Below are 72,089 nucleotides of genomic sequence, written 5' to 3'. Positions count from 1 at the left end.
AAAATGTTTATCTCATTTAGTGGCTTGCAGATCTTTCACGACCTTAGTGAAATGTTCAGTGGAGAAAATACCAAGCAACCAGAGAAGAAAAGATTGAGGATTGATAATAATTGTATTTTTCCTGGCATTTCTTATGAGGATTAAAAGATTTAATAAAGTTAAACTTCTTAGTATAGTATCCTGGACATAGTACAATAACAATAAATGTTAAGTGTTATTGTCATTAAAAATGTTCTTGTTTTTATTTTTATTACTTCAACATATTAAGAAGGTTTTTAAGAGGGTAGGGTTATAGGTTGTGTCCTTTATACTTTGCTCCAGAGTCATAAAATCACTAGTAATGGGCAAAATTTAAAGTAAAAATCATGAAAATCTGTTTAAATAAGCTGGTCGGGCATAATTGTCTGAGTATAAAAAGACAAAAACAAGAAAAGGAAACCCTAAAAAAAACCATATGTTTATTTTATTTTACATATGTACTGATTATGGAAAATTCAGACAATAATGCAAGAAGAAAGAATAATTTTTCCTTCCTATGAGTTTATAATAATAAATTTGTACTTTCCTAACTAAAGAAAAAATATAATGTGGAGGAATTAGCCCTCAGAGAAGAGAAACTGATTCATATAGTAAAAGATCAAATAATTAGAAGCTTGCCCTAAGATGAAAAGATTAGGAGATTATTTTATTTAGGCCTTTATATTTTATTTATTTTATTTTTTATTATTATTTTTATTATTTTATTTATTTATTATATATCATATATTATATATTATAAATATATATATTATTATAGTATATATTATATTTGTTATTATTATTTGTTTATTTATTTATTTTATTTATTTTATTTAGGCCTTTATATTTTATTAAAAGACCTTTATAAAATAGATACTGACTTGTTCATGATATTTATGGAAGAGATAATAAAATGGCATAGCCATAAAGTAAAATATCAAGATTTTAAGATATCATTAAAAAATTTTTCAAAACTGGAGTAGGTTAACGAAAAAAAGGCATTGAATCTCTAGCCAGTTTGTGTGGTGTGTGTGTGTGTGTGTGTGTGTGTGTGTGTGTGTTTTCTATGGGTACAGTAAACATGATAGCGAATACTTAAATAGAGCTTTTACTTGATTTTGGTTGCTGTTCTAGGATTTTACATATATTTGCTTATTTAATCATTGTGGGAACCAAATGAGATTAAGTCACATTATTATCCACATATAAATAGGTTTATCAGATTTAGTAAATAAAAATAGAGGATGCCCTGTTATATGTGAATTTTAGATAAACAACAAATATTGCTACATAGGTCAAAATATTATTTGTTATTGATCTAAAATTCAAATTTAACAGTGTCCTGTATTTTATCTGGTAAACCTGCATCTAATAGATGGGAAAGCTGAAGCTCAGGGATGGTGGGGTTGGAACATTCAAACCTCACTGCAAGAACAGAAAGAAGAAACTAAAGAATTACCACTCATTCATGCTTTCTGGGCTTATCTGTAGAAGAGAGGGAGTTGGAATCAAGTTCCTTGAAGGCCCCTTCCTCTCCCATAGTTCTTTGTCTTTGGGAAGCCAATTGGAGCCATCTATTAATCCAACAAATATTAGTAGAATGCTAAGTTGGTGCCAGACATTGGCACTACACCACAAAGATAAACAAGACTGAAGTAGCTCTTGCCCTTTGGGCTGTAGGTAGGTTAGTGGGGAAGACACAGATTAAATGACTGCCCACTGCAGGAGAAGGGAATTATGATGGAGAGAAATTGGGTGCAGCAGGAACGAGCAGAGGGCCTCCTCACCTGGTTCAGGAGGAGAGCATTGAGTAGGGTGATGATTCTCAAGCCACGCTGCACACCAGCAACATTGGCACCACCTGGGAGCTTGTTGGAAATGCAGATTTTCAGGCCCCCCTCCAAGACCCACTGAATCAAAAACTCTGGGGGTAGGCCTAGCTAGAAATTTGTGTTTTAATGAGGCTTCCAGGTGATTCTGACCTACTCTCAGGTTCAGAAACCCCTGATGTAGGGCATCAGCCCCCAGGGATGGTGAAGACACTCAAAGCATCACTGGCCTATCCTTCCCATCACTCGAGATGGGGTGCCATCTCCTCAAAGTCATGGACAGCAGGTTAGGAGAGCAGAGCTTCTGGCTCCTTGCTCCATTCCAGTAAAACAAGGATAATTAGATAGACTCATGGATACAAATGTCCTATTTTGAGTTGTCCTTTCCCTTAAATGGGAAAAAAGTGGGGGTTACTTATTCCCCAGACTATTAAGCCTTTCTGACTATTTCCAGAAATAGAGGTCTTTAACCATTACAGTGGGGGGGGCAGGCATAGACTCTTTCCTGAGACACTACAAAGGGTTATTAATAAGCTGACTTCAAAGAAATCCCTGTTTTGTGTCCCCCTAAATGTCAATGCCTAAAAATGCGTGGTGTCCTGGAAATGCCTAGAAGGCCCCTAGATTTTACTTTTCTTCCTTTCTAACTCCATTCATGGACTTATTTGTATGAAGCCCTTTGAGATCTGGCATCTGCCTATTTTTCCACCCTCATAACTCACTGGTTTTCAACACATGGCTATTGCCAGTGCTTTCAGCTGACTGACTTTTCATGGTTTTTAGACTGTGTTTTGTTTTTCATTCTGCCAAGTCACTGCAGACTCTGCCTGTGCTTAGGCCACTTTCTTTTTTGGACTCCCCTCATGAACTTCAAGTCATCCTTCAGGATTTGGCTTTTAAATCTTCTAGTCTCATTTCCATCTGTTCAGTATTTCATTCATTCATCAAATATTTGCCAGACTGCAACTCTGTGCCTCATACTTTTTTAGGCATTGGGTAAACAGCAATAAACAAAACAAATCCCTTCCCTCATGGACCTTACCTGTTGGTAGTGAGGTGAAATAGGCAGTAAATAAATAGATCATTAAAATATGTGGTATGCTGCTGTAGGAGTCCACTTATGTGAAATACAAAAACAGGCAGAAATAGTCTGGGCTGTTAGAAGTTAAAATAATGCGGGGCACCTGGGTGGCTCAGTTGGTTAAGCCTCTGCCTTCAGCTCAGGTCATGATCCCAGGGTTCTGGGATTGAGCCCCTCATCAGGCTCTGTGCTCAGCGGGGAGCCTGCTTCCTCCTCTCTCTCTCTCTCTGCCTGTCTCTCTTCCTACTTGTGATCTGTCAAATAAATAAATAAAATCTTAAAAAAAAAAAAAGAAGTTAGAATGATGCATACCCTTGGAGTGTGAGAGGGAATTGTGGCTAGTAGAGAGCACAGGGAGTATCTGGAGGGGTTGGTAATATTCTGTTTCTTGGTCTGGATGCTGGTTACATGGTTGTATTCAGTTTGTGGAAATTATTTGAGGTGGACACTTGCATGCACTTTTCTGTGTGTATATTATATTTCAATATAAAGTAAATATGTAGTAAATCAGATGGTGAAGAGTCGTATACAGAAAAATAAAGCAGGGAAGGCAGAGTGGAGCGGGGAGGGAAGGAGGGTTGTGATTCTACATGGGCTGTCCAAAGAAAGCCTTACTGAGAGGCTAAATTTTAACAAGGATTTGTAGGAGGAAGGAAGCCAGGCCTTGGGATAGGCAAAAGCTGGTGGATTTGAGGAACAGCAAGGAGGCTACTGGTTGGAATGGAGAGAATATGAGGGGTATGAGGGGAGTGTTAAGAGATCATATCAGAGAGATAGCAGGAGGTTGGAATGCATGGTGTTTGAAGGCCACTGTAAGGGTTTTGACTTTTGGTCATACTATGAGAAGAGATGAAAAACTATTAGAAAGTTTTCAACAGAGGAGTAAAATGACCTGACTTATATTTTAAAAGTATATTTATGGCCACTTTTGAGAGAGCACCCAAGAGAGACAACAGTGAGAGGAGTGCGACCAGTTGGGAGGTTGTTACAATAATCCAGGTAAGAAAAGATGATGACTTGTCCAAGACGGTAGTAGTGGAATTGGTGAGAAGAGAGTGGGTTATGCACATATTTTTGAAGGCAGAGCAGTTAGGATTTACTAACATTAGATGATGGGTATATGGGGAAATAGAGAAGTTAATGATGACTAAGGCTTTTGTCTGGAGCAACTGGGAGAATGGAGTCACTTTATTCTGATCAGGAAGTCTGGAATTTGGTTTGGGATGTGTTAAGTTAGAGATGCCCATTTCAGACAATTGAGGGGCCATGTTAAGTTGAAGGTTGGATATGAAATTGGAGTTTAAGAGGGAAGTCCAGGCTTGAAACATACAATTGAGAATTGTTAACATATAGATGGTATTTCAAATTTTAAGATTAGATGGGCTTATAAGAAAGCAGTCATAGATGTAAAAGAGTAGAGTTTTAGGGACTGAACCCTGGGACTGCCCCCCACCAACATGTGTAGATCAGGCAGATGAAGAGAAACCAGCAAAGGAAAATGAGAAGGAAAGGATAGTAAAATAGAAGGGAAACTAGGAATGTGTTATGACCTGGAAACCAAATGAAGGAAATGTTTCAGGGAGGAAGGATTGATCACTTGTGTCAAAAGCTGCACACAAGTCAATAAGAGGAGGACTAAGAATAGATCATTTGAGAGAAGGAACATGGTAGCTTTGGATGGCTAAGAACAGATCACTGGAGAGGTAGCACAGAGGATACTTTGCTTCAGAGGGGAGCAGCAGAGAAACGTGTGTTAACCAAGAGCGTTATATATTTTCACTTTTTCTTTTTTTTTTTTTAAAAGATTTTATTTATTTATTTATTTGACAGAGAGAGAAATACAGTGAGAGAGGGCACACAAGCAGGGAGAGTGGGAGAAGGAGAAGCAGCCTTCCCGCTGAGCAGGGAGGCTGATGGGGGGCTCAATCCCAGGTTCCTGGGGTCATAACCTGAGCTGAAGGCAGATGTTTAACAACTAAGCCATCTAGGCGCCCCTCACCTTTTCCTTTATTAGATGAGAGGAATAACAGCCTGTTTGTATGTTGATAATGAACAAATGGAGAGGGTAAAGTTGATGTAGGAAAGGGGGAAGAATTACTCAGGAATGTCTCTCAGTAAGCAGAGGGATGGGGCCTATGCACAGGTTTTGCCAAGATTATATAAAAGGGGTAAGGCAGAGTACATGGGCACTGATGAGAAAAGTGAATAGTGTGGTCGTGGAAGCTTGTAGCAACTCTCTTCTACTTGCTTCTAATATTCTTAGTGAAATAGGAGACAAATTATCAGCTGAATATGAAGCTAAGAATGATGGTATTGGACGTGTGAGGAGAAAGGATGAAATAGTCATCTAGGAGAGGAGAATAACTGAAAAGAAACATAATGGGTTTCCTGGGCAGCACAGAAGGTACATTTGAGGTTTATGTTAGTAAATTTAGTAAAGTGAGAATACTTAGTGTGGCTGGGTGTTTTTCTCCAGCCACACTCAGTTGCTTGTGTGTGAGCACAGAATGGGAGGAGAGTAGGGTTATCCAGGTGTGGGGTCTTGACATGCAGGTATGATGAAGGAAGACAGATGCGTGCTAGCAAGTGATGATATACTTAGTTAGGGGATCTAAACTGGGCAAGAAAGTTTAAGGGAAGTGAGGCAGGGGAAAAGACAGTGAGAAAGTGATAGGATCATTGGGTTCCAAGTCCTAATGACAGCCAAAGCACTTTTAGAGTCAGGTACTAGAGAGAGTGAGCAGGAGGGGTAGAAGATAATGGCTAAAGAGTTTCAGTAGTTGAAATCGAGATAATAGAAAGGTTATGGTTATTGCTAATGACAAAATCTAAGCTCTAACCATGGAGAAGGCGACTAAGGTAAAATGGAAAACAGGGTGCTTGGAGGAAAGAAGGTCCAGGTCCAAAGAAGGTCAATCATACATGGGTCGATCATACATGAGATAGTGATACTAAGAATTATGACAGAAGTAATGTTGGATAGCTTTGCAGGGCCAGCTGCTAAATGGTGGTGGGGAGCAGCAGAAGACTGTAACATGGAAGGGTAGTGAATAGAAAAATCTAATGAGATGAGATTTTAAGCTAGAAGTGTGCAGAGAGGAGGGAGAGAGAATGATCTGGAAGCCATAATGAGAAGGAATTACGTCATGTGTATGAAGGATGTTAGAAAGAAAACCAGCACTGGTTGAAAGGGCTTGAGGGAAGAAGTGTCCTTAGAGGAGGGCGGGATTTCAGTTAGAGCAGGAAGATGAAGGAAATGTTAACAAAAGTTGAGAATAGAAGGGCTTTGCTGATGATTGATAGCAAGTTCCAAAGGGCACGGTTGAAGAGGTTCAGAACTTGGGAATGGGTTAGAAATAGGGTCAGAAAAAGGAGGGTAAGAGCCATGTGGGGCTTAGAGTGAGGATATACTGGGGATCTTGGTCTTCTCATTGTGTTAAACATGAATAGGGAAAAAGATAGGATGAGATTAGATATGGTTGTCTCAAGACAGACCCTGGTGGCAAAGCAGTGAATGTTGTGGAGGGAAAGAAGGTGAGGGTGTTGTCAGGAACAGGCAGAGTTCTGAGGTCCCCTCTTTACTCTCTAAGATGAAGGAGTGGAGGCCAGGGTTGAACAGACTTATCTGGAGCCTGTGGAAATCTGGGAGTCCCACTCGATTCTTGTGGGTGATGGTATGGAAGCTGGAAAAAGATCAGTAAGACAACCATATACAGTAGCTCACTTTGTGCATATTACAAATCAAGGGTACTTCATTTACATAGACTCTACTGGGACTGACCCTCTTGGAGGAGTGCAATGTGAGTGCCCTGGAGAAATACACTCTCCACAGCACCTCAAATACATCATATTTGTAAACTTTCAACATTGCTGAGATTTGTTATTATTCATCTTGTCACAAATCCCTCACAAGCAGGATTCATCTCTCTTTTCTGGCCCCTGAAACATAGTAGGCATTTGGAATAGGTGTTGTTAGCTCTTAATTCCCGAGTCTTATCATCATGGCTCCAGAGGTGCAAGATAATGGAGCCTTGATATGGAAATATGTGACCTCTTTATTCCATTCCCCAGGTCACATCAGGAGCTCCCTCCTCCTTTCTTCCTCTGTGGACTCACAAGCTAATAAGCAGATCCTACCTGGGAGTGGTTCCCTCCAGAGAATACTGAAACCTGCTCGGATTTGCTGACTGGTGACATCAGCTCTTCTTACCTAGGTCTCAGTCCCACAAACTTAACAGACACAGTCTTGTAGTTTCAAGGCCATAAGGCCTATTTTGCTTCTGTTCTCCCCTCTCTAAAAGTTGGTAGGAAATACCCCATCAACTTCCCCTTTCTCTTTTTGCTTCTCTAAGTGTTCTCTAAACAATATTGTTGAACTGATGAATGAGTAAATAAAAATTTTGCCTCACAAATGAAGAGAACTTTTGTGGTGAACTGGGGTTATTTGAATGCTACTGCTCTCAGGGGGAACAGAGAACAGAGATAATTCCTTTTTCTCAACTGTTCTTTCCTCTGAGACTTTCAGAGATGCATTGTAGCTGAATACAGGGTTTGCCTCTAGTACAAAACCCCAGCTTACCACATTTTTTTTTTTTCAATTTCATTTTATTTTTTCAGTGTTCCAAGAGTCATTGTTTATGCACCACACCCAGTGCTCCATGCATTATGTGCCCTCCTTAATACCCACCAACAGGCTCACCATTTTTTTTCTTTTTTATGGAGAGTAAGTATCCCTGTGTGTATGACTACTATTAAGAAATTTGAATAATGTCTGCCTATGGACCAAACTGCTTTGCCTTTAGCCTGTGGAGCTCCTGCTTTTCTCTTGTGGATGATACTGTTTTCTGTTCCAGGCACCTATCCTAAACAGAGAAATATCAAGGGGGTTACAGGCCCAGCGTGTTGGATGTTGACTGAAACTACAGAACTCCCCTGTTTGTCTCTCTTAGGCCTAAATGTCAAAGTCTTGTTTCTTTATCTCTAATTCTGTTTTATGTATAAGATTTTCTTTCTTTTTTTTTCTTAAGATTTTATTCATTTGAGAGAGAGAGAGAGAGAGAGAGAAAGTGCACAAGCAGGGGTGGGGGAGAAGCAGAGGGAGAGGGAGTAGCAGACTCCCTGCTGAGCAGGGAGCCCGATGCAGGGCTTGATCCCAGGATCTGGTGATCATGATCTGAGCTGAAGGCAGATGCTCAACCATCTGAGCACCCCGGGCATCTCTCCCTATAAGATTTACTTTCATTTGATCTTATGCCTCTCACATGTTAAATGCTCTGAGTAGAATTTAAAAATCCTAACTGCAAAAAAAAAAAAAAAAAAAAAAAAAAGGATGATTAAAAGCCTGATGAGCTGTCTACATTGTGTATGTTTCATTGATGTGGTACTTCAGTGACAGTCTGTTGGAGAGTTCAGGGCAGAGCGGGTTTCCTCTAAGCCACTTTTTCCTTTTTGGTGATGATATTACATGGGCATTTTGCTGATATAAAGGAGGACCTGAGTAAGGGACATCTTCCTAAAACTGGTTATGGTTGGGATCATTATATTTGTAAAATCCTTCTCTGGGCATTACTGGACAAAGGCTACGGAAATCTTGGAAAGTCAAAGAAAGTGAGACTGACTCTTGAAATTCTCTAACTTGCCCAGTTGATTGAAATCAACTCTTTATTTCTCCCACATCTCACCTTCAAATCTCTCCTCTCTCTATGCTCTTTGTACAGGTTCTCCCCCTCTGTTCTTTCGGAAGTGGTAGGGGTTGGAGGAGGATATCTGTCCTGGGCCTTGTAGGAATCAAGATTAGGTTATGGGAGAGAGGAGGAAAAAGCATGTAAGAGAAAAGCCAACCCAGAAAACTGTCTAAGAATCAGGCATTTTAATTGGCACACAATTCAATTTTTTTGAATCAGTGGATTCAGGAGATAAAATAATTTCAGTGGAGATAAGATGTATATTCGCTTCTAAAACCTCTGTGTAGAATGTCACCAGAAACAGGAGATTGATATCTGCATTCTGAAGGAATTTTTCACCAGGCCAAAACTTTGTGATGTGTGCTGGAGGTCATGGGGGATCACAATGGCTGGCATGTCTCCTGGATGTATCATCCCTGGGGAGACCAAGTTGGACTGGGGATCATGTTTCCAGGAACTTCAGAGGCCTGGCCTGAACTGCACTCACATATCTACTTAAACAAACAAAGTGAAAAGATGTGCAGACAGTTGTTAGAACTAAATGAAGGAACTTATGAATTACCTTTATGTGCTTAGTAATTAAGTAATAGAGAATACTAATTAGGAATTAATGATTCATACTGATGTGATGGTTTTTAAAATAAATGGAAATACTGCAGCAAGGTAGAATGGGTATGAGAAGGACCCAGGTTTGAATCCTCGACCCTGTTCCTTGTTAGTTGTATGGCCTTTAGACAAGTTCCTGAAATTTTTTGAAATGTATGTTCCTTATCTAGCAAATCGTTTTTTCACAAGGTCATTGCGAGAATTATAAGGATATCTAATAGGTGAAAATAATTGGTAATAATAATGATACCTGACACACAGCACTCTCTTTGTGCCAGAGACTATTCAAAAAAATTGTATATTCATTGAATTATATGCTCATTGAATCCTCAAGGAAAAGAAAAAGAATGAGTTAAGTACTATTATTGTGCCTCTTTGAGGAATAACAAGATGCAAAAAGGTTAAATAACTTCCAGAAGTATAAAGGGCCTGGTCAGGCAGGGCCAGGATTTAAACCCAGGAAGGCTGGTTTTAAACATACATTACATTGTCTTATAATAGGGTATCAATCACAAGAACATTGTTTTGATAGGGGTCGATTAGAAAGAAGTTGAAACACGAGAACAAGGATGACTGGCATTTATGAAAGACAAAGAGCATGTGAGAATATAAATATTACTGGCAACCAGCTATAGCTGTGGAGTCTGGTTGAAGAATTTTGGAGCAGACATTTTGTTTTGAGTTATCCCCGCTCCCTGGAAAATAACAAATTCTGCTAACGTGTATAATTTAAAACTAGGCTAGGAACTAGAAGGATAAAGTCCCTTTTCTCTTGAAGGCAAAAAGTTCCTTTCAAACATGTTTCATCCTTTTGACAATTTTATACAAACTTCCTGGTTAAATATTATATTCTTATTCATTAACAATCTTGTCTCTTATTCTCCTGACAATACATTCTTTTTACGGGCCCTAATTATTGTCCAGCTCCTGCATGTTTCATATCTGACCACAGCAGGTGAGATAAGACCTGTGCATTCCAGTGCTGCCCAGCGGGCTGCATTTCCTGTTCCATTCTCCTGTACTCACATAGCTTGTTCTCCTCCTGTACTACTTGGTTCCTTATGTGCATGGAGCTTCTGTCTCAGTTTTGATCTCTCCATAGAATCCACAGTATCATTTCCCATCTGAATTGTCTACACATTGTATAAACGAATCTCATACATGAGCCCAGCCCATTATACCTTATTTATAACTGTGTACACTTTCTGTTAATGATGCCATGAGGAAGCAGAAGAAATAGGCAAACACAAGTTTTTCAAAAGAGCTATCTTTCTTTATGATGGACCCTCTCAACTCAACATTTTTTCCTCACTTGATACATTTTTTCATAGACCATCTTGTCTACACAAAGGAAGGCTATCTCTGCACTATTACCCGATCTGCACTTCCAGCCCAGAGCTCTTCCAGAAACCCTCTGCCCACCTTGCTCACAAGGTATCTCCATTTGGATGTCTTTAGGAAACTCAGATTCAACCTGTGCAAAATCTAATTCATCATTTTCCATTCCTTCCTTCCTTCCCCAGCCGTGTGCCTTCTCCTATTCTTACCAATCTCGGGAAATAGTATAACTATATACCAAGTTGTCCAAGCTGGACCTTGGAGTCATTCTTGCCTTCTTTTTTTTAAGATTTTATTTATTTATTTGACAGATAGAGATCACAAGTAGGCAGAGAGGCAGGCAGAGAGAGAGGAAGGGAAGCAGGCTCTGCACTGAGCAGAGAGCCCGATGCGGGGCTCGATCCCAGGACCCTGGGATCATGACCCGAGCTGAAGGCAGAGGCTTCTAACCCACTGAGCCACCCAGGCACCCCCATTCTTGACTTCTTTAACTCTCTTCTTTAAGTCTTCTTTAACTCTCATATCTAATTAATACCCAACTTCTGTTAATGCTACCTCCTGGACCTTCTGTTCATCCCCACTGCCCATCTAATTCAAGTCACCATATTCTCACCTCATTCCTGAAATAACCTTCTATTCAGGCTACCACAGCCATGCCTTGCCACCCTTGTGACAGACAAAGGGCTAATAACAATATATGAAGGATTATTACAAACCACTTAGAAAAAGACCAAAAGCCAATAGAAAAATGAATAAAAGGTATGAAAGAAAAAGGCAAGAACCAATAATCCACAGAAAGTTGAGATTATCTCACAAAGGGAGTATTAAAATAAATTTAAAATAAAACAAATTACCACTTTTGCTCTATAAGAGGCCCAAAGTTTAAAAACACAGTGTTTGCAAAAATGTAGGTACATAGGTGTCAGTGTCCATATATTTGGTGGGAATGTAAATGGGTGCAACTTCTTTGAAGGACAGTTGGTAATTCCAAGCAATAAATGTACACACCCTCTAAGAGGATGGATCTTTAATTGTATTTTCTTTGACATAACTATTTTTTTTTATCATGTGCATAGATTACTTTCTCAATAAGAAATGTGTTAAAAAATTGACTTCTTTTGACAGGAAGACCCTCTCATTAGGCAGCAGCATGATGCCTCCTGTGTTCTAATCATGGCACAGCCCCCAGCAGCACCCCTGGGTTCCTACCTTCACATCACACATCCACGCTGCGTCTCCTCTGGAGCTCTGATGACATCTGCTTGGAGCGATCCACTCATTCATTCTTTTTCTTTCCTCCCACCTCCCCCTTGTTTCAGAGATAATTCGAGAGGACTGATGGGGGTTCATACAGGTGCTCTAAAACTAAAGCTAATCAAAGTAATTTGTATTAATTTGCACAATTCATAGTATTACATTTTGATTATAAGAAACCATTTGAATTAAGCTTCTTTCAGGCTATTTTTATTTTTTTTAGAGATTTTATTTACTTACTTGACAGAGAGAGAGAGAGCACAAGCAGGGGGAGCTGCAGGCAGAGGAAGAGGGAGAAGCAGACTCCCTGCTGAGCAAGGAGCCCAATGCAGGACTGGATCCCAAGACCCTGAGATCATGACCTGAGCTGAAGGCAGATGCTTACTGGCTGAGCCACCCAAGCACCCCCAGGCTATTTTTAACTCATTTTCACTTGCTAGTACATACATATTGTAATAAGAGTGTTCCCAGAACATGGTGGAAGATTGTGAGAGGCCAGCCAGTATTTACAAGAAGTGGTGGACAAGGCACTCTTCAAATTGGGTTTAAAATTCCCTTCTGAGCATAAAAATTTGAAGAACCAAATTGATTAGTGAGACCAATAATCTGTAGCAAAAACAATCAGAGATTCCCTTTTAATATTTGATTAACACTTGAGTGATACCCCAAATCCAATCAAGGTGATCTGACTGTAATTTTAGAGCAGCAAGGGTTCTCCACATAGGACTAAAATTAAGAAAGCTTAAGCCTCATCAGCCAGAATGAGCGATTTTGGAAGACAATTACTGGGATTATGGAGTGGACGATAGCTGTAAGACTTGCACAGGGAGGTGGAAACCAAGTATTGGTCATGTGTCCCCAAGATGAAGCAGAACAGAAGGTTTTAACCAGCCAACAGTCAGTTCACTTGGAAATGTTTACCCTTATGGGGTATGTATCAGACGAAAGCCAGTAAGGCTGTCTGGTCGGAGCCTGGCTCCCTGGGTCACTTTCCCAGGTTTACTTGGCCTCTCAGTTTCACCCACAGCCAGCCTCATTGCGCATCATTCCAGTCAGGAATGGGGGCTTCAGGGGCTTTAGGAGCCATTTACTTTAACCTCTTCCCAGTATAGAAGTGCTCCCTGACTTCTCATCCCTTCTTACTTCAGACCCGAGGTCCAGGATTCATTTAAATAAACTTGTTCTATTGGTCCTTGAGTAAACTTGCCCTCCCAGCAGCCCCACACTTTATTAGGAGAAACTCTTCGGGCCTCTTTTAAGGCTCCTGAAGGCCAAATCCACTTTTATGAGGTAAATGGTTAATGTTCTCACAACTTTATTTGGTCTTGACTGGGGGTGGGGGAAGGGGGAGGAAAACAATACAATGACTATTTTAATTTCTTTATTTATCAATAGTATCCAAAAAAAAAAAAAAAGAACAACAACAACAAAAAAGGATCAAGAGTTACAAAAACAAGTTAAATGCAATATGGAAGCCTACTAATACAAATACATTTCACAAACACATAAGCAACGGAAACCTGTTCAAATGTGCTTCTGGAGATTTGATTATTTAAAAACTTATGTGTAAAGGAAAGACATTCAGATTTGTCTACATGGGCTTATAAGCAGGTGGAGGAGACCTGCTTTCCAAAAAACAGTGATGGAATCCAGAGTCATGGCATGTGAAAAGGTTTCCATGAACACTGAATCTTAACAGATGCTGTAATATGTTAATAAAATCACATACACACCGAGAAAGCCCTAGGAAGCTTGCAGTCTAAGACCCGTGCTTGTAGAGAGCTGGAGGAACTGAACCTAGTTTAATCCTATTTGCTCCATGCAAAGCTCTATGCAATGCTCCCCAAACTAGGCTACTTAGCAGCTTTCCATGAACGGTCATCAGATAGTGTGATTCTATGGTGCAGACAATAGTGGCCCTATTTACAGGAGGAATGCAGAGTTATTCTTGGCGATTCCGTGTTGCAGGGTAGGGTAGTCTTAGATTGCAACCACTGTCCTGAATATAACTGGGGAGGAGACACTCTGGCTTCTTGCTTTAAACAAATTGGTACTCCTGCCCTCGCCCTCCGTCCAGGGGCTGGCAAAACTCAGTCAAGTTGTGCTGTTGGGAGTTCTTCGAGGTGACTGGACAGGAAGGTGCATTTCAGCGTGCACAAGTGGGGCTCAAAGAGACCTTTTAAATGGGATGTATATAAAAGCTCAGAATTCTAAACAAAATGGAATGCTGTCCTTTCAAAGGAGAATAAAGAAACTTTAGAAGGAATTCCACATTCAAGCACAACCTTCTCAGAGTCACCTGGGCAGTGTGATCTACCTAATTTCCCTCTCATAGTCTGTAATCTACTTTCTGAAAATGAGCTCTCAAGTGTTTAATCTTTGTTGTTCCAAGTGCATCTTATATATGGTAAATAGTGAGGTTAATAATCAGAGTCCAAAAGATAGGAATGATGGACTTCCTCCCAATCATGGTTTGAAGACTTCATTTCCATTCCCTCCTGCCTCCTTAAAATGTGAAATCATCTTTTGTCCTCATCTTGAAAGGGAAAGCTATTTCTGTTTCCAAGAAGGTTAAGAATGGAGCACAAAAGTGAGGGCAAAGTGGAAGCGTTCTCTTTCCCATTCTCTTCCTGGATAGACTTTACCCGAGAGGGCTCTACCTCACAGCACAACCCGTACAGCCTCTGAGACAGAGGTCAGATTTGGTCATCTTGTTTTTAGCTGTCAGACCCTTTTGTTTTAACAGTAAAGTTTCATTTATCCTAAGGAGAAGGGAAATCATAGGAACCTGTACCCTTTTGGACCAATTATCAGAACCACAGAATTTATAATTTATCAGATTGAAAGTTTAATGCATTCCTACTTGTTCACTGAGGAAACTGAGGCTCCAAAATAGGAAGAGACTGGGTCAAAGTCCCCCTCCTAGCTAGTGGTAGATCAAAGAGCATATTGATAGGCTAAGCCTTGCTTGGCTACACTTGTCTCCATCCTTTGGAACGCTGATTTGCATGAATGTATCAGAATAAAATGGAAACAAACTAGCTTTTTGGACCTTAAAAACTTTGTATGGAGATGCTTTGTATTCCCCTGGCTTCTGTCTGAGGCACCCACTGGCAGACAGCCGATCCACTGGAAGCCAGGGGGACAGAACTCTGGGCTGTGTCTAATATATGGCAGGCTGTGTAGGGTCTGGGTTATAGCGGTCCCTGCACCACAAAGAACCGCAAACTTTCCCACCCCTGAAATGGTAGGACTACTGAAGAATAATTACAAGAGCTTAATTTCTAGTCAAGAAAATAAAATACTAAACAACAACAATAATATAATGATAATAACTGAAGAATGAAGTCAACTTGCCAACAAAAGTATTACAGAAAAATAGCACCTTTGGTAAAAAGTATTTTAAAAATTTGGTTCAGTCTCTAAGGGGCTCAAAGTGGACAAGTATCTGCATCATTTGCATGTACTCCCTCCACCAAATTCCCAAGTCTAAGGGACACCGGGTACCTGGAAGGATGGCTGCGTTATCTAGAGGCAGTGGTTGGGGCCGTGAGAAGCACAGATGCTGGAGGTCTGTTAGGCTGATGGCGACAGAGAGGGCTGGATGCAGAATGCCTTCCTCTCCACTGAGCCTCCAACCCCCCCGACTTCTCTGGGGCAGCCTGTGAAGTTCTGGCCAGCATTGCCTGCACTCCCCGTAGCGTGTTTACTGCCGTGGCAGACTGGGGTTCAGATCTGGGTCCGCTCCTCTCCCAACCCTGATGCAGTTTCCTTACTTGTCTCCAGCCCCTGAGAACCATTTACAGTTTCTCTCAAAGCACTCCTAGAAATGAAGGCTATGGCCCTGCCCCTCCTAGCCAGCCACCCCCATTTCCTTTATTGCAAAACAAATAGACAAAATAAAAACTCATCGCTATACAAGCAAATACTGGTGATTGGGCGATTGTAGCAGACACTTGCATATACTGGACTCAGCGTGGAAGTGGAAGAGAAGGTGCCAGGCTCTGGACACCCTTCCTAGGTGCCTCCTCTTTAGATCTCTTTGGTGCTCATTTTCTTGGTCTTTTTAGCTGTTTCCTTTGAGAAGCAAGAGAAAATAAGCATTGTGAGTTATAAAAAAAAGAATCACTAGCACCTATCTAGTCCTCAAGATTTTACACAGCATTGGCAGAGACATGCTTCTGCTACATTTTCGTTCTGTTACTTGTCTGTCTGTTCCGTGGATGAGAACAACCTGAGGGAAAAGATCATGTGTTCTTTTTGACATGGTCGCATAGGGGCTGTCATTAAGAGCTGAGCCCATTTGAATGCCTGTGAAACCACAGGTCAGACACGATTATCCCCATTTTAAAGATGAAGAAAAGGATGCTAAATGCAAGTGCTACAAGATGTGCCAAAATCCCCGTCCAGAGAAGGGTGAAGCACAACAGGCTCTGGAGGCAGACGGTCTGAACTTCAGTCAGGGATGTACTCCTTTCTGGGGGACTTCGGGCAAATTATAAAAACTGTGCCTCAGTGTCTTCATCTACAAGACGAGGGTAATAAAGGACCACCTCTTACAACATGTCACATTCCTCCAAAGAAGCCATTCTTATTTATGGCCAGTAAGCACATGAGAAAATGTTCAACATCATTGGTTGTTAGGGGAATACAAGTCAAAACTACAATGAGATGCCACTTCACACCCACTGGGCTGGCTAAAAGAGAACATAAGGGACAATGACAAATGCAGTGAGTTTGTGGAAAAACAGGAACACTGCTGGCGAGGACGTAAAATGGTACAGCCGCTTGGAAAACAGTCTGGCGGTTCCTCGAAAGATGAATCACAGAGTTACCATATGACCTGGCAATAGCACCCTATAGACCCAAGAGACCTGAAAATGTATGTCCACACAGAGACTTGAACAAGAATGTTCACCGCAGCACTATTCATCATAGCCGAAAAGGGGTAACAACCAAAATATCTGTCAGCTGGTGAACAGACCCACCAAATGTGGCTTATCCATACAATGGAATGTTATGTAGCCATGAAGAGGAGTGAAGTACTGACTGATGCTAAAACAAGGACAAGCCTTGAACGCATTATGCTGGGTGAAGGAAGTCACACCAAAAACACCATATAGTGTATGATTCTATTTGTCTGTCTATGTCCAGAATAGGCAAAGCTGTAGAGCTGGAACGTAGATGAGTGGTTGCCAGGGCCTGGGAGAAGAGAGAATGGGGAGTCACTTCTAATGGGCCTGGGTTTCTTTCTAGGCTGATGAAAATGTTCCGGAAATAGTAGTGATGGTTGATCATCTAGTGAATATACTAAAAACCACTGGACTGTGTATTTTAAAAGGGTGAAATTTATGGTATTTAAATTATATCTCAATAAAAAACTAATTAGGAAATAAAAAACAACAGTGCCTGGCATCTAGCAGACACTGTTGGCTTCCCATCCGTAGCCCCTTTAACGTTTCGGCACTGGCATGGCTTCTTCCTGCCAGCACCTGCACCTCTTTGCCTGAGACTTTCTCTGGCTGCTGGAGCCTGCTCTACCCACACATGCTGGCAGGCCAGAGATGCTCGGGAATTCATGCTGCTGGTGGCGGCCCTCACCAACGGTGGCTGGGGAGTTTGTGGAGGAATACTCCTGCTCCCTTCCCGCTTAGGCTCGGGAACTCTGGTCCCAGCCCTCTGCAGAAGGACTAAGTGCCGCAGGAAGACTAAGTGCAGCAGGAAGACTAAGTGCCGCAGGAGGACTAAGTGCCACCCACCCACTGTGGTAACATGCCTGGATATACACTCTTTATTGCTTCCTTCCTTTCCTGGGCTTGCTTCCCAACTCCCCTTCTGGTGTCTCCTAGGATTGCTAAATCAACTATTTGTACTCGAGTCCTTGCCTTAGCGTCTACTTTCTGAGGGAACTCACATAAAAGGCATAAAAATGTGAGCTATTATAATTCACTCCCCACTGTCTACTCTGATCATTTCCCCACCCCAGAGGAAAGGAATTCCTATTAAGTTCTTGTTTTCTTTTATGTGGTTGGACTTGTCTGGAAACTCAAGGCTGATGAAATATGGAAAAACAGAAGGCCAGGAGCTTCTGCTTTGGCTTAAAAAACTGACATGAAGATTCTACATTATCAGTGACAGTAGTGACAAAATGTGTGTTAAAAACCACTAATATGAGCAATTATTATTTTTGAGCACTTAATATTAATAATTATTTTCAAGTCAAATACTTCAATCACAGCAGCAGTTCTTACGACTGTTACATTCCCTCAGAACTTAAGTCAGACAGAAGGCTTGTATACCAGACCCAGTCTGCAGACGGGTGACCTATGGCCCAATTTCCTTCGTTAACTACGCGGTAAGCCAGCAGGAAGATAGGCCCTTAGAAGCCGCATATCCGTGTTTTCCCTCTAGCCCTTACCAAAGTATGTCAGTGAATCCCTATTCTGCCAAGAGCCTTTTTCCCAGGAAGGCCTTCAACTTAATGACATAGCACCTGAGCAGAATTTTTATTTATTATATTCTCAAGTCTCCAGGAAGCAGAACCTCTAAGTACTCTGGCCTTGTCAATCCCAGGCTGTTTTCTAACCAGCTTGGCATTTAACTGAAATCCTTTCCGCTGTGGTCCATGTTCACTAATTTCCTGTTCACTGCCCCCAAGGAGCTCCTAGTCTTTGGGTTTGGGCACTGCTCGTGATAGGAAACAGTAACACTGCTCATTTGCAAACCACTGCCAACCAATTTACAGATCACCACCTGCCTAATTCTTACCTATAAAGCAATTTACCAAATTGTAGCCTATATCTGCTGAGACCTGCTGGACCCTGGAGGGACTCCATCAGGTAACTATCTAGATCATGGTTTGATACTGTGGGTTTACCATTCAGGACTTACTGTATGGGTCAGAGTGGCTCCTTGGTCTCCGGGAGCATTAGGCAATATCTGAATGGTGGAAGGGCCGAATGGCAGCAGCAGAACCCAAGTCAGCATGGACGCGGCCACTCACCTGGTGCTTCTGGAGTTCCTGGACATATCTGGTCATCTCCTCTTCTGTCTGGCTCTGGGCCCCCTTCTGATTCTTTCCTGTAAGAAGAACCAAAGCTCACTGCTGGGGACACTGAGGGAAGCCAGTTCAGAATCCCACCAATAGCGACATTTTAGGGTCTTGATTTTCTCTCCCATTAACCTATGGAAAGAAGGGTGAACTGCCTGCATTTCTGTGAATATGAAGTGTTCCAGTGTAACGGACACCTTCAGAGGAACACTGAACAAATCAATCTCCTTCACTTTCCCCTGGCCTCTGCACCTGGTGTCTTCTTCCCCCACTTCGGGGGCAGTCATGCTGGGGCGGGGCCGGCAGGGAAAGCTATGGGGAGTTACCTGGATCCTGACTCAGGAGATCCTCCAGACCAGTGATTCTCAACCATTCCCACACCTGCAAAATGTCCTGCAGAACTTTTCAAGATACCACTGTTTAAATTCTACTTTTAGATTCTGGTTTAACTGTTGTTGGGCACCAGGATTTTATAAAGGCTCTAGGTGATTCTAATGTGCAGCCGGGGTTGATAAGTACTGTACCAAGCAATGTTTCCCAAATTTACAGGGTGGCTAAAATAAATAAATAAATAAATAATAAATCATAGAATACATCCTAAAAATGTAGGTTCCCAACCACCCTTTTGTGGATTCTGATTCAGTAGGTTTGGGATGGAATCTGTACGTTTACTGAGCACAGTGTTTGCTGTGAGGAAACACCACTCCGCCATGCTTCTCGAGTCTGGCAGTTTCCCTCTGGTTCCCCCTGGTATCACATCTTGATGCCACCTTTTTCTTTGCCCCATTGGGATTTGTGGTCTAAGACCAGATCGCCTTTCGGGTACTGACTTTGGAATGCTGCCTCTGCAACGTGCTCTCAGATCCATGGCCCACGCACCAAGAGAGGCTCACCTTGGGGCACCCCCATTTCCAGTGCTGTTTATACCCATAGAGAGCCGTGAACCTGGGCCATTTGGAGAGGGAGGATGAGCTGTCCAGTGTGGCTGTGGAAATGGGCATTGTCTGATGAGGTGATCATTTGGGTTTTGTCTGATGCGTGTGATGGGGCTTATTATCCAGATGTTCAAGCTTATTCTGCATGACAGCTAGCTATTTAACAATTGCCTGTGTCCTGGAAATGGATGGCTACCCTTCCAAAACCAGACCAGGCGCAGTTAGGTGTTGAGAGCTACCGAAGGGGTTTTGGGAAGATAAGTGTAGGATGCTTCTTGATTGAGGCATGCTGGTTAGAGTTCTGAGACATTCTCTCTTGACTTCAATAGCTACAGTGTGCTTAGCCTGGCTACGCTGACTTAGTTTTGACTTCCAGCAACTTCTAGGATTTCTAGTTTCTAAGCAGCCTCTTCCCACTCTTCCATTTGTCTCTGGAATTGTGTTGGCTTCTTGCCTTCCCACATGGAGAAGAGACTTGGTCCCGGGCAGTGACAGACTAGGGATCCCCTGGCAGGTCTGAGCTCACTTTGTACTGTTGCTGCTGCCTAGGCTTCATATCTAGAACTACCTTTTCTGGGTCCTTGACCTCTCTCCCGGTTACCGTCTTTCCTGACCTTTCTGAATATGATCCCAAGACCAGCCTGTTCTTTTTTTGTCTCAGTTTTTTAAAGATATAATTTTAAATTCACCCCATCTGGTATAAATTTTGGGCTTGCTTCCTACCAACTGACCTTTCTTCTCAAACCCAGTGTGACTCTCCAGTCTAGAACTGGCTTCACCCTCACTCTCTTTCCTCTAATCTGAATGGTGCTTGTTTTTCCCTATGACCTGGCTCCCATTTAAGCATTTCTTTTGATCTTTGGCAACATTCCAACATGCCATGGGGTTTCTGCTCTGGTCCCTCAAACTCTCTGATGTCTCTATCTCCTCAACCCACCCTGACCATACTCAACTTTTTTTTTCTTAGGGATTACCCAAGTCTGTTAATTCAAAGAAGGCCTGTAAACAGTTCTCCTTTTTCTGCTGGGTGTGGATGGCAAGGAGGAGACATTCTGTCTTCCAACCACATGAGTCTTTTACACAGAGGATTTCCTAAGCTGTCCTAAGGATTAAGTGGGTTAATATGTAAAGTGTGTAGAAGAGTGCCTGGCGCACAGCTCTCACTAAGTATTTGCTTTCATCATCATTATTATTACTATTTCTATCATGATTAGGCCAGTCTCATATCAACATTTGATCTTGCCCTGCATCTTAAGCCTCTCTGCTGCCATACCTCTGGAGCGAGTATTGAACATAATGCATCTGGCAGAAGTGCTTTGCCCTCGATGCTGCCCACGGGGTGTTCGGACACTACAACTGGAGTCTGTTCCTTGCTCCTAGTCCCTGCTAGGATGACTCTTCTCCGTCACCCCCACCCTGACTTCTCCTATGTTGAGTTCATAAAGGAAGCTCTCTCCCCGCCATGCCTTCCTTCTGCCTGAGGGACAGCTCACCGTCACAGGTCATGGCTGTGCAGACCCAGTTTCCGCAGGCACAGACACAACGGTTACAGTCCACCTCGGTCTCTGCTCCGTCTGCATAGGTCTCATCCTCCAGGGCACACTCTGTTGGGACCGGAAATAAGGGGCAATGGTTTAGGGTGAGAATGGAACAAGACATGCTGGCTACTCTCTATGCACTTTACCCCTCTCTCAGACAAGACCTGCTTCTGCTTATCCTTCAGAGGCAACATATCTGGATAAATGATGTCATCGATCCAAGGATTTTTGGATCAGCAAACATGCTCAGCATGTTGATGATGGGCTAGGTCCCAGTCTAAAATTGTGGTAGGGAATTTTCTTAGCAAGCTCTGCAAAATTTCATCAAGTCTCTCTCTCTTGGCCCTCCCCAAAGGCCCCCATTTCCTACAGCTTCATATTTCTTAGGTGAAGCATACTCTTCTCTGGAGGATTGAAGGTCGGGTTGAGGCACTTGAGGAACTCTTGGAAGCTGAGTTTCCAGTCAGCATTTTCATCAGACAGTTCGATGAGAGCATCAACACAGAGTCCTCTGGAACAAAACACAGGAGAAATGTGTCAGCAAGACCTCAGCTTCACTCCCACAGAAAGGAACAAAACATTGGGATCACATACTCCTGGGGCCTCCAGAGGAGGCCAAGGGGGCAATTGTTAACTAAAGAACTTTCTGCACTGCCTTCCCACAAGCATCATCCATCCTGGCTCCTGTGAATATCCAACATTTATTTTGTTATACTTGTCAGATCATTCACATGGTTCAAATGTTCTGCCCAAGAAGACTAAAGTTTGCTGAGAGGTTTTGTCCACTTTGACTGACAAATGTTCTCACTGCCTATGCAGCACCTTCCATGAGCAACTGCCTTTCCCCGCAGTATTGGTCAGGTCAGCCAAACTAGGGAAGTCAAAACAGAAGGGAGATGAATAGATGACAGGAATGGAATGTGCGATGGAGTTCAAGTAGGCATCATCACCATCACTACTCTAGAAAGATAAACGTATGTTCAGAAAAGTTTTACGGAACTCCAGTTCCCTCATGCTCCCCTTGGCCTGGATTTGAGCCCTGGTCCAATCACTTCCTACCCAAATGGCCTTGAGCTAGTTCTTCAACTTTTCTGAGCCTGTTTTCTCATCTGTAAAATGAGGACAGGGAGCCCTCCTTCGCTGGGATGTTAGGAAGATCAAACATTGAACTTGTAAAATATTATCTAATTTCAAGTTATCAAAATCTGAAGGATTTTCAGGTATTATACTGTAAGGTCATGGACTGCTAGGAAAGAATCATTCCAGAATCTGGGTTTCATGCTTTCGATTTCTTCTGAACAAAAGAGGTGCTGTTCCTATTTTTAATTCTCGCTGATGTATTGGAACCACATTGGAAGTTTCTTAGGGGTTAATTTTGATTAATATTTACTCTGGTATAATGTCAGAAAAGGACAGGGACACGCTCTCATTTGTGACAATTAGGGTTCTCTATGTGAAATAGCACTGATTATCTTAAAGTCAGAACTAAGGCTATTTTAGACTTGCAGTTAAATAATATAGTAATGTAATTCCTTTAGAAAATTAACCATTAAAACATTACACACGACACTCAGGAACACTTTTGCTCTGATATGACCTTGATAATTTATTTTAAGATTACATTCTATTGTTTGCAAGTTCTGGCCAAAAACTAACTACTTACTTGATCAGATACCAGGGGTACTCAATATGTTAGTTCATAATGTTCACAAAATAGACCAGGACAGAATCCCTATTTTTGCTTTTTACTTTTCATTTGCCCTGGCGGCTCCTTGCAGGTAGGAAGGGGTTCAAATTCCCATTCCTATCCAACCTTTGCCTCATGGACCACCCCCTGAGCCCTCAACTCCACTCACCTAAGCAGTTTGTTGTTCTCCTGGTCTGCATACGTGGTGATGTTGATGGCAGTTTCATTCTGCTCCACAAATTTCAGTAATTCGCTGGAGTCCAAGCGAGAGTCACCATTATCGACATTCTAGAAAGGGGAAGAACTCTTTCAGGAACACTTTGTACAGCTGTGTCCCATTTAGCTTGACCCATCTTTAGTTCATCCTGCTCATTCCAACCCTGCCCTGGCCTCAGAGCTCCAGCAACACAAGCTTGGAGATGTGAGACAGCACCTGCACCCTAAGATGAGAGAGTGAAGGTGTGTGGGCAGAGGCCACCGAGGGCCTTTCAAACCCAGACCCTGCTCAGAGCAGCAGCTGGGATATAGGCCTGTGTTTGCCCAAGCGGCCTGGGGTACTTGAGGGCGCTCTGTGGCCTCATCCCTGATACTGTCCTGCAGACATTCTCCAGGGAACATCTGGGTTCAAGCAGCCACCATACCCTGTCCTCAAACCTCAGTGGACATGTAACAACAACGTTCTGAATCAGAATCTGTGGCAGAGCCCAGGATGTGTGTTTCTAACCAGCTGCTTGGGAACAGCAATGCAGGTGACCCTCCGAGCTCACTCTGGGAGTCACAAGACCACTTTTTGTTGCTTGATTTCCCTGGTATGCTCTCACACCTAACATTCACACTGGTACCCCTAACCAAGCACATCAGTGAGAAGTCACAAGTAAAGGCCCTGAATTGATAACCTGCAGGCAGAGGTGGCGCAAACCCCTCCCCCCACCCCTCTCCTGTGGGCTGGGGGCCCCACTGCAGATGTGTGCAAGGTCCTTCACTTACAGAGCACAGGCTTCCTCATGACCCAGCTGACATCCCACAAGCACAAGGTGAGGGTAAAGTGAGCTCAGGTATTACCTCTCTTTGGCAAGATGCTAAACCTAAACCATAACCATTTGGGACCATTAAACATGCTCAGGCCCCCACTGCAGGAGAAGGGTGTCGAGGTCAAGGTCTTATCAAATTCGAAGTTGATATCGCTGCTCTCCTAAATAGTTCCAGTGGGGGAAAATTGTTTTTGAAAAATTCTTTTTCCCTAGGCTGTCTTGTCCTGCTGCCTTGGGAAATACTCAGCATTCCCATGTTACTTTCAGGGTGGCTCCCCAGATGGTATAAGGGCTTCTGGAAGAAAAGTCTGTCCAGGCTCCCAGGTAGAAGGGTCTCTCCTTCCATGGCTGTCATGTGTCACATACAGTCTACTCTAAGGTGGTAAATCTTTCCATAGTATGTATAATGCTAGGTATGTCTAAAACAAAGCATGCCAGCTCTTGCTTAATGCCTTTTCATCATTCTTATCTCCATACCCAGCAACAGGTCTCAGATGTTCTCTAGTCCCTATACATCCACCCTGAGGAAACCGCCATTCACCTTGTGAAGGCTTGATTAACTAATGGAGAGAAAGGAAATAAAGTTGGCCAGGGGTCATTCTTAGCAGTGCAGAACATTCTTGAATCCAAATGTTCCCAGTGCTGGACAGACAGAAGCAGCCCTCACAGACTCCAACAGAGTTCACAGCCTAATAAGAGTGAGCCTGATGAGGAGCTGCACAGCCATGGCTGCAGACCTGGGGCCACGTGACCCCTGGGGGCACCAGGAACCTGCCACTATGGCCCAGGCAGCTCTCAAAAGGCAGTGCTAAGTGCCCACACTACACGTTCAGCAGGGCCAGAATCCAGGCCTGAAGCTGAGGGGAGAGCCAGCCAGCCTGCACGCTCATCTCAGGAGGACCAAACAGGCCTCCCAGGCCAGCTCTGCATGTGGATCCAAAGGAAAACAGAGGTCTGGTACCTGCCCCAGAACTAACCTGGACTGCCTGGGGGCCTGCCTCAGAGGCCGTGATCTTGGACCATGACCCAACCTAATTTACTTGGCCTCTGTTCAGCCAAGCAGTGACAGAAGGCACAGTACCTCGTGTGCCTGCTCTCCCTGCTTTATGTATACTTGAGGTAGCACCCTTTCCTTCTGTGTAACTCCACGGTTCTAACAAGGCAAGAAGGTGTGGAATACAAAACCCATGTTTGGGGCTTATTGCCAAGTCTGGAGAACGTTCAGAGGATGGGCTAGGACAGGCACTTGCTCACACACAGCTGCTGTGGTGATGGGGGACACGATACCTGGGTAACGGAGGTAAGAATTCTGGCTTCAGCTGTGGCCCTGGCCACCAGGGGTATGCCACCAGGAGTCCAGTGTATGTCTACGACATGGGCCATGACCGGCTCTCCCTACCTGGGTCTGTTACACTTTCACTGGAGAAATCATGAATGAATCACTAGGTGAAGTGAGAGTCTGGTTTTGGTCTTAACCAAATTCTCATTAGATTTTCTTTTCAACTAATTTTGATGTTAGGAATACCAGCTGGGCTGGAGGGCAGTTCCTGGTTCAGAAACCGTTTCTGTGAGATATCCACTCTCTCACCAACAGGCAGGTATGTGCCTAGTGGAAGGCATGTCCCTTTGAAGACTGCACACCACAGGACTCTTATTAGATGGCTATTACCATCAAAAGGTAGATACTGAATCCCCTATTTTCTCAGAGGACAATGCCAGAATATCTAGGAAAAGCAAGCCTTGTTGTGTGTGTCAGTCATGATCAAGCTGTCATGGTCAGGAGCAAGAATGCCCTAGAGGAAGCTACTTTCTCAAGGGGTCTCCGAGGGAGCCTACTGGAGAAGTTACTGCCAGAGCAGGTGGAGAGGTGTTGGGGGAAGGGGTATGGGACCCAGCTACTCGGGAATCAAATTAATAGCAGGTGCCATTGATGGACACAAAAGGGCTACTAAGAATGACTACAAGGTCCCAAGGGGAACTTTGGAAAGAGTATTCTGGGTCTCCTAGGCCCTCGTGGCCATGGCCGAGTCACTGTATGCAACAACCTGGCAGGTGTTGCTCACTCAGCTTCTACAAAATCATTTCCCTCAAGTTACTTTCTGTTCCTGTGTGACTGTCCTGTCTTTGCACAATTGTGTTTCTCTGGAGATGAGGAGCCACCCTCTGCTCCAAGGGCCTTGTAATGCTGGTGGATTGAGACAGAGGGTAGACTGAGAAGGGCTGGGCCCTCCCAGCCAGGAGTGATCTCAAACACTTGGAACCCAGAGAGACATACTTTCTGCCACGGGAGAGACAACTCACTGAAGAAACACAAGCGAAGTCTTAAATGACCAAATACGCAATCCAGTATTTCTCCATCTGTGGGGTCCATAAAGTCAGTTAGAAAGAGGAATCCCCAGACTAGGCTGGTTTTGACCACACGTGGTGGCCACAGAGCCACTGAGAAATCGCTCATGTGCCTGGGGTTGCTTCTGAGTCCAGGCTGGTTATGGCCTTGGACAGCAGGCCCTGGAGACACGTGAGAACATGTCCATCTGAGAGCATCTACCTAGAGATGTGTGCTTGTCAGTACAGGGGGCTTTCTGCTTAGATGGCAGAGTGAGCATGTGAATGTGTGTCTGGGAGGAGGCTGTGTCTGTGTGGGGTGTGCATCTCTGTATGTGGGATATGTGTGTGTGTGGTGTGCATGCTTCTGCTTGTGGTATTTATCTCTGGGTGTGCTGTACATATGTGTGTGTCTGTGTTCTTGTCAATTAGCTGGAAGAGTATCTTTAACTGCTTCATTCACAATGTCTCAGGCTCTCTGAAAAATCTCCAAGCCATGGGAGCCCTACTCATCACTAACTACTAATTCCGACCTTTTTCAAGGAAGCATCTCTCCTGTCTCCCACTGGAACAACCTGTCTCTTAAACTAAGCAATGGGACAAGCAATATATAGACTTTGCAAAGAATCCTGGACCCATGGAATGCTGGTCCGTGGATTCTTCTCAGATGCTGAGGAGCTCTACAGGCCAGGGACAATCAAGTTAATGACTTAAAGAAATGTCAAACTGGGTGGGAAACGCCTGGATCTGGGTGCGGTCAGAAGTATACTGTATCAACAGCGAGCTCTGCGAGGTAGAGGGTAGGGGATACATACAGGGTAGGGGGATAAAGCCTGGCCATATACATGAGCAGTAGATCCCAAAGCCTCTACTGCTGGAATCTCACTTATCAAACACATCAGAAAGCAACCACCATAGCTTCGTGGGATGATGGGAAGATGTGATCAGGCAATGCAAGAGGAAGTCTCCCCCTCTGTCTGGGGATGAAGAGTATTTGACCCCAACTCTGGATTACCTTAAAATACTTGTCTAGGATTTCACTGTAGTTGCTGCCTTTAGAGAACCAGCCATCTGGAATAATCTCTGCTTCCAGCCACTGGATGATGCGACGCCGGAGCTCATCACGGTTGGACTGATAGCAAACGACTGCAGGAAGGGGGAGGGAGGTCAGCTGAGCGGTGAGGACCCCAATGTCACCCAGCATCCACTACATGGGAGGTTCTGTGCTGGGGGCCCTGCATGCAACATTGCATTGAATTTTCATAGTGTTCCAGGGACACAGAATTATCACACATACTTTATAGAAGTCAACGCAGGGTAGACAACTGGGAAGTGACTTAACCAGGATTCAAGCTTATGTTTCTAAAACACTTAAAAGAACTGAGAATATTGAAAGAGACAGACTATGTTGCTTAGGTGAAAAAAACATCAGCAGAAAAATAAAGGACATTTTCATTAACTTTAGGAAGTTGAGGGGGAAAAAAATCAATCAATCAATAAATAGCTCTCTTGGCTCAAAGATGAGCTGAACTAATAAGAGAATGAAGGAGCACATTATAATTTTTCATGGCACCAGATCTTAAGTTCTCTATAGCTTTTTCCTCTTAACAACTGGGCTTATCAAAACTCTCCCACTTAAAATTTTACCCCTTAAAATTTCTAAACCACAGAAGACAAGGTCAAGAAAGGGCCATGCTGAAACTCTGCTCTGGACAGCTCTTGCAAGACACATGGCAATACCAGGTGCACTTGGCAATACCAGTCGGGTAGATAGGGGACAGGGGAGGGAGAGCCTTGGCAAGAGGAAATTCCTGGAACAACACACACTGGGATGTGCTAAGGGCCCCGAGCCAGGGGAACGGAAATCTGGGCTGCCACTTCCAAGCTGTGTAATGCAGGGAAATTCACTTAACCTGAGCCTCGATTTCATCATCTATGAGGTCATTACAATAAGGTCATTACAATAAGGTCTGCCTCCCAAGATTACTGTAAAGATCTAAGGAAAAGCATATGATAAAGGTTCTGTAACTATAATGATGAAATTTTAATTTCAATTCATAGAAAACCATGGAAAAACTCCTACTGGCATTTCCATTATCTCCTTTCAAAAAAAGTTGTGCCTACTGATTCTGTGCCTTCTGTGACATCAGCCTATGTTACAGAGCATCGAAGGAAAGATTCAGTGGCTTTCCTGTCCTTTTAATGCGGTCACTACTCAACAAAAACTGAAAACACAGCCAACATTCGGACCCAACTAGCCACTTCAAATGTCAAGCACCACACACACACACACACTAAAAGGCAGTTTTGCAGCTTTACTGAGCTGTGTTGAGGAATGACCAGTTCTGGGTCACAAATTCTGACACATAGATCTTGTGAGCTTCAGCAGGGAATGTGAAACACAAAATTCCATCACAAAAAGAATTTCTTCCCTAAAGGCACCCTGGAGAAAAAACAGGCTCTCACCTGGGCTGGCAGATGGACTTACGGATTTCTTCTCTGCAAGACAAAAAGGAGAAAATGCATAAGGCCAAGTGAGGACCAAAGAACACATCTGTGTATCACGGGGATTAAAATCATCCCATGTTCAGGGGACCACTTACAATCTTTTCATCATTTTGTCCTAGTTTCCTGTCTCCCTTCCTTCTTCTAGGGCTTAAGTATGGAGTTCTCTTCTCCCCTGCTCTATTTGACCTTTTTGGGCTACTAAGTTGCCCTCCTGGTCTCATTCCTCCTCCTTTCAGGTTGAGGGGTGGGGATGGGTTGCTGGGACTTTGAGAATTCCCATGGAATCATTATATAGAAGGTAGTGCAGTGGAGACCCACACGTGGAAACAATTTTTTGTTTCACCAGGGCAGTTCAAGGCTGGGAGGGGCTGAGTGGGGCTGCGGCTTGGCAGGATGCTGGTGTCTAATTAGCAATGAGCTTGGGACCCCCTCCCTCTTATCCTAATGGCAATGGTTTGAGCATGAAATAGAGGAAATATATATACCAGGGCTGAGAGGTGCCCAAATTTAAAAAGTGAAATTCAGGTTGCCTGGGTGGTTCAGTCGGTTAAGCATCTGAGTCTTTGTTTTGGCTCAGGTTGTGATATCACAGTCATGAGATCGAGCCCTGGGTGGGGGCTCTGAGCTCAGCATGAGGTCTGCTTGATCTTCTCTTTCTCCCTTTCGCTTTGCCCACACCCCACCGTACTCTCTCTCTAAAATAAATAAATCTTCAAAAAATAAATAAAAAGTGAAATTCGCCTGCTTTTTAAAAAGGCATAGAGTTCGTTTAAACACTTCCTTATTCTGTTGATTATTGATGTGGTTCCCTACCCACTACAGACAGTACTGGACGCTCCCCTGGGAGGTTGATGCAGGAAACCCCACGCAAAGCCAGTATCCAGGGCAAAGCCAGCAGGCTCATGAGCGCCAAGAGGACGCATCTCCAAGTAGCTGGGTGGTGTCTGTGACCCTAGTGGAAAGCAGTGTGGGACATCCCCTGGCTCCTCTGCTGGACCTGGGAGCTGGTGGTAACAGCACTCTTTACCTTTGCAGTGTCCATCGTAATCCACCTGGATTTTGGACCCAGTGAGGCAGGCGTCTCGATGCAGCTCACAGTGGTTGAGGTAGGTCTTGCCATTGCTGCCGCACACAGGCCTCTTGTGAGGTTTGCATTGCTGAAATAGACCCGAGGAGGAGGTCTGTGCACTCAGGGTGCCAACCCACGCACGCAAGCACGCACATGCACACACGTGCAGCCTGGTAGGGAGCCTCAACTCTGGCCATCAGTGACTCTATCCCGCTCAGTGTTGGAGGCACCCACCCCCTCACTCTGCAGCCCTGCATAGCCCCCCATGCTGATGCCCATTCACGGCCATCTCCTCTATTCAGTGAAGGAATGGACAACCCTGACCCTTTCAAATCAGCAGGAAGGGCATTTTATTAGAAGGCAGGAATCTGGACACTCTGCTTCTTTGGGGAAAGTCACTCGATGTCTTTGGATGATCTCAGATCCCTTAAAACACCAACATTCTATGACACAAGAGCCAGAGCTGAGAGTGGGGGATGTGGAAACTGACAGGCAGATGCACAGACAGGCACGTGTGTGCACACACACACACACACATACACACACACCCCAATGCTTCAATTCTTCGGGGGTTTAACTAGAAGGATCTTTGCTCTCTTGCTTTGTGTAGTATTTGGGGGCCATTTTGTTTTCCTCTTGATCTTGCAAAGGCTGTTGTGAGGCAAGGCTGGGGACGCTGGGTCTCTGTGAAGTACTGCAGAAGATTGTTATGGAGAGGGAAATGGACTCAAGTTCACTTGGCAACTCGGCTCTAGATTGGCTATTTAAAGGGCCATGGTCACAGGCAAGCTCGGTTTCTTTAGAATTTTGTGGATTTTGAAAGGCGGTACGGGACAAGCAAGTTCAGCTCAGCCCTAATGAAGGCACCAAAGCCAGAAAGAGCAGATGAGGGAAGAAGAAACACAGAACACTGGAGCTGGAAGGCAGCCCTGCTTCTCCAACTTTAGATAAAAATACCAAAGTCTGGGACGACAAACTATTTAACCAATATTTATTAGGGAGTTCTTACTAAATATTCTACATGCTGGGCAAACACGGTCTCTGTCTTCGCAGCATCCAGCGGCAACTAACTTGTTCGAAATCACACAGATGTATGTGGTTAAGGCAAGACTAGAAATCAGGTTTCCTTACTCTAAGTACAGGCTCACATCATCACACCGTGGCCAGCTACATTCTGGGGAGGGCCTCCTAGGGTTCCCAATGGATCTGGCTATCACATTTCTAAGTTGGGGGACTTCCTTTCTGAGACAATGAATCTGATTCTTCACCTGGGGACTAAATTAGGTGTATTTATTTGCAGAAAGGCAGATGTATTTCTAGGCTCGTGTTGGTTTGACAGAAAGGGGAAGGATGGGATTTATGTTTGTCTGAAGAGTGAGAACTTGTCAGCATCCTGCTTACAAAAGAAGTAGTCCTCAAAAGCTCACATTGCTTTTTAAACCTTATTAAAAACAAATAAATGAAAACCCCTAAAAAAAAAAACCCTTCATTTCATCTACTAGTTTTCTAAAAATGTGTATATCCTTTGACTTGGCAAGCCCTAGTAGGACTCAATCCTATAGAAATAAAGGCTGCAGCATGTAAGGGTATTTGCACAAGGGTGTTATTGTTTCCAGTGGCAAACAACTCAGGAAACAACCTAATGTCCACCTGTGGGAACATTATTGCATAAATATGCCATTACAAAATATTTATTCTGATCCCATTTTTGTATAAAATGGGGGGGACCCTGTATGTTTATAGGGGCATAGAAAAGCAAGTGGGATAATATATACTGAACTGTGAACACTGGTCATCTCAGACTAATTGGATTTGAAGGTTATTGGGAAGATGATTAATTTTATGTTTATACAAATGTCTGTATTACTTGACTTATATATAAAGCATTATTAAAATTTTGACTTAAAAATCTTATAAAACTAAACATCTTTTAAAAAAAGAAAGAATATCCCTGCATTTGCATCTGGTTTTGAACTTCTGGGACCAAAATCCCTTGTCCTTCAGATAGACACGGTATGTTTTTATAAAGGTGATGAAATTGTTGGCTCTGCCGTGCTGACTAGTGGCTCCAGCAAGGTCACCATTTGACCTTGGCTATTGTCCTCTGGCTCCTGAGCTAAGGACTTACCTCAATGCAGAGGCAGGTGGGCTCTCCCTTCTCTGTGACTGCACATTCCCGGCCGGCTCCACAAAACACATTGGCACAGATCTTGGATTTGCTCCTTAGTTCTTCCTGAAACACAAAATCATAAAGGAAACCATGTCACGGAGATGAGACTGTCAGGGTGTAAGCCAGTGGTTATGGCAGTTACTTTCCATACTTAGGTCATGGTCTGGAGTTGCAGCTCAGGGTTGTTGGAGGGTCCTGAAAAGCCATCCCCAAGAGCCATCCCCAGACTTGCTGGCACTGCTCCAGCCTAGGACCAGCTACCTCGAAGTCCTTCAGATTGTTTCTCAAAGAGCAAGAGATGCTTTCTTACATGCTTCCTTTCTTTTAGAAATGGTTACTGAACACCCCTTCTATGTGAACACTACAGTAAAGAGCCATAAAGGCAGTCTCTGTCCTCAGAAGCTCCATGGCTCCCTGAGGAAGCTCCCAAACAGAGACTTAGAAACATGGAGATGCAGGACCAGGAACACTAGGAGTCAGAGGGCAGAAGGAGGGCAAGAATCAAATAAGGCTTTCTGAAGAGAGGATGCCTTAACTAATTCCTAAAGGATGAGAAGAGTAAACTAGACAGAAATAGAGACATGTGAGAGAAATACGGCTATCTGAAGGACCAAAATCTCACTGAGTAGTGTTCAAGGTCATATCATTTCAAAAGGCAAAAGAAAGATAGCTAAACCATTGGGAACATGGATTTGCTATTATTCAGTATGGTCTTATTCAGCCCCTGTCCATATCTGTCTCTGGCTTCAAGACCAAGAGGGCCAACCCTGCCGACAGACAGAATTATCCTCAAACCACTTGTGGTCACACATTCCTGTTCAGACATGCTCAGCAGAACCTGCAGGCAGGGAATGGTCCCAGTCTACACCACTGAAAATGAGAGTGTCTGTAGGCACTAATCTGTTGGTGACACATTCCTTCTCTCACATTAATTGGTGGCTAAAAAGCAGCCCCACCTCATTTGCCACGCAGGCCAGCAGCAGTGGTGGTTGAACAAAGGAGAATGTGATTTCTCCAGCCTCTGTCTGACTGCTGAGCAGGCAGTCACCACAGGCCTCCCGCCCCGCCCTGGGGTAGCAATGACTGTGACAAAACCAACAAACATGGCAGGAGCTGAGGGAGGTGTCAGTAAGGGCAGAGGAGGAACCTCAGATTCCACCCTTCTAACCATGCAACTCACACTCACAGAGCTCGTAATACTAAAATTCTTGCGGTCGGTAAATGTTTCATATCTAAGAAGAGGTCAAAGAAAACAAAAAACAAAGTAGATATTGAGAGCTGAGGGCTGTGCCAAATACAGCTGGTCTGCTGCCACCTGGAGGCTGCTTTGCAAACTCCAGGTTATTATTGTCTCCCTTCAGCCATCTTGCCTTTCTTGCAGGGATCCCATTGGTCCAGAAACTCGCGCCATGCTCACATTTCATTGGTTCATTGGCTGTTGCTAAACCCATTCTTTTTTGGATGTTGCTAAGGGGAATTCAATAAAGCTGGCAAGCAGGGAAGAAAAGAGGAAGTAATTCCCAGACTGCTGGGATGACTGGAGAGCTGTTGTTTCCTAAACAAGGAGTGGAGATAAAATCAAGCATATACTCCGGGCAGGCCCTAACTGTGCCTGGGAAGGGAAAGCAGCTCTAAAAAAGGAAGAGGAAAAGGTTGTCGCTGACCAGTGTAAAAAATCTCAGATAAGACCACCTTCTCGCTCCTTCATGAAACAACACTCTAACCAAGAGATACAGACAAGTAAATTCATAAAAAGGCATGCCCTGACATAGGCCTGCACTCAAAAGACACCAGTATCCAGCTCCACGGGCAGACCTTTTACACTCGGCTGTACGTCTGTAACTAGTCGCTTCAATTCTTTGAATCTCAGTTTCCTCATCTGTAAAATAGGGGTAAATACCAGCCCTGCCTTGCGAAGATGAAAAGTGTATTTGGAAGGTCATCATAAACTGAAAAGCAAGCAACTTCCTGCAGAATAGCCTGCGGCACGCACAGAGCTCCTTTTACCTTCTGTTGTTGCTTTTAGTGAATATTAAAGAGAAATGCTTTTCCTTCCAAGTTGAATTCAACCTAAGTCATTTTTTTCAGAAATAGTTCTCCAAAATCATTTGAAGAAACCGATACTCTCTATTTAAAATATAAAGCCGCACATTTGAACAGTCCAGTTCAAATTTATAAACTGTTTTCACACATACGATTTCATCTCACTGAATGAACAACCCTGCAAGAACATGTCTATTATTAACCTCATTTTATAGGAGAGGGAACTGAAGATCAGAAAGGTCAAGTGACTTGCCCAAAGATCCCAGAGCTATAACTGGAAGGAGCTAGGATTCCAACCTGGAACTTCAGACAACAGATGAGTAAGTTCCCATTCACCAATATCTGGCATTTTGCAGGCTGATTTGGATTACACGTTATCTCACTTAAGCCCTAGGATAACACCAAGAGTTAGACATCATAAGGTTCCCCATTTCATAGATGAGGGAACTGAGCCTTAGAGGTTAAATAACTAGAACATGACAGAGCTGAACTCCTACCCAACCAAAGGGAAAGCAGTTCTTTTCTATTTGATTGACCTTCATAGCTAGAAAACTTAAGGTTAAGGAGATTGTGATAACGATGTGACTTACATAATTAGCAAATGTGAAAAAGCACTTACAGGTGCGTCAGAGAGCTAGATTTGAATTCCCACGTCCCACCTCTGCTCCTTCCTTGCCACAGCCATGGGCAAGGTACTTCCTTTAGACCTCAGTTTCCTCACTTGTGAAATGGGACCTCTTATCTCCGCGAGGGGTGTGTGAGCAATAAAGGAGAGATACTGCCTGCAGTAGCGTGCCTGCCACATAGCTGAGAGCTACCATGGTTACTGACTCTCAGACAATTTCCCTGCTGAGTGCTGTTCCCACCTTGGCTGCCATGTCCCCCACCCAGCTGCGGTTACCCTGAAATGATAATACTGAGAGCGGGAGGACTGACTGAATGGAAAAAACCAAGGGCTAACCATCCGCCTCCTTGCCCAGTTAAGACCAGAGAGGAGGGGCCCCCCCTCGCTAGTCACACAGGCATTCCTCTTTGCAGGTGGCACATCTGTCAATAGGTGGCAATCTCCCTCTTTGTCTTGCAGAACCCGCCGCCGCAATGCAGAGATGCAGCCTTGGCTCCTGCAGCTCCAGCCTCCCAGCCGGGGAGCTCTGGGGCAGGAGGTGGGAGAGCGGGGTGGGGCAAGCACCCTACAGCCACAGGCAGCAGGTACAAAGAAGGGGATTTTTGCCGACTTGGGAAAGAAGGTTCTACCTGAAGCCTTTCATCCTCCCCAGTTCTTCCCATTCACAGGCATGCTTCCATGCAGAAAACAATAATGAAAATTTTCTACCTAGAGGGGGCCTCTTTGTACCATAGAAAGCCCTTCAAGTCCTCTCTTCTGGGGGAACAGGTTTTCAGGAGCACCCCTGAGGCTCCTAGAAAGTCCATTAGCATGGTGGGTGGCCCTACCCGTCTGCTAAGCAGAGGGGAGGAGCATCTTGAGAGGAGATACATATGGCATAAACAGGCTCCCGGGACAGGGCAATCGATGGCTGTCTTTTGGGGAGATGTGGTGGGGTGAGAGACCCAGAAATGAGGCAGGGCAGCAGGTGACAGGGAGAATGTGGTGCTTGGGAATATTAATTTGTGTCTGGTCCCTTCCACCTCAGAAATTCTGACTCAAAGTACAGGGAAGCCTTGATGGAGAGAGGCTGGAGGCAGGGGAAACTGCCAGGTGAAAGGTCGTGATCTAGTGGGGGTGACAAGGGCCTAAGGTCCAATGCTAATATTAATTAGAGCACCAACAATTGAGTGAGACTCTTCATAGTGATCTCTGTCCTCACAACACCTGTACAAGTTTCCATATCTTTAGTCCCATCTAACAGATGGGGAGGAATTCAAGAGTCAGAAAAGCTCTGTGATATACAGAGGCCACATAATGAGGGAGAGCTGAGTCAGGACCGGAAGGCAGGTCAGCCTGACTCCGGAACCTCAGGGACGAGTCAAGGAAGGGAGCTGTGAGCAGAGGGGACAGCTATACGGGCTGGCACAGTGAGAGGCCACAGAGCACAAGGCAGTTCCTTTAGGAATTAGGTCCCAAGGCTATATGAGAATTTCATCTATGACTAGATAACCACATTGGCATATGAATTTGCTCTAGGAATGGGGCTGGGGAGGGGGGCATGTTCTGAAAGTGTGGACACTGATATGTTGATAAAAGTCAACAGAATACTTGCTCCAAGTGGAGAAACATTGGATTTCTAGCTTTGATGTTCTGCATCATCGCCCTGACCTGCTTCTGTGTAGTTCCCTTAGTGAAAGACTGACTGGGAACATTGCTAACTTTCACTAGGTGAAAACCTTGCTCTCTGAGCAACTGTTAGCCACTGCATGACAATAATACTTTATACTAGCACAGCAATTTCAACTAGTCTGTAATTTTCACTATCATTTTTAATTCTCAAAACCCTTTAGGATAGGTGGGCAGGGATTACCTCTAAGGCACTTCCAGACTCAAAATCAATGACGAAGAAGAAACTGAGGCTCGGGGCTACCTGTGACTGGTCCAAGCCCTCACAGTTGCAGAGCTGGGTCCTGGCCCAAGGTCTCCAGACTTTAATTCCAGCCCTCTTTCCACAAACCACTTTGCCTCCTTACAAATCAAAGCTAGAAAAGGTGTTGCTGGGGGTCCAAGGTCTAAAAAAACAAATTAGTTTTGCAATTAAAAAGATCCTTTGCAAACAAAGTCCAAAGCAACTTATTTGCAAAACCGCCAGAAAAGGTGATGGTGCGTCTGAGTCGCTGGGCCGACCAGCATTACATCCGAACGCAAACTATATTTTGAATGTTTAGAAAAAAAAAAAAAAAAGTCTTCTGAAGTCAAACAGTTTCTGGAAGAACAGTGTGCTTTGGCAGGGGAGGAAGCTTGTAAGCAAAACCATAAAACTGTCAGCCTAATAGATCATCATTTCACTAAAGTGAACTGGGTCAGGTCTGAAACCCCCATCCCTTTCCTCCTTCCCAACTTTCTTTTTGGAAAAAAAAAAAAAAAAAGCCCTACTTGCGCCAAGGTGGAATTTTGGCTCCACTGGCCACTATTTTGTGACAGAGCAGCTTTGTTGACGTGAGACAGGCTCTCCTTGCTTTGCCAGAATTAGTCATGGAAACTTCACAGGAACACCAGGGCCCCTCGGATACATTGAGCACCACGGAGTTTGGGACAAAGGAATTCACAGAACTGGGGAGAGCCTGGGGGAGGCCTGGGTGGGGCACAGGGTGGGACGCTGGCTGCTCTCAGGCGTTCTGGAATGGAACCCAGTAGCACAGGCTTGAGAGAGCCAAACCTCTTCAGGACCTTGAAATCTAGCTGGAGTGCCATGTGACCTTGCTCAGGTCTCTCCGATTCTTTTGCTCTGAAAAGGAATATCTTGCTGCATCGCACCTACACTAAGGAAAGAGGTGGAAGGCGATTTCTAGCAGCTGTTCTGAAGCCCGGGGCAGGAGCTCTACATCTGCAGGGACGGTATGCCTCCCCAGACTTGGTCACCACCAGCCCCTCACCTCAAGGTGAATGCACCAGGGCCACCGGGTTTGAGGGATCCTGAAGCTTAAACAATTTGAAGGGCCCTCCCTGAGGAAAAGAATACACAATTATGCAAAATTGGGCTTGGGGCCTTGTGAGTAAGGTCTGAAACTAAAGCTTAATTAGCTCACAATAAATCTGACTCTCTACCTACCCTATTATTTTCTTCATAAACAAGAAGGTCTTGGGGCCTTTAGTCTATTAGAACCCTCTTTAATATTTTATACATGTATAGCTTATCTCAAGTGAACTCCAAGTGTCTGCACATTTTGGCTTCTGACACACCCACCACAGTGCCCTGCCTGAGAAAATCCACAATAAATGTTTTTTACATTACATTTCACTGGCAGGGGGGAGGGGTCCAAGTTAGTGCCAATGTCAGCGGCTGGTGACAGTGGCACTCAGGATATTTGGGGGAAAGTGTGGCTGGCCTTCGTGACATCAAAATAAGGGATGTATCACCCCAAAAGGATTAGCTTTAGGATTAAAAAAATATATAAAAAGTCTATTATGGACCTGTCATTTAAGAACCACTAATTCTCCTTTTTATTAATTTCTTCTTTTAAAAAAGATCTTATTTATTCATTTGTCTGAGAGAGAGCATGAACAGGGTGAGCGGCAAGCAGAGAGAGCAGCAGGCTTCCCGCAAAGCAAGGAGCCCCATGAGGGACTCGATCCCAGGAGCCTGGGATCATGACCTGAGCTGAAGGCAAATGCTTAACTGACTGAGCCATCCAGGCGCCCCTCTGTATAATTTCCATGTTTAGCTTCTATCACAGCTTATGGGATTAACATGTTCCTGACATTTTCGTCTCATTATGTGATAATGTATTGTGTGTCTAGAAATTACTACTTTCAAATTTCCAAAGGGACAAGGCTGTTTACCTTAACCATTATCTTATGGATTCTGTCACATTCTCTGTGTCTTTCTTGTCAGACTCAAGGATCTAAACTGCTCCTAGGGAAGCTCCCTCATTCTTCCAGTGGCACATTCACCATCCCTGGAATGACTCCCACTTCATATACTTAGGTCTTTCTTAACATGGCCCAGCCCCAGCATGGCAGCCTAGATGCTTGGTTTCTATACAGTCCTAAATTCCATTTTCTGTGATGGCCTTGTTTAGTCCTAGCAGAAGTATAGCAGCATTTAGTAAACACAGAGTTGGAAATATGTTAGGTTCTTTCACCCAGGACTGAGAAAAATCCCACATGGGTCTATGAGGTCTGAGGATTCATCCCTTTGGCAGTGAGGAGGCTCTGCCTCTAGCATCCCCGGAGGGCGCTTCTGCTCTCATGTCCTCGTAGCATGAGTCACAGTGATGCACTGGGGTGTCCCTGTGCAGTGCCACACTGTCTCCCCAACTTAGGCACATCAGTGACTCCACTCTGACTGACAGGGTCTACCAGGCTCCCCGGTATCCGTCTATAGTTCTCAGAGTGATTCCTGGGAGTTTCCAAGATATCCTGTCAGTCTTCCTAAGAAGCGTTTTTGGTAAGGCCCCTAGTTGTACAATTGTACCCTTTAGTTTCTTTAGAATTCCTAGGTGGGACCTTTTAAGCCAAACCACTTTTTGCCCTGAATTAGTTTGTTAGGTTTGATTGTGGTACTCGTTTTCCATTCTCCAATCATTTGCCTAGGACCTGTCCACTTTAAAGGACAATGTTTGGGGTATGGATAGTCCTACAGTCTTCTTCAGTAAAGACAGGGACAAGTAATTCAAATCCACTAGAGAGCATATTTGATAAGTGCCTATTAAAAAACCCATGAATGATAAGAGCCTGTGACCGGTGTGATGCAAGCTCCATGTCATAAACTCGAAAGGAAGGCAGGATGTGGCCTCCACCTTCTCAGGAGTTTCTAACCTTGGTCGGGGGCAATGAAACTCACAAACACAGATCAAAGTGCAGGCCTGAGTAAAGGGGGCTGCTGACTCCAGGAGATGGGGCTTCATGGATGAGAGGGGACATGAGCTGAGCCCTAAAAAATGGTAGGATCTAGATGGAAAAACCGTAGGTTTTTGAGCAAGAGGGTCTTAAGTCTAGTTTGGCAGTGGTTCACAGGAGGAAGTGGGTGAGGCAGAATTGGGGGCACAGGAAACTGGGTAGAAAGTGCCAGGAATGATGAAAGTCTCATGTATGGTGGTGGCATGGATACAGAGAAAGGCGGGAATTCGGGAGAAAATTCTAAAGAACAGAGATCTGGCAACAAAGCAGATAGAAGAGAGGAAGGTGAGAATCTAGGGAACTGCCAAGATCCTTGGCTTTGAGAGGCTGAAGTTTGGCAGCGTCGTCTTCCAGAATCAGAGACGAGGCAGAGACTGAGGAGGGGAGGGGTCGGTGAGGATGAATCAGTTATGGACTTAAGTCTAAGAGGACAATACAGCATCCCACTGACAGCTGAGAATAAAGGATTAGAGAAGCACATCTGGACATGATCCAGGTAGGAGTGAGAAATGGGGCCAAGGGAACAAATGAGCTCAGGAAGCAAGGGTGGGCATGGAGGCCTGAGGTGGCCAAGGAACAGGAAGAAGAGGCTGCCACTCCAGCTCCCACCTGGGGGAGTTCTGCAAAGAAAAGGTGCCTTCCCATTGAAGCAGATGTGACCCTGGACCAGGTTACAAGGCTCAGCAAGCCACGCAGGTTGGATTTCAGCTGCCTTCCCCTCCTCATGCAGTGAACAGCATGTATGACTGTCAGGAGGACTCTGAGGGCAAAGCAGCCAAGAAGGCAGAGTAGGCACATTGAGAAAACTGGGAGCAAAATCAGGACATCTAGAGAGCTCCAAGAAATGGCTGAGGAATGCCATTGTAGGAGAAATGATTTGGCAAATGTTGGGATGAATCAGCAAAAACAAAACAAAACAAAGAAAAAACTATAAAACAACTTTGAAACTTCTGCCGAAACCTGAACCAGAAGCCAGATCAGACAGAGGCGGTGAGGTCCTACGTAAGGAGAACCTACACAGGAACCTGGAGAGAGGCCCTGAACATACCTCTCTCTGCCTCCCAATACTGGGTGACTTAAGGCAAGGTGCCCGATTTCTCTGGGCCTCAGTTTCCCCATCCATAAAAGAATTGTAGATGATGCCCAAGTCCCTTAAACTGTTAAGATTCTCTTAACTAGAAAACACAGACATTTGCCGTTTCAGATATTCTTGAATCTCAAACTTTAATCTCCTGAAGAAGTTAACCTAGAAGCCCAGACTAGAGACTGGTTATGTACAGAGCCTCCTGTGAGTATTTCAGGGTTTTTCTGGTTTTCGGTGGTGGAATTAAAGTTGAGTTTGTAGTCCAAGGATTTTCATAAGCAATGTCTTTTTCATTCCCTCCTAGGTCATGACAGAGGAAATCAGAGGAACAGTAATGGGACCCCAATTGAGTGGCCTGATTTCACTCTTAGTTGACTGGTTGAAACCCTCTACTCCCTTTGAATGCCACTAATGACATTTTTATTCTATTTGTGTTTGCCTTGCAAGAAGAAAAGGGAGAGAATAGCTAAAGGAAATTCACATGAGATTCACAATTCTTCATTCCTGCCAAGAACCTATCACTGAAGTATGTCTGGGACTGCCAGGGCTCACATTTACTCAGCATCCATGCTCTAATTATTTCCACATGTAGTTCAAAGCAAATGGTTGATTAAAAGTTTAAAAAAAAAAAACAAAAAACACCCACACACCTAAATCCCAGTACCCTCCACTAAGAAGATGGGGGAGGAGCTCCAGGGCAGCTCCAAGAGGTTTCTGAGAGAACGTTTTGGAAGTGTCCCCTGTAGAGCCAGCCACATCACACCAACATCCCCACACATCCCCACATATTCCCAGCACTCCATCCCAAGCCAATCCTCCACCTCTCCAAGCTTCCCCAAGCACTGAACCAAACACAATTCATATTCTTTGAACTTCTGAGTGGAATGTAGGATTTATTCCTGCTTTGGTAGAAGGCCTAAGAGATGGACATAGGCTAAGTGCTATAGGTTCTCTTCACCCCTTTTGCCCTGGGCTCTACTGAATTTAGGTAGACCCTGGGTAGTTCCTGATATCACATACTAGGGAAGAAATCCAGGGTGTGGAGAACAGTGGTAGCTTTCCCAAGTAGAACAGTCCCCACATCTTCAGCTCCTTTCCATGATCCCAATTTGCAAATGGCTTCTGCTAAAACTAACCGGAAGTTAACCCACTGTTTCCCAAGGTGGTTCACGTGAACTGGCACTGATTCAGATGCCTGACACTGTCATCTACTGATATCTACTTGGCCGTATTTAACAAGGCCTTTGGCAGTGACTCAGTCTTCTTCCTGTCTCCTGGGTGATTTCATTGTTTATGTGGCCTCAAGATCCTTGACCTCCTCACCTCCAGTAAGCCTCACTTCTGAGGTCCTCTGGCTATGGGAAGCTTCAGGAAGTGTCTGTGAGTACAGTAGGTAACTGTAGCAGACTAAAATAAAGGGTACAGGGCTCCTGAGGTCCTACATTTTGAAATGAAAATTCATTACCCTTTGAAAATGTCAGCACCGTGAAGTATTGTTAGATGCCTCTCTAACCTTCAAATGGGCAGAGAATGTCCCAAAGGACCAGCTAAAAAAACAATGTCACCATCTGGGAAGTCTGATTTATTGTCTGAATTACACGAATTCTGTCCTTCAAGGCTCAGCTCAAGTTACACAACTCTATCCTCGGTGACCTTTCCCTCTGAGTGTTATGAGCTCCTCCTTCCATCTCTAAATTTTCATTCTTCTCTGCACAAACTCATTTGATCACTTTCTAAAAAATGTAATTGATTATGCAGACTTTGTCTTCCCAGCTGAACTCTAAGTTCCTAGAGGACAAAGCTTATGTTCTAAAGTCTTTCATAGGTCCAGGCATAGTACACGGTGCCATGCCATCAACCTTTGCTGAAAGTATCCAAGAGCAACTGAGCCACACTGCCCTAAGGACCTAGAGCAGGGGCAGAAAGACAGCCCCTGGGCCAATTCCTCTCCTAGGGTTGCCTCCTTTCAGGATCGGGGTTTTCTTGGCAGGGGGAGGGGGGAAATAACCTAAAGAACCCACCCTTCTCCACAGGCCATAAATATTCAGCCTGTAATCTCCCTAATGAGAGATTGTTTTTGACCAACGGAAACACATTGGGGTGTGTGTGTGTGTGGGGGGGGTGATGTGGATAGGAGAGCAATGGGGGGTGGAAAAGGCTTTCAGTCATTTCCTTTGTCCACAATTAATGTATAATCTAGCAGTTGTGCTGAGGGAATGAGAATGGGAAAAGGGAAAAGAATGGAAGAGGAGACAATGTGGGAACGCAGGATACTTCGAAGGAAGGCAAAAGTGGGTGGGACTTCAGAGCGTAGGGCAGAGATTGACGAAGAGCTGACTGCCACCTTGGTGACCTGTACAAGGGAGAAGCAGAGACAAAGATAAGTAAGAGGGGCCAAGAGAAATTGTGAAAATGGGCCTATTACCCAAGGTAACTGTTTTGTGTTAACGCTTCTCAGGAACACCGCTCTTAACATTGTCCTATGGTAGCAGGGAGGCAAGATGGTCAGTCTGCCTAGACATGAGAAAGAATAAATTGCCATTGCCTTATCCCACCTCTCCCCCATGTGCAGAAGGTTCTGGGGGTCTCCAAGCACTCCCTTCTGGCCCATCTGCTAGGCTGACTTTACTGTGGGCTGGAATACACTGAAATGGGAGTGGCCAGGGAAGGGCTAGACCTTTGCTGTGCCCAAGCGTTTTATTTTCCAGGGTGCTGGCCATCTTGAAAGGAACTGTGCTGTCCAACCGAGAGCTGAGACCATGTGACAGATGGGCGGGGGTCAAGGGGGAAGATAGCAAGGAGGTGAGGGCTGACTGGAACAAAATGGAGCAGAGAGACCCCAGAGACCGGTGTGAATCTCTACTTTAAAAACACAGACAAAGCCCTGGGACTCCGGGGGCAGTGTGGCTCCAAGGCAGCCGTCAAGTTTCTAGCATCCCAGCAATTATTCTCCAGCCCATGGAATGCATAAGGGTTAAAACACAGCAAGAATCTCCACGCTAAATGAAGCCACCATATGTGTGGCTCCGTATGGTTCTAGGAGAAGCAGACAGATGTAATTAGAAGTTCTTAAGACACTGTGTTGCCATGGCAACTGTCGGCCAGGAGAACCTGGAGTCCAAGGAATACAGTCTTCCAAGGAAATGCCAGAGGCGGGTGGTATTCATCACCCTCCGGTTCCTCAGGCCGGGCCTCTCTACCCCCATCCCCCTGCCCCTGTTTCCCTACCCTTGCACAGTCCTACACTCTTGGGGACCCTCCCTCTCCAATTCCTTTTCATCCCCACTTCCTAGGCCCCAGATAGGCACCCAGAGCAACTTCACATGCAGATGAAGCACTCCCTTCAGATGGCATCCAAAGGCAGCAATTAAGGAGAAGTCGAATCTTGGGAGAGTTTGTGCGGGTGACATTGTTCGCTGGGCAGTCTCTGGTCCCAGGGGCTTTCTAGATCTGAGTGTGGGGATCACTAAGAGAAGCTGAAAGCTTAATTTACATATCACTCTGGAACCCAGCTCCTCTATGAGGCAGAGGCTGGATGGGTACCACAGGACAAGTGGGGGTACGTGAGTTTGAGCAGGGGAATGTCTGCTCTTAGTAGGCAACCCTGCATTTTATCAGCCAAACTGGAACATTTTGAGAGTAAAGGGGGACCTTTAAAATAGATCTACTTGGACAACGGGCATAGACTGTGACATCTGGTCACCTCAATTAACAGGCCACCTAAGGCGGAAATTATTACTTTTATTTTACGGAGTGGAAATTTTAACCTGGTGTCTATGAGCCCGCAGAAACCCAGCTATGGATTTTGGGACTGGAATTTCCTAGAGCATAACCTAGGAAAGATGAGAAACTCAAAGAAAGTACTACTCTGGGTATGAACTGCCTTAATCTCTCAATTCGATGGCAACATGAGAATATTCATGGGGTTCTGCTGTTGCAAAGCTGGGGAGCCTGAGCAGATGGGACCACTTTCCTAAAAAATCTCTTTGTCATTACAAATCCTTCTAACTGCTTCTCTAAAGAGAGAAACATTCATTTCACACATTGTTGCCAAACAGGGACGATTCTCTATGGATTTATGGCACGAATGTGGTCAGTAGAGTGGGATCATTCCACAGCAGAGAGACCTAATAAATCTCCCGCTGAAGAGTGGAGGTTTCCAGGTGTACGTTCTTACACATTCCTTGACAACTGAACCGGAAACAGTGGCTCAGGGATTCTGTGGTAACAAAACCCAAGGAAAGGTTAGACTCTCCCAGGGAACCAGCAGAAATGGTTGTATTTTCGGCACAATATAACCAGCTCAGAAATTATGAGAATGTGGTTCACCCACAAGCTCAGTTACAGAACTGCGGGATGTTCAGAGGGTAAGGCCCACCCAGGGTGCATCCCCTAGCATTTTCTCAGGGACTGTGGGAATCACAGCCATTTGATAAAAGTTTCTGGCAGTTTCTTGACAACCGTGACTAGTAATGGGCCTCTTCTCTCAACCCTGGCTCAAGGCCGGGGAACCACTGGGGCCAACTTGCCTTATTTACCTGCACCTAAATGCAGACAGGTTCTAGACACTAGAGTGCCAAACTCTGAACTTAATGTGGAGCTTCCCCAAGATTTTTGGATGGCAATAAAAGACTACTTACAACCTGTAATCATCAATTAACACCACTGTTCTCTGCTAGGCGTGTATGGTGGGAAGTCCTGACACCCACTGCACCTCCCCTGCATTTTAATAGTCCAATTTAGAGGAACATTAACCTTTCTGGAACAAATTAAGAACTTGATAAAATCAATCCCTTTGGGGGAAAAAAAAAACAATAACACTGCAGATACAAATTAATTGGCATTTCCTTATCACTGTCCAGAGTGGAATTGGACAAAACCTATTCCCAAGCACGTAATTGAGCAACAGAATACTAACCATCGAGCTAGATGTGGGGACTCAAGGAAGAATCAAGCACAGTCCATGTCCCTAAGCTGCTGACAGTTTAGTCGAGGAGTTGAGGAGATGGGATACAAATACATGGAAATAAATAAACAAGCAAATAAATAAGTAATTTATTCATTCATTCATTTATTTATTTATTGAGAGGGAGAGAGGGGGTAGGAGGGGAATAGGAAGTGGAGGAGGGAGAGAGAAAATCCCAAGCAGGCTCCATACCCAGCATGATATATGATCTCACAAACCTGAGATCATGACCTGAGCCAAAATCAAGAGTCCATCACTTAAATGACTGAGCCATCCAGGTGCCCCAATACATGAAATTTTATTTTGTTTATTTTTATTTTTGTTTGAGATTTTCTTTATTTGTTTGAGAGGGAGAGAGAGCAGGAGCAGGGGAGGGGCAGAGGGAGAAGCAGACTTCCTGCTGCGTGGGGAGCCTGGCATGGGGCTTGAGCCCGGGATACTGAGGTCAGGACTTGAGCGGAAGGCAACTGCTTAACCAGCTGAGCCACCCAGGCGCCCCAATACATGTAATTTTAAATAACACAATCTAATAAGTGAAAACTCAAGACAATGTGTAGCGAAATGTAGTTTGTGGTTAAGTGACAAGTGTCTAGAGCTGCATTGTCCAATAGCAATATAATATCAGTTTCACAGAGGATGTGAACATTTCTAATAACATTTTAGAAAGTCAAAAGAAACAATTAATTTAATAATTTGTTTACATAAGACAATATAGCCAAAATACGACCTTTTTAGCTTATAACCAACAGCATTAGTGAGATGTTTTACACGTTTTTTTCACAGTGAGTATCTGATACCTGGCATGCATTTTTCATTTACAGCACATCTCAATGAGATCAGCCACACTGCAAGAGCTCAATGTCCACTTGTGGCTTGTGGCTTTTCCTGCAGAACAGCCCGGCTCTAATAAGTTCTGGATGCTGATACATTACTGAGGGCTGAATTGAGGAGGAGACTTTAGGTAGAAAGAGAAAGACTTTCTTTAACTAGAAATGTCTTATGAACGGTGTATATAATTGAAGTCAACAGATATTTGAACACCTCAGTAAAGGCAGCATGCTGGGCTGCATGGACAGGGATACCGAGGTAATGAACATCCAGGCCTTTGAAAACAGGCAGTTCTGGGCACTTAAGCCTAATTCTGATTCTGCTTTTAATGCCTGTGGCAAGTCACCCTTCTAGTCTCCTCTATAAGATAAAGGAGGTGCCGCCTCCTTTAGTACTTTGTATGGCTTATCTCATAAAACAATTAAGGGCCTAACTAAACTACATATTTTGAAACTTCTCTTAACTATTTAAATACTTTTACTTTTTTTGCATAAAAGTCCATGGACAAATTTGGCAATGTAGTGAATATTTCTCAAAACCTTTTCTTCCTCCCATTTCTTGGCTCAACTGTTACACTCTCGCTGCCAACTTTCAATAATATTACACACACACACACACACACACACACAAACACAATTTTAGTGCCTTGAGATTAAAGTCAATGAAAATATGCATATTCTATTCTTCTTGAGACATTCCTGCCTTGCATTCTTTCCTTGGAGTAGTTGGGAAGTCACAGGGGGTGGGGAAGGAGCTGTTAAACCTACATGGGCTGGCCAATCAGGCCTTACCTGTGTCAGGAGACCCACCAATGAGACTACCAGGTATTCTGCTCCACCGCAGTAGCAAAACTCCCTATTTTTGCAAAGATTAAAATCCTGTGAGACCTTCAAACTGTACCAACAATGCACAAAGACCTCTTTTTCTGTTCAATTTGCTTTCCCCCAAGGACTACATTAGAAACTCTACACAAAAAACCTACTAGTTTAGTTGCTACAGACAGATTATCATTTGCAGTAAAAACACTTTCTTAGTATTATGTAGCTGTTTAGTTCTCAAAGCTCTGTTCTTTAACTGACTAAACACTAGAGAAATGCCACATATTTAACCACTTTTGGTTACCTTGACTCCACTGGAAAGTGGAGCAAAATGCTATGGAATCAACAAACTGGTCTATGGGTCAACAGTAAGGGAGTTTTGGAGAATAAGGCTGCAGGAACCCACCCACTGCTGATGACTGGGCCATTGGTGGAACCTTCCCCAGTATGAAAGATACCTCTGAGATCCAGTGTGCAAATCTAGTGACACTGTTTTGCCCATACTGGGGACATCAAAGGTGCTATTCAAATGAACAGGAGAGAGAGCAAGAGCAGAAAGGATCTCCCAAAATAAAGGTCTCAGTATATGGTGATGTCAGAAGACAAAGTAACCAGAGACTTTGAGGCAAAGAATCACCAACAAGAGAATTTCTTTTAAATATTTTTTTAAAGGTTTTACATATTTATTTGTCAGAGAGAGAAAGAGAGAGGGAGAGAGAGAGTGTACAAGCAGGGGGAGCAGCAGGCAGAGGGAGAAGCAGGTTCCCCTCTGAGAGAGGAGACCGATGTGGGACTCAGTCCCAAGACCCTAGGATCATGACCCGAGCCTAAGGCAAACGCTTAACCGACTGAGCCACCCAAGTGTCCCTACCAACAACAGAATTTAATTTAGTGCTTTATGTTATATTCCTTTGGATATTAGCTTACTCTGGGAACGATGCCCAGTTAAATCAGAACTGCTGTTCATGGAAGGAAAGAATAAAAATATTTACTATTTAGTAAGCCTCCACTTAAATTCCAACTTCACCTGGAGCTGAGAGAGGCAGAATCCAGGTGTTGGACAAAGCAAGCTCAGCATTACTACCATGTCCAAGGTTAAGCAAAGTGTTGATGGGCAAATGCTGTCAACCATCTTCCCAGGTGCACAAATACTTGCAGAATCTGACATAGAGATCAGAGATTATAGGCAGGATACTGTGCATCTCTTCATATTACATATGAGACACTTGGATTCATTAATTAACCCATTTGATCAGTGGATCAATTCAACAAATAATTTACTGAGCACCTAGTATATGCTAAGCTCAGTTCGAGGTGCTGGGGATTCACTGGTGAATGAGACAGTGAAGGACTACATCTTGAAGAAGTACATATTCTAGAGAGAGGAGAGTGAAAATAAATACAATTAACAAGATCATTTCAGAGTATGATGTACATTTAGAAGAACATGGCATATGTTTGACAGAGAAATCTGGGAGAGGCGACACCACTTAGACTGAATGAGGGGATGCTCTCTTGAGCTAAGACCCATGGATGAAAGGAGCAGTTCACACAATTGGAAGAAAAATGCAAAGGTTGTGATACAGGGCAGAATTTGTTATGTTCCTGGAACAGGAAAAGGCTAGTGTGGCTGCTACAAAGGGTCAGCAGGGAGAGCAGTGAGAGGTTAGCTGGGAAAAGCAGGCAAGGCATAGGACCTTGTATGCACTGATAAGAACTTTGTATTTTATTCTTACTGAAATGGAAGACTAGAGGAGACTGATGTGATCAGGTATGTGTCATGGAGAGAGGCAAGAAGGAAAAAGGGGTGAGAAGCTAAGAGGCTACTGCAATTGCCCAGTGTAAAATGATGGCAGAGATCGGGTTTGTGGTGATGGAAACTGAAAACAGTCAAAGGAGAGATAATATATTCTGTCAGTTGAACCAACATGACTTGCTGATGGACTGGAAATGGTTAGGAAGAGTGAAAACACCTGAAGAAGATTCCTGGGTACTTTGAGTTGATAACCAAAAAATACCTCAGCCAGTTCTTAGTAGGTATGGACATGGCCATGCCAATGGGCTAGTATGGAGTCACTTCCAGAAGGATCTTCCCTTGGACTGACCCTGAGGTCCAGATATGTCCCATGCCTTCTCAATGAAACTGCATTATTTTAGGAAGTGAGTTCATCAAGCCTGCTAAGACCTGGTGTCAGATGTAAATAGACTCAGCTTATGAAAATCTGTCCAGAGTTGACCCGTGTTCCCAACTGTTCCATGGAACACAGCATTGAAGTATTTATAGTATTTTTTGAAATGGTGCCCTATGGTGAAATGTCTGGGAGACACTGCTTATAATACTCTCCTCCCAGAGAAGAAAATAAATGATGTGCATGAACATTGTCAAGTTCTAAAAACTCCTGCAACTAAAGAACCACTTAACCCAGCACATAGATTAACATGACTCACTACAGTTTGAGAAACACGGGTCTAGGCTCTGTATGTCTCTCCTTGTAGTTTTATGTCCCCTGGAATTCAAGCAAAAAGAAGAAGAACAGCTCTTGTTTTTACTGAGCACTTACTTTGTGGAAGGTACTGTGTATCAATATCTCCCTTGCTAAGGACACTATATACAGGTGCCATTTAAATGTATAGCTTTTACATTATCATTCGTTCTTGTGAATTTCGCTTTACGGACCATGCGTTCACTTAGCAAAAGAAGACATATAATCTCTGATCATGTAGATCAGTAGTGTTCATTCACAGTACTTCCTCCTGCAGTGCTTAATATAAAGACCCGAAATTCTTCACTTTATCGCCCCATCTTTATTTACTTACCCCACGACAATTAAGAGTAAGAATTTCTCATCCTTTATCACTGCCTCCCTCTTCCTTCAGCCCTCCTCTTCACTAGTTTCCTTCTTCTTATATATCTCACTTATTTCTAAGATAAGAACCATTTGAGGGGCAGTACACCTGCTTTGAACACCATTGGGCTTAGGTTTCCCTACTTTCTGTTTCTCTCTCAAAGAAAATGTCATGACTTTCAGAATGTGGCTGTTGTCACATCTCAACCCTCAGACTGGAGGCGCCTGGGTGGCTCAGTCAGTTAAGTGTCTGCCTTCCGCTCAGGTCATGGATCGGAGGGTCCTGGGATTGAGCCCCACGTGGGGCTCTCTGCTCAGCAGGGGGTCTGTCTCTCTCTCCCCTTGCCCCATAATAACCCTCAACCATCTGGGAGACAAATACCACACACCCAAACACCACACACATTTCACCAACTTCAGCACAAAGAATACCTTTCCTGGACTCAAACAATAGACAACTGCAAAGTGGGGAGGTCTTTACATTCCAGGCTACTGTAACATGAGTTATTATGGTTACTAAATGACAATGCTATTTATTTTACACTGGGCAAAATAATCGTAGCATTACGTAGAAAAATAACCCAACCACCAACTGAAATATAGCCACTGGGGAAGATTGCAGCTTGCTCTAATCCACCAGCAATTCGAGGATACAGCTTAGGGAAGAAATGAACAGCCTTCTATTTTATCAATGTGTAAAGAGAAATTAGTGGGGAAATGCAATATCCTAGCTGTAAAATGACCAACACTGTGGATGAACACTGTTCAGCCTTGGCTGTTCTTAGAGGATTTCAAATCTTTATGGTTTCCTTATTTTAGTCTAAGCAAAGGGAATGCCTATATAAGGCATGTAATGAACACACACAAAAACCCAACTTTTATATTTTCTTATTATCCAGGTTATATGCTACATGCTTTTTTCTTTAATTAATTTTTTACTGACGTTTAACTCACATAATTTAAGTTTCAGGTGTTCATCATTGTGATTTGATATTTTTATACATTATGAAATAATCCCTACAGTAAGACTCATTACCCATATATATTGTTACATATATGGGTAACATATAAGGGACAGTTGCCCAGTTGTATCTCTCAGACATAAATGGTATTAACTTGGTACTTGTTCCTTAAACAATATGGCCCATAAGTAGTTTAGGAAATTTATTAATAAATAAGTCTGCAGGGGCTCCTGGGTGGCTCAGTGGGTTAAGCCTCTGCCTTCGGCTCAGGTCATGATCTAGGGTCCTGGGATTGAGCCCCACATCGGGCTCTCTGCTCAGTGGGGAGCCTGCTTCCCTTCCTCTCTCTCTGCCTGCCTCTCTGCCTACTTGTGATCTCTGTCAAATAAATAAATAAAAATCTTAAAAAAAAAAAAAAAAGTAAGTCTTTAGTGAGTACTGAATTTAGCACATTTAGCAAAGACTTCAGTCCGGCCTCTCTACTCAAAACACTTCCCAAAGCCATTCTCCCTTCAAGTCCCGTCTCCTCAAGAAAGGACGTTGAGAAACCCCTAATGAACTCACACCTAAAGTAGGGGTCCTTGTGCCGAGGTTTTCTTTGATCATTAGCCAGCCATTCATGCCATGCAGAAAATTATGCTTCTGTTGAACATGATGCAAACACCAATTAATGCATAAAGTAGAAGTCTTTACCCTTAAAATAAAATAGCTAAACCAGGAAGTCTGCTTCTTTGCATCTGGCTGTCAGCAAGGCCAAGGCCACACAGGATAAGAAAGGAAAGAAAACAGAAAATGCCAAGGATAGAAGACTAGAGGATGGGTGGGGGAACAAAGCACAAATGGACACAGTCCAAAACGGTTCTTAGGACTCTGAGGGGAAGCCAGCTGAATTTCTTGCTTCTGACATAGACCTTAGCCTGCCCCCAATCAACTGTAGCATCACAATGATAGCATATAGGGAAGACCTGGGGATAAGGCTGCCCTTGGAGAAGTGAAGCTGGGCATTCTGAGCATTTGTGACATCTGCCTGCATCCCAAAGCGGGCTTTTGTGAGCTGAGTGGGCTACCTCAGAAACCCTACCTGGGTTCTCCTGATAAGGACCCCGGCCATGAAGGGAACTCAGGTATGTCTGAGTCTGTGCTCAGTTCAATAGATTTAGCTGCTCTAACAGAAACTCTGCACATTTATCAATTTCTTACTAAGCTTTAGATGAGCCAGGTATCCCCGTGAGAGTCACCAGAAACTTTTCTGTCGCTGAGTTCCTTATGTATTTTATTTTCCTCTCTTGCAAATATGCCACAAACTCGGGTCCCTCTCCACAGCTGAAAATAGTTAGCCTAACACTAACAGAAGCTAGCAGGACTTGCTAGCTATGGGATTTGATTGGAAAAACAGTATGTACCTCTAATTTTTGAAATTAGGTAGGACATGAATGAATGAACAAATGATTAGCATACATTGATTATGTTAATGTTCATTAACAAGCCAACTTCCCACGCACAAAAATAATTCCTCCTCATCACTGTTTTCTATGTGCCTTGGTTTAGGAAGGAAATCAGGACAGTATAATGGAGGTCACATACTAAACTAAATTAGAAGAGTCACATTAAGGAAAATTTAATAACCTACATGCTTCTCTTCATAAGTTCCAATAGGAATTTGGGGTTCTTTTTGTGGCGGAAGTATATCGAGCTACAGGTCGACAGTCCTATTCTCTGAGTAGTGAAATCTAATTCAATTAAGTAATGTCAATTAAGTCAATTAAGTAGTGAAATTTATGTGTATGTCTGCGTGTACAGTCTATTCTGGGGCACAGCCAATTTTAACTCAATTCTGACACCGTACAAGTAGATTTATTAGGAAAGCCACAGGCAACATTGGGCTGGGCCCCCATGCAGGACTGATAATATAGCATACTGGGCTCATCCAGCAGGGTTTAGGATTTGGAGTGCAGTTAAGTCACCAAGCCTTTCAGTAGGACTAAAACATCTGTGTTGGCCTCTGTTTCCTTACTGAGTTCATCCTCACAGGTCAGTTGATTTACCTGGTGAGGTCAACACCAAAGAGGTCAAGGTCAAGGCCTTAGCTATAACAGCCTTGAACTGATTTGGAGAAGGGCCTGGGGACCAGGGCAGCAACTTCATCAATACCTAGTCAGGAAACCTAGGATCCTGGTCATGAGCCAGGTGGCATGGTGAGAAGGCAAGATGCATTCCAGAAAAACAAAACTGGGGTCCACACAGCATTTCCAGACAACTGTTTTTGTAAGCCACTTCAATACTGCATCATTAGCTTTAAAAGAACATTTACAAAGGTCAGAGGAAAGTTGTTGTTGTTGTTGTTGTTGTTGTTTTAAATGAGCTCAATAGAAGCTCAAGTTGCACACTTTAGAACTCTGAATTGTTTTCCTTTAAAAAAAAAAAATTATTTGCTCAACCCCAAGCAGACCCAGCATCCTTCATTTCTTGCCCAGTGATGTTGAGCAGCTGGTTTCTGAAGTGGAAAATCAAGTGATTCCTCTCTACAGGGTCACCAGCATTTGGGATTCCTGGGCGCGCAGACTGTTTGGGGGCCGCATGCTGTACTATTCACGGGGCACTCGGCACACGCGAGAGGAACCAAGAGACACAAAAGGCCTACTGCTTTTAGTTGCTCTTTCCTTCCCATTCCTGGCCAGCTTCTCTTTTCAAACTGCTCCCCCTTGGGCCATCCGCTAAGACAGGAGCTAATCAAATATCTTAACTCCATTAAGAATATTTTGACAATCCAACCTAACTGTCTGCCTCCTCTCCTATGGATAGGATTTGTGGGCCGGGTTCTAGAGCTCCCCTGCTCCAACTCCCGTATTTTGCAGATGAGGGGTCAGGTGACTTGCCCAAGGTCATACGACCAGCGGAAGGCACAAGGCTTCTGACCCGGGTGCCACGGTCTGGCGTGAGTCATTCACTCCAGCCCATCTCTGGCCAATAAGAGGAGGCTTGTCTGTAGCCGGCTCACATCAGGAATCTCTGGGAGCTCAGCCACAGCTTTGGCCAGCACTGCTGGCATTTCCGTGACTCCCACTGTCTCAAGACAGCTGAAACCTGACAGTCTCATAAATTCACTTACCTGCTTCTTATGCATGCAGCTCAGGCCAGTAAGCCCCCTCTCCCCCTGAGACAGTGTGCGACAGACTAAGAAAACTGGGAAAGTGAGAGAGGAGAGGCAACACAAGTCAGAGCTACAGAACTGTGCAGATTGTGCTAGAAAGGCGCGGTGCCAAGCAGACACTGTCTAGACTTTAACCAGCCCCTCCAGAGGGGCTGTGGGAGGAGGGGGAGCGGGGCCAGAAATCCTGCTTGCTTTTTGTTCAGCTAATGCAAACACATGACACAGCCTCTGACAGGCTCCGGGCTGGGAGTTCACTTAATCTAAGACATTTCTTCCTCGGGGCTGGAATTCAGCTGTGGGCTGAAGGAAGTTGTGCTAATCCAGCAATCAGAGAGAAGCTGGGAATGCTTTTCCTAGTTCCTGTGGAATCAGAGTTCCCCAAACTAGATGGAATTGAGCAGCAGCCCAAAGGAGCACATTTGTGGGTACAAAAGAACAGATTTTTCTTTTAAAAATTCTCATTTGTATCATCTTAGCCAAATCCATGAGGAAAACCCACAAAGATACAGAACTGGCTTTTGATGGAGGCCTGTTACGAAAATTTTATGACTACTGATATTGATTTATAAAATGTATAGATGGAGAAATGGCCACCATGGTCCAATAAGCATCACACATCTGAGAGAAAATGCTGGGTTTGGAGAGTCCAAGTATGGGTTAGAAAGAAGATAGCCCCTCCTCTGGGCATAAAGACAAGCTCTATGCCAGGGCACAGAGAGTGCAGGATGGAGTCACCCCATTCTCCTTGGCCAGCTGCACTGGCCCCAAATGACCATACCCGCAAAGCTCAGTTGGAGCTTTGGAGTGGTCTTCAAATTGGTCTGACTCAATGTGGAACACTGGTGAATGCATCTGAAGCACAAAGACACTGTCTTAAAACATCCCCTAAACCACTGAAAACAATGCAGCAGGTGCCCTAACATTAGAGAAGCCACTGAACCTGAACCAGGTGGAGGTCCTACCCTACCTATGCAGCCCACAGAAGTGTGGATCCAGACACTTACTCAAACAAAACACAAGGAGACCTGTGGGGCACCTGGGTGGCTCAGTGGGTTAAAGCCCCTGCCTTCAGCTCAGGTCACGATCACAGGGTCCTGGAATCGAGCCCCGCATCAGGCTCTCTGCTCAGTGGGGAGACTGCTTTCTCCTCTCTCTGCCTGTCTTTCTGCCTACTTGTGATCTCTGTCAAATAAATAAAATCTTTTTTAGAAAGTTTAAAAACACGAGGAGGCCTGTACAGGTTTTTGGTCTGGGGTTTTGTTGGTTTGTTTTTATCGTGTCCATGTGACCTGGCAAAAAATGTTTTTCGTTTCTTTTCAGAGTCCCTTTCAAAATTAGACGTGATGGGCCTAGCACAGAGGGCAACTGCTTCGAGAGCTGAAGTGTGAATTTATATCCTAGCTTTACTCTTTACTAGGTGGCTGATTTTGAGTAACTAACTGAATTCTCTGAGCTACGGTTTCTTCATCGATGAAGTAATGAAAATTACAGTATCTTCTTATCAGGTTGTGAGAATTAAATAAGACAAGGCTCTTTCCCTCTCCTCCTACAGTTGTCTGGCTAACTACCACTCATTTTTTGGGGCGCAGCTTTGGGAGACCTTTTGGAGGCCTTCTCAGATCCCCCGGTAATGGGGTAGGTTCTCAGGCCCATCCTGGTACTTCCCACACTGGGTCACTCTGAGCCTCTGTCCCTGTCTGTCTCCCCCACTGGACTGCAGGCTCCTGGGGAACACGGTCTACATCTTAGTCACCAGCATTACCTTAGTGTCTGACAGAGAACAGGGTTGTGGTACTTTTTACTTTTTTCCCTTGAGTTAACTTTGTAACTTTGTGAAATTTTACTTTGTCCTGGAGGGGTGAAGCAAAACACTGCAGGAACACTTTGTGCAGGTTTGCCTCTGAATAAAATGTGAACCTGGTGGTCGGTGGATATTTTGGCAGCTCCCAAGGCAGCCTGAACCCTCCAAGATGACCTCTCTGTAACGGTGTTGAACACGAGAAAGAAGAGGAAAGACAAGGAGGTAGAAGGGAGAGATGAAGAGGAAAGAGCAACACAGCAATAAAGACCCAGCTCCGGGGCCTGGAATCAGTGGCCACGTGGGGTTGCAGTCAGGGCTCGCTGCCAGACATAGCAGTGCCCGGCAGAGGACTTAAGGTTTGTGTGCAAAACACATAGAGCGTTGCCTTGGTTCCCAAAGGGACAAATCGCAGCCTGTTCCAGGAATACTCCCCTACCCTGTCTTTGAGAGTAGGTATTTATGTTTTGAGCAATGAAAGCTAAAGGATTCTAGTCCTTTGCCTGATCATATTTTCCGAACCCCAAATTTAGAATTCGTGTCCCACTAACAGGTGTGCTATAGGGACGACAGCAAGAAAATATGAAAATGACCATCCCACAAAAAATCCAATCTCTATCGGTGGCCATCTCCATATGTAAGAAGGAGGGGCCCAGGGGAGAGAAAAACTGAATGTGGAAAAACTCCAGGAGCTTTAGTCCCTCTTTGCTTTTTCTCCCTCTTCTTCCCTTTCTGCTATTCTCTCTCATTCACTGTCTTTAGGGAGAACCTGTGCTGGTTGGCACAGCCCACTGCCTGTGCACAGGAGGTGCTCAATGAGCACCTAATTCTTTTCCTGCAGGAAGGATAAGAAATACTATCTAGAAGTCTGAAAGCAAGATTGGCTCAGTAGAAGCAAGGGCTCTGATACAAATTCTGGGCATCAAACCATCCACTGAAATAAATATCCTACTTGTCGTTTATTGTCGTTTAAAAAGCAGATGATCCTTAATCTCTGGAGAGAGTAAAAGAGGCAAGGAGAGTTTTCTGCAAGCCATGGGTGTGTGCACCCGCACCCACTCCCACACCACAAGAGTTCTGGAGCTCTTCCAATAAACAGACGCCACAAGAATGATACTAGTAGCTAACACCACATTCTATGGGCTGAGCCACTCTTCTAACTGCTTTACATGTAAGAGCTTTTTTGATGCTCACAACTAACCTATGGAGTAAAAACTCTCTAGTAAAACCCATTTTATAGATGAGGATACAGGCTGAGAGAGGTTAAGTAACTTCCCCAAGATCATAGGGCTAGTACTGAATTCAGGTAATCTAGCTTTAAGGTCCTAGCACTAAACAATTATGCTGTCCTTCCTCTCAAAGATAAATCAGAAATGAAATACAGTGACCTTGAGCCAGCGCACAGGTTGTACAAAAACAGACAATGCCTAGTGGATATTCATACATAAATTGAGAATTCTCTTACTGAAATCATTACAGAGTCAAAAACAGCCTCAGTGCGTTGTAGGAGCTGGTAACAGGCACTTATCTCTTGCAGGTGTTTGGTGTTGACTATGTTCCATGAGTAGAGGAAACCTTACCCATTATCTAATTGGAGAGATATGCAGAGAGATGGCCATTATCCCCATTTTACAGATGAGCAAAGTGAGCTCATGGAGGTTAAGTAACTTATACAGGTCTCACAGCCAGACAAGGGCAGCATTCAAACACAGCGTATTACCCAGAGCCCTTGCTATTAACTGAAGCTGCAAATCAGAGATATTAGGTGGCTTAAGAAAGGGGGCAGAGCAGGACTTTGAAGTCAAGGACTCTCCTTATTTTATAATGTCCTTCTTAGTGATGAGAAGGAGCTGTAGCAGGGTCCGTGTAAAAGATAAAACTTGGCAACACCCAGATATGCGAACAAGTGAAGAAAGGGACTCCGTGGAAGGCTTGAGTGATGTGAATGTAAGAGAAAAGCATCAGCACGCCAGGAATAGACACAATTTCCACACAGAAAGCTGCCACCTACTGGACGGGCTGGTCAAGTAGTCCAGGTGGACAGGTAGCAAATGGCCCCAGTGACTCAAGCAGGGCCTCCCAAGTTCTGAGAAGGCATTCTTCTCAGAAGGATGCTACAGGATTTTCTGAGAAGTTTTCTCAGAAAATCCTGCTGCATTTCAGGGTTTTCTGGACCAGCAGCCAGAGTTGAGGAATGGGGTGGTACTTTCTGAGAAAGCCATAAATCTGGCCCCCTAAATTTGGCCAGATCCAACTGAGCTGCACAGGAGCTATGGTAATAGCAACTCCTTCAGAACAGGGATCTACCCGGTACTGCCTTGTAGTTCCACACTCTTCTCAGTAGCAGCATATGGGCAAAGGGACTGGCATAATGCCCGGCATGTCCATAGATCAATAAATTACATTCATTTACTATTACTGAACGACAGAATCAAAGACTGTGGGGGAAAAGACAAATTTTGCCTTAGACACAAAAATTTTAAATCTTGAACAAGATAAAAAGTAACGACAAAGAGGAAGTTTCCTTCTATCAACTGAAGCCAATATCCCATGACACACACATGTATAAATCGGGGCCTGAAACATGTCATGGCTTTTGCCATGTGTCACATGACTTGTTTTGACACGAGTTAAGCTGATCAAAAATAGTGTCCGGGATTATTCAGGGAACATTTTAAGGGTCATAAATTCAGACTTAATCCTGGGAATAGCTTCTTGGTGATGGTTTCCAAATGAGCACATAAAAAGTCTGTGTGGAGATTTCATGGAACTCCTCCAACCACAGCAGAAAATGCAGATTTATAGGGTATATTTTGTACTCCAACTACCCAAAGAGCTTTCTATTAGCAAGTTATTGCCAGATGGCTGCTAATGCAGGAGCTGTTATCTATGACAGCAGCAGCTCATAGAGCCTTAGCAAGAACAACTGTTTACTCCATCAGAACAGCCAAGAAAATTCTCATTATCATATTCTTGTTGATGGCCAGCATTAGAGGGTTTGGCTCCCTTTAAGGTGTTCAAATTTGTCTTAAGAAGTCAAAAGCTTGGGAAGGAATAAAGTGCCCCCCCCTTTTTTTTTTGACATTTTCATCTATTCATTACTCTAGTCATACCATCTATTACCCCATGTTTTCTTTGTTTCACATAGTCCTGACCTCTGCCTTCTAATCACCTTAATTTTGCTTAAAGATATACCAAGGTTTGTCAGATTGGATTGATGTTTCTACAAGGAATGGTAAGTATCTTTTATATCACACACAGAATAACTAATTGCTAGTGGCTACCCAGAACCTCGCTGAGGATTTTCAAAGCTTCTCCAGACTCAGGAGGACAGTATTCTATGATTGATTAGCAATGTCTGTCAAGTGTTAGGGAGAGGGGAGTTGTGACATGCATGCCATCTTCGTACCATCACTGAAGGCCATTTATCTCACAGTGTTGTGAGATACTTACTTTTATTGCCTACAGGGTCTAGTAGGCTCACCACATACATCTGTTGATTGACAATTTCTCTGAAAGGAAGGATAAAGGGCTGATTTATCTTTAGGTAGTAGAATCATGGTAATTTCATTCTTTCCTCTAGTCTTTTCTATATTCTCTAAGGTTTTCAGGAGCATATTACATTTTCATATTTTATCAGAAAATAGCTCATTTTTTTATTTAAATAGAATAGCATATATTAGGAGGGTAAATTCCTCCTGAAAAAGAGGGGTCACAAGAATACTCAAGATGAATTTTAAAGCACTTTGTTATACTTCTCTATAAATCTGTATGCAGTTGTGAGGATAATGCAGAGTGGCAAGCGTTCTGCTTTTTAAATTAAATTCTAATCATTTGCCAGAGCCTTATAAATTTTTGTAAACATAACTTTTAGTGGCATGTATTGTTGTTAACCCTTAACTCTTCTCCTATTGTTGGATATGCAGTAGATTTTAAGTTTTTTTTGCCATCATAAATAATGTAATGGACATCTTATGCAGTCCCTCTGAAAGTAATAATGGCCAGGGCAAAATGGTCAAAAGAATTATTTTAGTTTCCTTCCTTGATTTAATTTCTCAGTGTAGATTATATTGAGCCTCGGAATACCCAGCTGCAAAATAGCCAAGTCAGCTCCCCCAAAGCTGATCCAAAGTCTGCTAAAATGGATTCATGTCAATAAAGACTGTATTTAACTGTGTTTGCTCTACGCCTGTGTAGTTAACAAGAAAAACAATTTTCTAGTATAAACACTGTTAACTACAAGCTAAAATGCTTACAATAATATCCAAATTGCAATTATCATATGGAGAGGGTCAATTTACCTTTTCATAATTATTAAAGGTTTACTGTTAAAACATGAATTAAAAGCTTGCCAAATATTCCTAGGGCCAAGCACGAAGAGCCTGGACTAATTAAATGATGAATGATAAAGTGTAACTGATCATATCAACCCCTCACTCTTTTCATCGTAACTGTTTCCACATACCTTGAGTTCACAGCCTGCTTTCTGCACCTATTGCCTCACTCTTGATTGGGTGGTGGCTACTTGGACGTATCTATCTGTAAAATCCATCAAGCTGTACCTTAAGGATTTGTGCATTATACTAACGTTAAACAAGCAAACAAACAAACAAACCCACAAAACTTTAAAAACCAGGGAAGCCCTACATTAATGTAAAACAAAAGAGCAATAATTACAATTATAAAGACACTTGTTCATCTTGTAGGTATAACAATATTATAGCTACCACAGTTTAAAGCACCTGGCCCATCTTTAGACTGAAAGCAACCTGAGGGCAGAGACCATGTCTGCACTTCAGGCATGACTCTGCCCTGTGCGCAGGGCGTGCTCAGCCCGTGGCAGGAGTACTGCCTGATGGGCTCTGTGAAGAGAAGGCCTGTGCTGGTAATGACTCTCTCCCACAGAAAGCACCCCACGCCCAAGTCACAGGCACCAGAAGACAGCAAACTTAGAGAAAATTATGCAGTGACTTGCATGACATTAACCACCTGGCTTACAAAATTAATCCATCTAAGTATAAGGTTTTTTCAATCCTATAATATCTGGTGTCATTACATTCATTCTGTTTATGGCTATTGGGAATTTTATCTTGATGTCCAGTTATTTGAAGAGGAGTAGGAAAATGACACTGACATTTTCAATCCATGGTGTGTGACCACTGGTATTTACAGTTCATCATGTTCTCTATTTTCCTAGAAAAACATCTTTCTGACCCACTGACTTTGAAGACTTTATTTTCTTCTCCAAGACATTACATCCATCGCAGCCTCATGCCCACTGATTGCCACCTCACCGCTCCTTCCCAGCTAGCTCCTTTGAGGTTGGGAACGGACTCCTGCTTTCCATCACTCAATCCGGAGGCCTGCGTGGGAACTGTAACATGTCCTTTGTCTAAAGACAGCTTCAGTGGCCAGGCCTCAGTGTGCAGGGTGCTTGCCCTTCCGTTCTGGTTATTCAGCAGAGGCCCCACTATGTTTAACATTCTGATTTCCGGGGCGCCTGGGTGGCTCAGTGGGTTAGAGCCTCTGCCTTCGGCTCAGGTCATGATCTCAGGGTCCTGGGATCGAGCCCCACATCGGGCTCTCTGCTCTGCGAGGAGCCTGCTTCCCTCTCTCTCTGCCTGCCTCTCTGCCTACTTGTGATCTCTCTCTGTCAAATAAATAAAATCTTAAAAAAAAAAAAATTCTGATTTCCAATAATGGTCTTTAGAATCACAGCAAGTAGTTTATTTGTGAATGGATAAACAAGATATTATTTTAAAGGTTAATGTACAAGATGAATATTAGAATCCTAGTTCTGTTGCGGCTCTAAGGAGGAGTCAGAGAAAGTGGGCCCTCCATGAATCCACCATTAGAATAATTCTGAAGGATATAGAGAAGATCCCACATCAGCCAATAAAACCCCACTAGTGGTTGATTAACTTGTACGTTGATAATGGGCTATAAATGAGAAACCTGGCTTCAACAGGACAAGGACCTAATAATCGCCTCATTTCTCTGGGTAATTATTATTGTTACTATTATCTGAAGTGATGCACTCACAGTTCATGGGTCAAGTTATGCCTTAATGGAGTGAGTGTTCTGATTGGTGCATCACTCCCTTGCACATGTGACTTATCATGGTGATTTTATAGACCTGGGATGCTGGCAATCAGAGCACTAGCAGACACAGCCGCTGAGGGAGAGCGGAAGTGTGCTTGGGTGCTCGCCAAGGCTGTCTTTCAGAAGCAGGCAGCTGGGCCACAGGGTCCCTTCCAGCCTGCCATGTTAGAGTAGACTTGGATCCACCCACTGAGACCCAAGGGCACATGGACTGTCCAACTTTCCTAGCCTCTGTCCACACCTCTCACTTAACTGCAGTAATTCTCTGTGGGAGGGGAATGGGTGAAGGAGAATGAGCAAGCCCGCACAGCCCCCCCACCCAACAGAATCTAAAAAAGGGGTAGCCTTGTCACTGTTAGTTGAAGCATTCCCTCAAGCTGCTGCCAACCCCCCCCCATTCCTCACCCATATAGATGCTAACATATGCTCTTCAGCAGACCTGTGCCACCCTCGCCAATATCCCCTCTCAAGCATAGACTGCAAAGAGTGAGCTCAGGTGGAGGGAGCAGAATGTGGGGGAGGCTGCCAGAAGGCATACATTGGTGATAAGAATATTAAGAAAAGAGAGAGTAAAAGAGAGGAAGCAATCAAAAAAGCAAGTAGTACCAAGTAAGAGACCATAGAAAACATGTGAAATAGAACACTTCCCTTAATGAGATTTGTTAATAGTTTCCTGAATCTAACCAAACAGGATTTACAGACTGGCATTAATAATGACAACTACCTTTTCCCAAGCCTGGGACACCTCTGATTCTGAAGTCTTGGCTCCTTCCAATACCAACATGATTTGTCAAGGAATCACATATGTTGAGTTAAGTACTTGCACTTGTATTAAACCAAAAAGCACCAAGAAAACTAAGTTGATTTTTTAAATTTCGTTTTTTGAAAAAATTCAACAGTATTTGTACACCTTTAGCCCTAAGGTCTACTAACAGGGATTCATGTCAATAAAGGCTGTAAATATCATTATTTGGCTTTGTTTGCTGTACGTTCTTATAGCTGGTAAGGAAAAATGTTCTATCCCAAGCACAATTATAAAAGACTTAAAATAATATACAAATTGCTAACATGGATTAAAAACTTGTCACATGTTACTCAGGCCAGACATCAAGAGACTGGATTGATTAAAAGATCACTTGGGGCACCTGGGCGGCTCAGTCAGTTAAGTCTCCAACTCTTGGTTTCAGTTCAGGTCATGATATCGTGATAGTGGGATCGAGCCCCACGTCAGGCTCTGTACTCGGCATGGGGTCTGCTTCAGATTCTCTCTCCCTCTCCCTTCTGCTTACTCTCCCTGCCCTCTCAAATAAATACATAAAATCTTAAAAAAAAAAAAAAAAAAAGGATGATCCTTAATAATCTGGAGGCATGAAATGTAACCAGGATCATACCTACTCCTCCTTACTCCTCAGGTACTCTGAGTTCGTGTCTACTTTCTGCACCAACTCTCTCAGTTTTCATGCCTTGGCACCTTGATTTTGTCTGGGAATTTGGTGGGAGAACTCTCTGGTCTTCTACCCAAAGCAGGAAATTGCTGCTGGGGGAGTTTCCTATGAGAACAAAACTTTTCCCTGCAATGCTAGTCAATGCTAGTCAGCGGGGGAGGGGGGTATAGTGCAGGCTGCCTAGAATAGATCCTGGACCTTGGGTCACAGGGCCTCCAGCCTTCAGTCTCCTGGTGCGGGAACCAACAGCTTCCTCATACCTCACATCTGCATTCCAGTTCACTGAGTGATTTCACACACTAGCTGGCAATTCCTAAGCCTGCCGTAAAACCAACCAGGGATTCACCTCATCCATCATTGGACTGCAGCTGCCTTTTGAGGGCCACAGCAGGAATGGAAGGGTGTTCCCCAGCCAGGGCTAAATTAGCCAGTAAAGAGCGATCCTCCCTCAAATTCAAACCCTGGAAAACAAAATGCATAAGAAGCAGATCTGGAGTTCAAGATGGGCCCCAAACACTGAGGGAGCTGGATTCAGATCCTTCTTCAGAACTGATTAGCTGTGTGACCCTGGGCATGTTATCTAATCTCCTAAATGTGTTTCCTCTTCTGTAAAATGGGGATTAAAAAAACTGACCTCATAAGGTTGGTGAAGATTTAAAAGAAATGACACATGCAGTCCAATGTCTGCTATGTAAGAAATGCCCCAAATGTGAACTCCTTCTGTGGGGTAGTGGTTAAGAACCGGGGGTATGATGCCAGACTGTTTGGGTTCAGATCCCTATCCCTACCATGTAACAGCTTAGGGCACTGGGTAAAATACATAACCTCTGGCTCAGTTTCCCCATCATTAAAATGGGGTTTCATTATGACACAAAGTAGATATCCAGTAAATATTAGCTAGTTTTTAAATTTCATTGTGAGCTTGTGTTTCCAGTGCAACCAATAACACAATAATGAATTAAGTGAGAGTTTATGTATGAATTAAGTGAGAGTAATATATGTGTATTTTTTTTTTTTAACTCATGAAGACCTTGTATGCTTTTATGATTTTTTTGCTGGGCAGAGTCAAACTGTGATGCAAAGGGTGGGGCTAAACTGTAACTGGAAGAAAAAATTCAAAGAGGGGGAATAACCACCCACCAGGGAGCTATTTCTTTTGTAATGTACATTCCATTTCTTCTCCCTCATGCTTTTTAATTCCTTCCACATTTCCTGCCATAATTATCAAATGTTTGGTTTCTGACCTCACTCTTCTGGAGACTAGAGCCCAGGGAATTTGGAATTGTTTATTTTCTGTCCATAAACCTTTGAGTTAATGGAGGGGCTTGTGAGTGAAGGGTTTGTTGGTTTGTTTGTAGTGTCTCAGGAAGGTCACTGGAGTTGAAAGGAAAACATTACCAAAAAAGCGCTGAAATAGTTTGACTGGAAACGTGGAGCCCCCAAAGAGCAGAGCAACGGATCTCTTACACTTGCGCAACGCTGGATTAAGGGGAAATTGAGCTTTTAAAAGGCTGTTATGGCCCTGATATTAACACAAAATCCGAGGGCACTTTACAAAGAAAGAAAGAAAAAAAAAAAAAAAAAACGGCTGGGAATCACAATCTTACTTTATAAAAAAAGAAAAAAGCATTCCGCCCTAAAGGAGAATCTCTCCCCTCCCCTTTCCCCGAGGAGTTAGCCTTGGAAGGAAAAAGCCCCCAACTATTCTTAATTTCCTCTTAAGTAAAGGAAAGAACTCAAAGTCGCCTTTTTGAACTCAGGGGCTTCCCTCGTCGCCCCCTCCGTCCCAATCCGCCCAGCTCGTCCTCTTTCCCCCTCCTCACTCTCCCTCCATATTATCGTGGTGGGGTTCCCGCTTATGGCCCAAACTACTTTTCCTGATTTGGAGGTTTAAGTTTCGCAAGTAGCATTTCTGCTCGGAGCGCCCCCTCGCCCCACGCATGGAAACTCCCAGTCCCACCCCGGGAGAACATCCCCAGGACGCACTCCTCGCCCGGCCGACGCGCACACCCAAGTGGCCCCGGAGCCCGAGTTCGGACCTCCTCGGCCGCTCACCTACCTCGGCGTGGACCCAGGCGACCGCCACCAGCGCGAGCGCGAGCCAGCGTGTCCACATCTGCGGAAGAGGGAAGAACGAGACTGAAGGCGCCGGGCCCCGCGCCCACCCGGGAAACTTCGCGGGGTCCCGTGGACTCGCCCCCTTCGCCCGGTCACCCTCGTCCGCCCGAAGGGGTTGGACCACTGCGCCCCGCGCCGCGCGTCCAGCTCTCACCATGGTCCGGTCCCGGTCTCCTGAGGGCGCGGGGCAGGGCGGCCGCAGCGAGCTCTGAGGGAAGGTGGGAGCTCCGCCGCTCGGCAGCCTCCGAGGAAATCCGACCTGCGCTCACCGCCCCTTAAGACCCCTCCTTCCCCGACTGCCTGGCCCCCAGCTCCTCCCCATTCTCCTCCCCTTCTGCAGCAGCGGCCCCCGCGGCTCGCCGCTCCGCTCGGTCCTCCCCGCCCCTCGCTCTGGGGAGCCCGCGTGCGTCCTGGCACCGCCCGAACAAACCCCTCTCTCCTCAGGCCGCCAGGACGTGGAGGCAGAGCCAGAGACGGGGTGTCCGGGGGGCGCTGCAACAAAGGCGGAGAGGGATGGGGGGCCGAAACCCCACCCCCGGGAGGGCCCTCTGGCTAGCTGCAGCTCTGGCGGGCAGTGGGCGCGGGCTGCGGCGATGGCCAGGTGGGCGGTGCTGCAGGGGGCTCCCGGCCGGGTCTGGGGCGACAGTGTGCAGGAAAGGGCTCCCTGCGGCCTGGGGAGCCGGAGCCGCCCCCCACGACTGATGGAAAGAGGGCTGGGGGCGCAGAGGGACCCCTTCACGGCCCAGGGACCAGGGCGTCACGGCAGACAGAGTGTGAGGAAGTGGGTGCAGAGGCCGGGAGACCAGCCAGCCAGGGGAAGACTGCTTTGGGTTCAACCGTCAATTTCCTTGGGGGAGAGCTGGGAGCCGGCCCCCTCTGCTAAGAAGATATTGACTCCAGCGTTTGCCAGCAACCTCATCCCGTCCTTTCCTCTGGTCCAAGAGTGGTGTCCCCCTTCTTTCTTCAGTTTACCCCCCATTACCTGTGCCCTTACTCCCACCCCCGTCATCCCAGGGCCCCTCCCTATTCTTGCTTCCCATCTCCACCAACTTCTTCCCAAGATCCTTCAAACGTATGCTACCTCTTTGAAGGTGTTAACTCCCCAAACTCCTGGCTGTGGCATCTTTCCTACCTTGTGCCTGGTGTCCCTGGTACCGAAACAAATCCCCTTGACACCTGACAGATTTATCATGCCCGAGGCTGAGCCCCTCTTCTCATCAGCTCCAGGGCCTGCTCACCTACTTCTTTCAGAGGAGTGGAGTGCCATCAAAACGTTTCCCCACTCCCTAGACCCTGGTTTCAACGCGTGCTGGCAGTTTGCCCTTCGAGATCTCACATGCATCTCTTCACTGCCATTCACATTTCCACTTCCCTGGGCCAGACCTTCATCCTACCTCGTTCGGGAATTCTGGAAACCACCTCTGGTTGCTTTCTGGCTCCAGACTCTCCTCCCCTAGTCTCCACTGCAACCCGTTGCAGCGTTTTAACCACCTGATTTCAACTGTCCTCCTCAGGCTCTTCCTCTCCTCAGAAACTTTTAGCACTCTTCTTCCACATCGCATTCACTCTCCCCCTTTCCTGAAAGGCTCCCATCACTGGGGCCAACCTATTTATGTTACTGTACTTCAGCTATTTAATGCAATCCTTTTGCTCAAATCAGGCCAGTATTGTCACTGACCTCTGAACTTTTCATAAGAATCGGTTTCTTGATTGCTTACTGTTGTGATTCTAGGGGGTTTCAGATAGCACCCATGTTCCCCATGAGGGTTTGCAATTCATTGAGATAGCCATTAGAGTCAGACTCACCAAAGGAAAAATCTCAGGTTTGTCCTGGGGGCAGGCACTGGAAGGGTGGCCATGGCTTGGATCGGGGAGGACAATGGATCTGCATGTACTTTGCCCCAGAATTAAATAAAATAAGACATGTTAAATGGATCTCATAGTACCTGGCAGTCCCAAGAGGGGTTGGACAATTTGCTGTGTAACATTGGGAAGCTAGAACTGCCCCCCAACTCCCTCATGACTGATAGAAGCCTGGAGATGCAGAGGGACCCCTTTTGTGAAAATCTGCTCTTATAAAATTGACTGCAGTTTTGCAGTTTTTGGAAAAGCAGAAAACACATGATTTCTAGGGCAGGCGAGCTCCCCAAACTTGAGGGGTCAGAGCGACACATATTTAGTTCCTCTTTCAAGCTCACCAGTCAGACAACTCATTCTGCTCCCTTGATACGGAAAAAAGAGAGGTAGGGAATAGATGTCCTCCCAGCCCTCTGCTCCAGTCTCTGTGCTAGGATTGAAGGCAAATGTGATGTGTAAGGTTTTGCTCCTGCCCTCTAATAACTCAAAATACTTTTTATCCCTCACACATCAACTGCACCCCCTCGGAATCTGGCATGATCTCCTTTCCTCTCTTTCTCCTTGTGTCTATTCAAAGTCAAAGTCTGTCTTTCTCTCCCCAGGACCCAAGTGAAGTTTCTTTGCCTCTCTAGCACCATTTCTGACAATAACTTGGCCATAGTGGACATGAGGTTTAAAGTCTAACAAACCTGGCTTTCAATGTGGTCACTACCACTTACTAGCTGTGTGACCTTCATCAAATTACTTAAACTCTCTGAACCTAGGTTTCTGCATCTGACAGATAGCAATGATAATGTCTTGCAGAGGATTGTGAAATGTAAATGTGGTAGGTTCTAGAAAGTGTCTGGCAAGTTGTAGACCTCTATAAATGGTAGCCATTATTTCATTGACCCTGTTTGCATCTGAGTTGCAGCTGGTACTGTGTACTAGGTACTACAGAGTCATTCAACACATCTTATTTTATTTAATCATCACAACAAACAGAAAAGCATTTTTTTTCATTGCTTCCATTTCCCAAATAAGGAAACCAAAACTCAGAAAAACTTGTATACTTTTCCAAGGTTAACAGTTGGTTATAAAGCCTTACAACTTGACATTTTATAATATACTGTTATGCAATGTTTAACACTTGTTCACATAATTGTTGTTCTTGATTCTCTAGCTAGATTTTAAGATGCTTAGGGCATAAACAAGTTTTTTGTTTGTTTGTTTTATCTTTATTCTCTCTACACTTGAGGCACAAATAATGGATCTGATTTTATCAAAGTTACAGATTCCTGTTTAATCAAGGGCACCATAAAAAATGATAAATTAGAAGGAGTTACTCAATATCTAAAACTGATATGGAACTCCTAAGTACAATATAAATGTAACTCCTGCAAATCAGTAAGAAAAAGACTGGAACCCCAAGAGAAAAATGGACAGAGGGTATGAATAGGCAGTTCCCAAGAAAAGGAATCCCAAATGATCAACAAGTAGAGAAAAGATGCAAAAAATCACTGGTATTATTTAAACTGCCAATGATCCTATGAAATCAATATTATTTTACTACCTCCATTTTATAGGTAAGGAAATCGAGACACAGAGGTTTAATGTAATTTGTCCAAGGTTATATATTAAGTGGTAAGTATTATTTTATAATCATCACAGAGGCAAAAATTAGACAGTTGGACAATGCTAAATGTTAGCGTGTGAGTAGTACAGTCTTTCTGGTGTATTGTTGATTAAGAGCATGGATTTAGAAGCCAGATTGCCTTGGTAGTAAATCTTGGCTTACCTACTTACTATGTAACCTTGGGCAAGCTATGTACCCTCTCTGCATCTCCGTTTTTTCACTTGTGAAGTGGGGATAACAATAGTACTGATTCCATAAAGTAGGGTTATTGTACAGATTAAATGTGTAAATATATGTTACTTTAATAGTGTCTCATACATAATCATTGTGCGCTACTAAGGGAACGATTCAATAGAAGGTCCTTGCAGGTACTGATAATTCTGTGCTACAGAATGGTTAGTGTAACTCTCTACAACAAACAAAGAGCAGAACAAACAATAACAACAAAACAAACTTCATGAAGGAGTTGACAGTTACAACTGAGGAATTTTTTTGGTTACAGGTAATAGAGAAGCTGACTTAAATAAATGGAATTTATTGGCCATATAGCTAAAAATTCCAGGGGGTAGTTTTCCCTTCAGGAAAGACTTTATCCAGGAGCTCAAATAAGGTCGCCAAGGATCCAGTTTCTTGCTACCTCTCACCTTTACCTTTAGCAATCTTATTTCATCCCTGGGTTTCACGCAGTGGCTCCTGGGAGTTCCAGTCTATTCTCTGAGGGTGGAAAACTGGTGTAGTCCTGGCCTCCTCATGACCTTGGACCACACCATCTGGGTGAAGGAGAGAGCCTCTTCTGGGAGCTACTACAAAAGTCTTAGGATTTGTGTTTTTTAAAGCCTAAATCCAGTTTCTTGACATCCTCACGCTGATGACTGTGACTGGGGGGCTGGGCTGGGCTTGATAGGCTTAAGCCAATAAGGATGACGCAAAAGAAAATCAGTCTTATGTCAGGAAAAGAAGGAACTGAATGGTAGGACTAGCCAAACAATGTCTACTGCAGCAACAAACCACCAACCTGCACTATGAAACCAGTAGGCTCCTAAGTGGGGTGTAGGTTCCCCAGAGGGCATGAGAAAAGAATATTAGAACTTCTATTTTTACTTATTTCCAGTCCAAAAATAGAAACTAGAGTTTCTATTCTATAGTCAAATAGATTTGACTTTGCAAATAAGTAGATAGATTCCAGCGCTCATATTTAATCCATATGTCAGACAGTCATGAGTTATACTCCATTGCCAAGTACCATGAGGAGAGTGGGCGTTCTCCCACACAAAGGGACTGACAGCAGTTAGCTCCTTTTAACATATTGTAATATACTGCAGTATGCCCACTTAAATGGTTTTACATATTATACTATTTAGTTTTAATTAGATTAGATTAAAAACATTTCAGCTTTGAAACCATAAATTGAGGCTAAAGCTTTTTCCTATTAATAAGAAAAGGGCAGAACTGACATGTGTACTACTTCTGGGAAGAGCTGTCTTTCACATAAACAAGGTAAAAGTAATAACTTGACCATATCTGAGAGTAAGTCAGTCAAAAACCTCAGAAGTAGCAATAAGACTATTTGAAATATTGGTTCACATTCACTGTTACTAGTAATAACTTCACCCTAAGTATGCTTTGAGATAGCAGTTAAAAATACTTAGGACTGACAAGAACTTTAGAAACTATCCAGAATATAAAAACAAATAGCTACTTTTTTTTTTCTTGGTGATGTCTGAAGAGATGCAATACACAGTTAAATTCTTTAAAAACTTTCTCTCAATTTTTCACAAATAAGTAAATAAACCACTGGAACTCTTTGTTGGAAGATTTTTGAACAGACTAAAAATTTTTGTTGAAGTTTTAAAAATGTGCATATATGAGAGTTTTTATGGATGCCACGTCTTTATTGTTTTAGACAACAAAATCACCTGATGAAATATTTCCAAATATGCAATTTGAGAATGTTTTCTCCACAGCACAAGTTTATTTTAAAAAGCAATTACCTTGTCACTCATCATTAGCATAACAAGTTTTCCTTTAAGTGGTAGATTGTGTGTAGATTGTTAAAAAAATCTGATAGGTAAAAAAAAAATTTTGATAGGTAGCATTCTACTTGTCACACAAATAGACAACAAATTTGGAAGCACTGTTTTATGTAAAAGATTTGTCTTCAACTTCAATAACATTTACGGCCTCTGCCCCAAGATAATCTGTGAGCCTCAGTGTGGTAAAAAATATTTTCATATCCCATAGCATTTCACTTCCCATATCGTTTTTTCCATATGTAATTTTTAAAAGATGTATTTATTTATTTGGGCGGGGGGAGAGCATGCATGCAGTTGGGGGGAGGGATAGAGGGAGAGAACCTCAAGCAGACTTCCAGCTGAACACAGAGCCTACATGGGGCTTGACCCTAGAACCCAGAGATCATTACCTTGAGATCATGAACTTGAGCCACAATAAAGACTCAGACACTTAACCCACTGAGCCACCCAGGTGCTCCTCACTTCCCATATGATCTTTAAGTATAAAAATATTCGCTATATGTTAATTTATAAAATTAACCACATCAATGTCTTCCTGTAGGATGCTCTGCAGCTCTGGCCCAGGTGTCCTTGCTTGTAGTAGCTCAGTTGTGAATGATGCAGCAAAACATGCCAGGTGGAGAGGAGAGGCACGATGGCGGAGGAATAATGGACTGAAATGACATCAGGTTGCAGGAGTTCAGCTAGATAGTTATCAAACCACTCCAAACACCTACAAACTCAACAGGAGATCGAAGAGAAGAAGAGCAGCAATTCTAGGAACAGAAAAAAGACCACTTTCTGAAAGGTA

At 44.0% G+C, this 72,089-nt stretch overlaps 1 protein-coding gene across 1 annotated transcript; it reads right to left on the bottom strand.

Annotated features, from left to right (window-relative positions):
- Positions 1-13,174: 13,174 nt before the first annotated feature.
- On the bottom strand, positions 13,175-66,052 carry LOC111147946 (follistatin like 1). The gene is made up of 11 exons (XM_022504207.1): positions 65,949-66,052; positions 65,736-65,792; positions 32,083-32,187; positions 29,913-30,042; positions 28,844-28,876; positions 27,393-27,523; positions 23,191-23,309; positions 21,733-21,845; positions 21,290-21,400; positions 18,814-18,890; positions 13,175-15,887 (listed from the first exon to the last, which is right to left on the bottom strand). Exons 1-11 carry the CDS (start codon positions 65,949-65,951, stop codon positions 15,843-15,845), a joined length of 924 nt encoding a protein of 307 aa, XP_022359915.1. The 5' UTR covers positions 65,952-66,052; the 3' UTR covers positions 13,175-15,842.
- Between the last annotated feature and the right edge of the window lie 6,037 nt (positions 66,053-72,089).

Source organism: Enhydra lutris, unplaced genomic scaffold (assembly GCF_002288905.1).
Source record: "Enhydra lutris kenyoni isolate GAN:26980312 unplaced genomic scaffold, ASM228890v2 scaffoldscaffold2, whole genome shotgun sequence".
Lineage (NCBI taxonomy): Eukaryota > Metazoa > Chordata > Mammalia > Carnivora > Mustelidae > Enhydra > Enhydra lutris.
This window is presented reverse-complemented; position numbering and strand designations above follow the sequence as displayed.

Excerpts from the sequence above, each read along its gene's own strand:
- LOC111147946 (XM_022504207.1), bottom strand. Across the intron at positions 27,524-28,843 it reads AAGTCCATCTGCCAGCCCAG|TCGTTTGCTATCAGTCCAAC; the intron begins GTGAGAGCCTGT and ends CCCTTCCTGCAG. Across the intron at positions 18,891-21,289 it reads CACAGCCATGACCTGTGACG|GAAAGAATCAGAAGGGGGCC; the intron begins GTGAGCTGTCCC and ends TTCTTCTTACAG.